Source organism: Apodemus sylvaticus, chromosome 3 (genome assembly GCF_947179515.1).
Source record: "Apodemus sylvaticus chromosome 3, mApoSyl1.1, whole genome shotgun sequence".
Classification (NCBI taxonomy): domain Eukaryota; kingdom Metazoa; phylum Chordata; class Mammalia; order Rodentia; family Muridae; genus Apodemus; species Apodemus sylvaticus.
The window spans coordinates 109,104,451-109,176,539 of NC_067474.1; the positions used below are offsets into that span (position 1 = coordinate 109,104,451).

A 72,089-nucleotide genomic window follows, 5' to 3' on the forward strand; every position below is an offset into this window, starting at 1 on the left:
ATCCAGTGAGTAGACCTTCCCCAACATGCACCCAGGTTTGGTCCCTAGTACTGAAAAACAAATAAAACTAAAAGGCACACACATACTCATACCAATATAAGTACACTTCTAAGAAAAGGGATTGAGCTGGGAGTGGTGGCTTTAATCCTAGTACTCAGGAGGCAGAGGCAGAGAGGTTTCTGGGTTCAAGGCCAACTTGGTCTACAAAGCGAGTGCCGGAACAGCCAGGGCTACTCAGAGAAACCTCGTCTTGAGAAACCAAAAAAGAAAGAATTAGCACTGTCTCAGACATAATGAATCGTTCAATTAAAGGATGTTTCCCCCTTTGTTTTAGTTGCTGGTATATTCAGAAACAAATGTGTAGCTTTCTGGGAAGCTGCATCATGGAAAAGGCTTCGTGTAGATTGCATGGAGTACTCTTGCCTTTATGTTCATTTTTTTCCCCTCCTATTATAATTTGTTCTATTACCTTTCCTTTGCAAACAGAAGCATAATAACCACTTTTCAAAGAAAGATGATTTGAGAATTATATAGCAATGTATATAATGTACTATCTGGACCATTCCAGGAACTAAAAATACTAATTTCACATGACAGGTTTTTTACTTGAAAGTCTGATAAATGTTGCTTGCACAATTATCTAGTAAAAGTAAAAACAATTCCAAATATTCTTTTTGAAGTAATGAAAATTATCTACGAGTACATAATCATATCAAAACTTAAATGAAAATGACATTACTTCAAATAGTGAAGGATAAAAGAAATGATCTAACTTGTAAATAATGACAACAAATAATCAGATATCAAAACTAGAAAAAAAATGACGTTACCTCATATAGTGAAAGAAACTCCTAAACGATAATCATTTAAGGCTTCAGTTGTCTGAATTGATATGTAACATAATAGCTTACCAGTTTGCTTTCTTCATGTAAAATTAAACCATGAAAAATGATACTTTCTATTTACAAATGGCTCAAGAAATTATTGTATATTTATCAATTTACAATTTATAGCAAACTTAATTAAAATTATTTTTCAAGTAAATCCTAAAAGACCTTGAAATGTATCAGTGCTATTGAAAGAATACAACAGTGTAAGTGGAGAAGCTAATGTACAAAAGAGAACAGTCAACTGAACAAGCTGTCGTATAGAAACAGAAACAGGTTATATAACCTCTGTGTTCTCCTGAGTGGTTAAGGTGAGGAAGAAAATTCCGTTGTAATTGTGCTGTTATTGATTATAGTCTTTAACGTTTCTACAGCCTTGAAAATCTACTCCATTACACAGGAAAACCTCACAACCATCAGTGTAAAAACTTTATTTATAATTTGTTTCTCCTCAACACAACTTTACAAGATCTGAACTTAATCCAGTTTTCCTTTCTTTTTAAACATCTGCAATCAGTCATGTAAAATGTGGGGGAAAAAAAAACCCAAAAAACCCTCAGCTTCCTTTCCCCACTGCTACAGCAAATTTAAGATAAGCCTACAGCATTCACTTACTTTAGCAGGCTCTGATACGGAGACATACTTTTTTATCTGAGAATCAACACCTAAAGATTTGGCTAATTGTATAGCATTTGAATCATCACTGATAAGCGTCCCAAGAGCCACAAGAAGTCTAAATGTGGCTTCTAGGTCTTGTACAACTTCCAAGATTGTGCTAATGACTGACAAGCACTGAGCTTTCCCTTCAATGTTATGGTCTTTATGGAAACAAACAGAATAGTTCAAGGTCAATGTAGCCAGAGCAATATGAATGTTCTTATTACTCCCGGATTTCAGTTCTATTGCATGTGACATCAGTGACTCCCTCTGGGTCATCATGAGCTTTTGTCCTGCCTGACTAACAAAGCAATTGCAAAAAGTCCTAAGAGCAAGCAGCTGGTTTGCTGGCTTTCCTGTAGGGTTCAGAAGGTTGATAAGATGGCTGCTGAACTGATCTCCTTTTTCACTGCAGAAATTCTCATTCACATTGGGATGCTTAATTGATAGCCGGAGAATGTCAAGTGCAGGGAAGACAATGTCTGTTAAAGAGAGAAATATTCATTAATGTGTATGAAAAAAAAAATCTAAAAAATTCCTTATAGCTATTATTCAAACGTACTTTATTTTTCCACTACAAAACAATCATTTATAGACTATACAAAAAAATGTTATTTTTTATATTTGCATAGTGTTTGAGATTTGGTCTGTTGCTATGTATTGTAATCCTAAATACTGGCTCAAGATCTGGTTGTGCCCAATGAGGAGATCCTCATGTATACCAAGTGATGCTGTAAATCTGGCTCCTTAATTAAAACTATTTGTTAAGTAAAGATACCTAGAGGCTATAGCTGGGCAGAAGAGAGGTATATGGGCTTTGGATCCTAGGCTCAGAGTCTGAGGCAGAGACCATGAGGAAGAAAGGAAAGAAGTATAGAGATGTCATGGGGTAGGTAGATCATGAAGCACGGCCACTAGGGCTGGCCAACTGGAGTACAACACACACAAGAGATCTATATCTCAGGGTTACTGACTGGAAGTAGACAAAACAGCATAGAAAGTTGATATATGCCCAGCTCTAGATTATTAATGCTTACTATAAAGGTTTTGGGTCTTTTATTCGGGAATTAAAATGATCTAAGGTAGGATAGAAACCCCCAAATAATATTTACCATAACACAGACTAGATTTATCGCTGTTTTTCAAAACTGAGACAACTCTCTACACTGTCAAATAGTCTGACACAGCTAAACCATGAATAATGAATTATGAATGCTGCAAGGACTTAATAATCGAAAACTAGGCTAAAGAGTTAAAGGAAAAGTTATTTAGAGAAGAATTTCAGTTAACAAATGCTGAAAGGATCCTCATAGGTTGGTAGAGTTTTGTAACTGAGGGCCATATAGATGTCATCTGAACATTTCCCAAACAGTCCTACTGTGTATTTAAGAAAATGGAACATTACATGCTCCATAATGCAAAGACAAAAGGCACCATCATGTATAAAAGATCTTCACACAAACCAGAATAAAACAACCCTGATAAGCTAAAGTCTAATTGCCATTCAAAGGAAATACACAGAGAGAGGACCACAAGAAGCAGCTAACAGTCAGTTAAATCTTTAATGTGGTTATTTTGCAGGAAAGAAAAGCAACCTTTTTACCCCCAATAAATTACTGTCATGAAAAATAAATCACAGGCTTGAGAGATGGCTCAGCGATTTAGATCACTAGCTACTCTTACAGGGACCCAGGTCCAAATTTCAGGTCCCACATGGTGGCTCACAACCATCCTAACTACAGCACCTGGAGATCTGTTGCCTTCTCTCGACTTCTACATTCATCAAGCACTCATGTGGTACGCATACATAGCAGCCATACACATAAAACAGGCCAGAGGGTCTGAAAGGGATCAGACACTCTGACGGAGTTCGTAAAATGCTGTGTGTACAGGGATTATTGTAGTACAGGCTGAAAATCCTAAATCCTAAAATCTCAAATGTTTTAGCATTAGATATCTAATTTAAAAATCAAAAATCAATCAGTAAAGTCAATAAAAATATATTAAACTTTGAGAAACTTCAAATCCTAAAACATTCCTGATTCCTAAGTTTCAGTTAAGGAATACCAAGCATACACCATTAGATTCTCATAGACTATGCTCAAAGCAAAGATTATGAACTCTATCTAGTGATGTGGCAAAGCCTTTCTGTGCAACTGTCTATAACCTCAAATCAGAAAAACCCAAGTTAACTTCCATTTAATCTAGAAAGATCAGTAATTTGGCAGAAATAAAAACTTCCTGGTTAAACTTTGAAGGCTACTTATTTACCTTCAGGCCAGTTGATAGCTTTCCACAAAATCTGAAGTTGCTGGGCTGTTGGCTTTTCTGAAGAATTATTACAAATAAGGGACAGTATCTTTTCAAGAAGTACCAAGTCATCTTCAGTTAGCTTCTTCTCTTCAGGTGCAGTTCCATTAAGTTCCTTCAGTTTTCCTAGAAACCAAAACCAATCTATCAAAATTCCCTAACTAAACTTAGATAACATTTTTCAGAAAAAATTCTTGGTACAGCAACATTCTTCTTGGCAATTAGTAAAGACCATAAAATGAAGTTTTTGAACACTAAACTGTAAGGTAAAAGAATGGTGACCACACTGGTTTAGACTTTACCTGTTCCCCAGATGCTCGGGTACTGCTCTGGAGCCATTCTGTCTTCCAAAGCAATAATCTTCTATCTTCCCTAAATTCACAATAACTTAAAACATTTAACTATTATTTTGTGTGTGTGTGTGTGTGTGTGTGTGCATGTGTGTTCCTGTGTGTGCAGGCATACATGTGCCATGGTTTGCAGACGACGATCTTAAGGCATCAATTCTCTCCTTCACCATATAGAATCGAGGGATCAAACTCCAGGCATCAAGCTTGTACTTTTACTTGCTGAGCCACCTCGCCAGTCTCAGACTTAGAAATCTTTTAACAATCACAAATGGACCTCAGACCTATCTCATTTGTATTTGGTACTACAGTTTTTAAAACTGGCAAATTATCAGAAATAACATTTAAGGAATGTTAAGAAGCAAGAAATCTCTTAGCTTTGTAGCAGAATTAACAAATACCTAAATGTGCATATACTTTTTAGTTCAATGTATTATGGCCTATCAATGTTCCTAGTAACAATATAAAGAACAATAATGAAAAAGTGTTTGCCTTAGATCTATGTCTAGGTACAAGACTTATGTCATTTATCATCATCAGCTTTGTGACCGAGAGATAAAGTAATCTATAGTCACAGATATTTTCTCTTTTCACTTCAATTTGAGAAAAGCTAGAAGAAAAGCAATCAAAGCAAACAGTAGTTTCCCTCTCACCATTGCTGTCCCTAAGCCCCTTTCTCCTAGAGTTTCAATATACAACTCAAGCTAGCCTTAAAGTTGAACTCCTCCTGCTTCACCCTCCTAAATGCTAAAAATACCTCTAGTATCTGTTTTTATTCATCATTGTAAAAGCTTTAGGATCTCCATATACAAGGTGCAGTTCACAATAAACTCGTGGCTCTGGACAGGTATGGAGGTCAGAGAACATGCAAGGCATTTTCTTTGCTCCATGAACTAAATTCAGGCCGTTAGGCCGGGCAACAAAAGTACTTTACATTGCCTAGCTCTACAGGACACTATTTTTTTTTAAAAAAAATAATATATTCTAATTATGGTTTCTACTTCCCCAACTCCTCAAAGGGCCTCTGACTTCTCCACCCACTCCAAACCATGCAAATGAGTATCTAAAATAATAATGATTCAATTAGATAAAAGAAAAACACGTAAGTGTCAAAACAAGCAGAAAAGAGGCAAAATAAAAGTTCAAGCAACATTTACAAACAAAAGATGCACAAATTCACAAATACAAACACATAAAAACACAAATCCAGGAACCATAATACATCTGAAAAAACTTGTAAGGTTAAAAAAAAAAGGGCTGAAAAAGTATTATGAAACAAAGAACCTCTAAAACAGCCACGGAGTTCCTTTTGTGTAGGACACTATTTTGATTTTTAAGGTAAGATCTGTAAATGGGTGAGGTGTGGTAGTACAATATTTACAATCCTTATACTCAAGAAGCTAAGGAAGAAAGATCAGGAGTCAGGGTGAGCCTGTGATACACAGGCCTGCTTTAAACAAACAAAAAATTATGACCTTTATTTTTCAATTGCTTTATCATTGTCACTTCCCCCCAAAAACCTAAAAATCCAAAACAAAAAAAACAAACAAATGAACCCAAACAACAATAAGAGCCTGAGGGCAGGACTTTCATTTTTTATTAAAGGCATGATAAAACATTTATATTATATTTGTACAAAGCTTCTTAGAATCTATTAAGGCCGCATTATTAGACTGCAGTCAACATAGCTGGATAATAAATACCTCAAGGAGGCTGGAGATATGGTGCAATAGTTAAGAGCACTGGCTCTTTTCCAGAGGTCCTGGGTTCAATTCCCAGCTCCCACATGTCAGTTTACAGCTCTCTGTAACCCCATTTCCAAGGGATCCGACACCCTCACATGGATATACATGAAGACAAAAATACCATCACACATAAAATAAATTTAAAAATAAACATAAACAAACATCTCACTATAAGTCTGTTTGGGTAGCCAAATCCTGGCATATGTCAGGCAGAGGAAGATTAAGTTTTGAGAGGATCTCTAATAGGCATTGAATATTCAAGAAAAAATATTAATATAGACTTACCTAATATTTGTGTAGGGTTTGCTTGGTCAAATGTAAGAGCTTCTTTTTTGGGGAAATAAATATTCACTGTTTTAGATGCAGCTGATCGGTAGGCACTATTCCCTATTTACAGAGATCATGAAAATCATAAGGCACGCAAAAAAGTAAGATTCTTCTAATTGCATGGTAACGTTCTCACAATTACTGAGATATATAATCTCTTAAGGCATGCAATAACACAAGTCATCTCCAAACCATTCACAAACTTCTATATGGTACTTGTATTTATTAGTGTAATAATTTCTGGTTCAAGAAATGGAAAAAGAATTAGGAAAGGGCCTTTTCATATCATATTTCCTAATTTGGCTTTTAATAGTCAAACTAAAATATTCTGGCTAAAGAGCAAAACAAGCCAGGCGGTGGAGGAGCACGCCTTTAATCCCAGCACTTGGGAAGCAGAGGCCAGTCTGAGAGGCCAGTGTTCATGCTAGGCAAGAACTCAGCCACTGGGCTAAGGCCTGAGAAGTTTCAATGCAATTTTAAAAATCTAAAAGAAAAAGAAATTTAAAGTAGCTACCTGTAAACGGATCAACTCCAGTCATGGTGGTGTCCATACCTGCAGAACCTGGCATGTAACGACCGGCACCTACAATGCAAGTAAGACTCCTATGAACAAAGGCACATGCATATCATAAAGCCTAACCATTGCTTCCTTATTTTAAAGATCTCACCACTGGTCACACTTCAAAAATATGCACACAAGAAAAATGTCTACAGTGAGCTGTTTATTAGGAAGGTCATTATATGTTTGCTAAAAAGTAATTCCTGGGGCAGGAGAGGTGATCAATGGTCAAGAGTACTGGATTTTCTTCCAGGGGACCTGGGCTTTCAATAAGATGGCTCATTAACAGCACCCACATGGTGGCTTACAGCCATCTCTAACTCCAGCCCCAAGGGATCTGCTGCTCTCTCTGGCTAGTTTCTGAGTGCACTGCATGTACATAGTGCACAGACATACATGCAAGCAAAATATCCATGCGAATAAACAAAATATTTTAAAAGTTTTACAAAATAATACTTCAAGTGACAACATAAACATTAGGTGCCTTCCGCATCATAATTAAAGCAGTTTAGTGAACTGCAGAACATATGTAGATTGAAGGGAAAAATGGCCTCTGGGATGATATATGAATCCCTTATTCTAAAGAAAAAGAACAGGACTAGCTGCTGGTGCATGAGTCAATCAGAAAGACTTAAACAAAGATCTGGGATGCTCTGACAACAGCCCGGTCACGTCTCAGGTTGGACTTTTGACAATGTTACTAAAGACAGAAGGATGAAAACTAGATGTGGAGTGTCAACAGAATTTTGTGATGTTCAGAGCCCTCTGTCAGTCTAAGAGAAGATGAAAACTCCCTGAGTTTACATATAATCTAGATGGCACAAGCAAGACATCACAGACAGAAAAAGCAAAGCAAAAAGCAACAAAAATGTACATAATAATGACGATGACAGAGTAAATGAGTTTGTTGACTTTAAGTGTATGCCAACCAGAGTCTAAGCATGAGTATAGACTCAGTAAGGCTTGAAATGCCATTATGACCCCCAATATATTAAAAGAAGGTTGTTGGGGCTGGAGAGATGGCTCAGAGGTTAAGAACATGCATTGCTCTTCCAAAGGTCCTAAGTTCAAATCCCAGCAAGTACATGGTGGCTCACAACCATCCGTAATGAGATTCTGACGCCCTCTTCAGGTGTGTCTAAAGATAGCTATGGTGTACTTACATATAATAAATAAATAAATCTTAAAAAAAAATACCGATAGCCTAAATGATTTGCAAAAAACCTTTATATGCATTATGCAACTTCATTCTTATATCTTTATAAGGTAGGATATCGCCATTTGTTGTTGTTGTTTTTGTTTCTTAAGACAGACCAGGGTTTTTATCATGCTCAGTTTATCCTTATCCTCCCGTGTGCTAGGAACTCTGTACCATCAGATACAAATTTGTAATCTACTGTCTGTAAGTGTAAGTTCAGCATCTTAATTCTCTTAAGGTATCTCCTGGTAATGATGCACCCAGAACTTCTCCTGATTTTTCTTAGTATGTGTTTAAGCTTGGTATGCTTGGTCCATTTTAGGAAAATAGAAAAAGAGGTCAGGAAAATAATTATGAAATTCTGCTGGACTAAGTTTCAGGGCATCACTGTTCTTAAAACTATTGGTAAAGAGAAAGACATCATTTAAATACTCTTTAGGTCTTCATTACCATTTTAAATCAAACCATGTACTCAATTTCTTAACAGACACTATACTGCCAAAGCATATAGCTTAAGATCTGGTGGTCAGTGTACAAGGTACAACCATTTGCACTTCGGCGATCACATTATTCATTAGAGAATTTCACTGAGAGAAATTCAGAGCTTTATGACACTGACCTACAGTTATAGTGAAACAATTTATCACTAAAAAGGGTCATAGATGTCCATTTCCATAGCTCACTGTACTAAGTCTGGATGGCCACTTAATTCCATTAAAGGTCACAAATCTCCTTCAAACTGGGTATATTGACCATAAACTCAACCTCAAGATGCAACACAAGTGTATAAAGATAAATTAATGCATTCTGAAACTAGTACTTTCTTCAGCAGCATTAAAGTTTAACTCTAGCAATATTTTTCCTGTAGTGTTGACTCAACTGTGGCTTGCTTATCTCAGGAAGTAAATGTACTCTGAAAATCTATTATGACACTTCAAGGACTTCAAGAAGGCCATTAAAAACTTCAGCTAGGAACACTAATCCTGGATAGCCGGGCAGAATGCCTCCTTCCGTGCTTAGTCAAAAACAGTGTGAGCAGACTTCTTGATTGCACTGCTCTAGCCAATATGAAGGGTTCACGTGGCTCCTTCTTTGTCCACAACTTATGGTGGTGCATTGCCAATAATAATAGTGGTACTATATCTTGATTAGACAACCTATTACCTAATTTCACAGATTATAAAAACCTAGATGAGTAAGTAACTTGCAAAATTCTCAAAACAAGAATATAGTACAGCAAGGTTTTGAACTATGGTCATTTTACATTAAACCTTATATTTCTAACTCTTTCCAGCTACTCTTTTCTCCAGGTAGGAAGAACCACTGGAGAAAACAATGTTTTTCATAATATATGACTTAAAATCAGGAGAAAATCTATATATTGTAGGAAAAATGCAAAAATTAGAAATTAAAGATCTATCAAAATTGAAAATAGTTTTAAGGGAATTAACCATTATTGGATTATACCTCCAAAATGTAAAGCCATATGTATACTATAAATAAATGTCATGTAAATAGCACATACTGAGGCATGATTATACTTGTGAAAACGGCATCCCACCTGTGAAAGGATCTGCTGTCTGCACTGTGTTGGAAGGCCCAGAAGTTCCTGGAACATAGCGACCACCACCTATGCATGCAAAACAACAGGAAAGCTTGAGTACATGGGAACAGATTCATAACAGCACAGTACTTATGGTAAATGAACCCACGCTTGGAGAAACAAGCCAAAGCAAAGCTGTCACGTCAGAAACTATAGTCAAATGTCTTAGTGCTGCACAGAAACTAAAATTTCAGTGGTTCTCCAAGCATAGTGCCTTTCCTTTTTAATTTTATGTGTACGAAATCTACAAAGGATACATTAATTTTCTCCAATGGAGTCTCACTAGGAATATTAACTATGCTTCAGGGCAGACCTTGTGCCCAGTAGATGGTCAATGCAAAACAAAATCAACTGTATTTTTATAGTCATTTTGCCTTTATTTTGTGGGCTGCGGGGGGTGGGTACTGGTGTTTGATTTGCATATTGTAGTTTGTGTTTTTGTGGGCTTTGGTGTATGTTTTTGTTTGTCTATTTGTATTTTGAAGGCAGAGATAGAAAGGACATGGAGTATGTGAGTAGGGAGGCAGGGAGGATTTGAGTGGAGTTGCGGGAAGGGAAAAACCAGATTGGAATATATTATATAATTTTTTTAATATTTATGTCTTTCCCCCCTACATTTATGTCTGTGCACCATGTATGTCCCTCTAAGGCCAGAGGGGAGCATCAAATTCCCTGAAACTGAAGATACAAACAATTGTGAGCTGCCATATGGATGCTGGAACCAGAACTCGTGTATTCCCATAAGTGCTCTTAACCGCTGGGCTGTCTTTCCAGTCCCTACGTATAGTTTCTTAACTAACTACTTTTTCAAGTCTTAGCCCTAGCACATAAATGGGGAAACAACTAAAATCAATATAAGAAAGTTGTAGGTGGTTTCTGACTCAACAATAAACATATGTAATTCCTATCCTTGTTCCTGTACAGATTTACTAGGATTCCTGTGGTTGCTGTTGCATGACATCCACAGGCATTAAATGTTAATCTTTGGGTTCCTTACCTCACATGTCAAATGTGCCCTCAGTGCGGAGATTCTAGCCAGGAACATTAACTGTAGCCTCTGATGCTGCTACTTGATAGACAGAGGGAAAATATGCTATAGGGAATGAGGGCTACATTGACATGCACATAAGTGTCGTTGTTTTAGTACCTCTGGAGGAAATAATTGCACATGCACAGTCACATGTCCCTTATAAAGTTAGAGTCTTAGAAGACCAAAGCAAGCCAAGTATTTTGTTAATATTCTAGACAGAGTCAGGTGCTTAGTTTTCAGAGTATTCATTATATTCACTGTTTTGTCCTGCAGTCTGAAACACCAATGAAAATTCAGGAGGGTTAAGCCATTTATACTAATAAATTATTTTGAAGTTTTTAATTATAATAATATACACATGAAATTATATATATGTAATATATAAGCTATGTAAACAGACAAAGCAGTCTTATCCTAGAAGGAGAGAAGAGAATGTGAAGAGCAAGCACTGTTTGTGAGGAAACGGGGCCAGATCTGCTGTCTTAGAGTTTTCCTGCTGTGAACAGACACCATGACCAAGGCAAGTCTTCCCACACCCACAGTGACGAGCCTATTCCAACTAGGCCACACCTCCAAATACTGCCATTTCCTGGACCAAGCATATTCAAACCATGACATCTACTACAGAATTTAAAAGAGGAAGGTGACATGAATTTTTACTTAAAAACAAAAACAAAACAAAAACAAAAAACACAGGAAAAACAAAGATAAGAAATGGCGGTGGTGGCGCACACCTTTAATTCCACCATTTGGGAGGCAGAGGCAGGAGGATTTCTGAGTTTGAGGATAGCCTGGTCTACAGAGTGAGTTCCAGGACAGCCGGAGCTACACAGAGAAACCCTGTCTCAAAAAGAAAACCAAAAACAAGGGTAAGAAATAAGAACAGAAGACTGAAGAATGGCTAGCTATAATGTAGAAGGCCTTCCCTGAGTTAAATCTCAACTATAACACATTTAGTGATACATATACATGCATTCCCCAAAAGGAAGACATTAACTATAAGTTTTTATTTTAAAATTTTAGAGGAAGCCTTGTCCAAAGGAGACAAGACAATTTATTTCCTCTGTACCTCAATTTTCTGGACCCTATACTTAAGGTATACTCCTTGGATTATAATTTAGATTCCAGTAATAACTCCTAATCCCATTAATGATATTTTTATTATAGATAACACAGTAAACTGCAGGCAATGGAATACAAATCACATTTCCCAACTGTCCTAGAGTTGATGTGCACCTATGTAATTTAAGCCCATGAGAACATTAACTTGTTTCCCACTGTGGTGGTGTGACAGGGAAGAGCCCCATAGGCTCATATATATGGCTCGGTCCCCAGCCTGTGGAACTGTGTGGGAAGAATTAGGAGGTGTGGCCTTGTGGAGGAGGTGTGTCACTAGGGGCAGGTTCTAAGCTTTCAGAAAGCCCATGCAGATCCCAGGCTATGTCTCAAGCTGTGAGCTATCAACTACTGCTCCAAGGCCATACCTGCCTGCCACCATTTCTCCCCACCATGATGGTCATGGAATTTAACCATGAAATAAACTTTTAAGCCCCATATAAACACTTTCTTTTATAAGTTGCCTTGGTCACAGCTTCTTATCAGAGCAAGAGGAAAGTAACAAAGACAGTCATGATACTCGTTCTTTAAAACAATAGCACTGATGAGGTGGCTCAGAGAGTGAAGCACCTTGCTGGCAAGCCTAGGAACCCATGTCTGATCCTCGGGAACTACATAGTGGGAGAGAAGCAACCCCTGAGGGTTGTCTCCTGACCGCCACATGTCCTATGCATGTCCACAAAATATGTACAAAATAAATATTAAAAACCCATTGATTTTATTTAATTTACTGGGAGGTTATTTTCATATATTTAAAAGATTTGTAGACTTTTTCTTTTTATTCTATATGTATGAGTACTTTGTCTGCATACTATGTATGTTTACTATATGTTTTATGGACATCAGAATACGTGTAGATATCAGAAGAGAGCACTGAATCCCTGGAACTGAAGCTCCAGATGGTAGTGAGCCACTATGTGGGTACTGGGAACTTAAGCTGGGCACTCTGCAAGAGGGCTTAACTACTGAGCCATCTGTCTAGCCTCCCACCCCTCTACACACACATACACACACACACACACTCCACAATACCAATTTTTGTACATAAGACTTAATATAAGTCCAAACTTACCTGTAAATGGGTCTGAAAAACTGGTATTCCCAAGTCCCAATGTTTGACCTTTTGTGTTATCAATAATAAATTTTGCCACCTGATCCAGAAACATGGGATTCAAATCATTTTTCTGCAAGAAGTTGTATGCAACTAGCCAGGGATCATCACTGATATTATATGGTAATTTATATGATGGTCCGCCTTCATTCACATCAATTGAGAAAACATAATCAAATTCCTGTAATGGAAACAGAAAATAAAAGATAATTTACCTGTTTGAATATGTTGAAGACATATATAACACAATACAGATGGTTTTTTATTCTAACAATTTAGATTTAAAACCTTTCTCTAAAATGCAGTGGTAAAGTTTTCTTTTTGGCAGATAAGGAACTAAAGTGTGCATGTGCTGCAAAATTAGTTGTTTCACTATGAATGGGCAGGTAGGAATAGACTATAACTACTTATTAATACTAAGTCCAAAAGATGATTCCCAAATGGTTGATCTTACGGTTAAAATTATCAGCTGTTAGGGTGCCCCGGTAACCCAGACATACTGGCATTATAAGCACAGTCCTGCAGTGTCCCTCATGTTTAGCAGAGACAGGCATTAAGCATGAAATGGAAGAAACTCCCAATCCAAAATGGCGTGCCACAGTTTTGTATGGAAATTCTAAAAGGTAATGGCTAATTTGTCACATGCAGATTCCCTTACATAGAAAGATTTTATATAGATATATATTTAAAGTACAGAAATTATGTATATCTTGATATATATTTTAAATCTATTTTAAGACAAAAAATAATTCTTACATTTTTAAATGTCAAAATACCAAAGGAAAAAAAAATTGGTTTTTTTGGATTTGGTTTTTTCGAGACAGGGTTTCTCTGTATAGCCCTGGCTGTCCTGGAACTCACTCTGTAGACCAGGCTGGCCTCGAACTAAGAAATCCGCCTGCCTCTGCCTCCCAGAGTGCTGGGATTACAGGCCTACACCACCACCGCGCGGCCAAAGAAAATTTTATTAGCAGAGAAAACTTCTAATTTCCTGTATAGTTTAAAATAATAAATAGAAAACAGAAATAGACATACTTTCCCTTCATATAAAACTTTTCCAGATGTTTGCTGATTAGCACCAGATGAGCCAACAACATCACCAATTTTTATCCACCTCCCGTCACTAACACTCCACTGATAGGCTTCAACTCTCTCTCCATCTCTGATGAGACGCGTCTGTCCTTCTCTAGTACCTTAAAACAAATATTTTAAGAGTCAAAGGTCGACTAGCAGAGTAAAATGCAAAAACACTTAGACAACTTTTAACATGTTTTTATGGATGCTTCCAAGTTCAAAAAGTTAGATGAGCAAACAGAACATGGTTCTTTCTCTCATCAGTTATGTGTGACAGAGCACATCCTCAAGTACTGTACTGGCACTGAGACCAGACGGAACATTAGCAACACATTCCCTTATTTCTCCTGGTATTCCAAAAGGCATTGTGGTGGCATTTTAACTGTGATTGCACTATACTAAATAGTTACCTGGCTCACTGAGATGTTCCCTCCCAGGAAGCTGCTCAGCATTAATATCCCCCAAGTCACCAGTTTTGGAATCGATAGTAGCCTGAGAAAGCTCTCGCTCAAAAGCCTTGATTTCCTCCGCACTTGCTGTCCGCTCCTCTGACTCTGTAAACACTCTAATGATACCATCACTACAAGAAAAGCAGACAAATTTTAAGTCATTGCCATAATTTATTAACATTCGCTCATGTGAATAAAGCAAAAATTATCTGTATTCATGAATATGAAAAAATTATCACTAGGTATTGTGGAGAAGTAAAAGCGACCATGACATATATTATTATTTCAGCTATTTAAAAAAGTTGCTGACAAAGGAGAAATACATTAAAACACAATTTTCAAAGAAAAAAAAAACTGCCAGTGTAAACACAGCAGACATTAGCCTGGTGCCTCCCACTGAGTGATATCCTAGCATTTGGTTTTTCTGAGACAGGTATTAGTATATAGCCATGGCCAGCCTTAAACATGATTTCCCCACCTCAGCCTCTCAAGCGCTGAGATTACAAGTGTCACTGTGTCCAGCACAATTTTCAATTCTATGTTAAGGATTTACTGTAATAATTTAGAAATACAGTACATTTAAAAATCACTACCACATATTTAACATACATTATCAAAGAGTTGGCTAGGTATTGGAGATTATTCAATGAACCTAAGTTTCACAGCAAGACCCTATCTTGAAAACACAAAACTAAAGCAAGCAATCAAAAAAAACAAAAACGGTAGCCAGGCAGTGGTGGCGCGCGCCTGTAATCCCAGCACTCTGGGAGGCAGAGTGAGGATTTCTGAGTTCGAGGCCAGCCTGGTCTACAGAGTGAGTTCCAGGACAGCCAGGGCTACACAGAAAAACCCTGTCTCGAAAAATCCAAATGCAAAAAAAAAAAAAAAAAGAAAAAAGAAAAAAGAAAAAAGAAAAGAAAACAACAACAACAAAAAAACCAAAACAAAAACAAAAAACCCAAAAAGGGTTATTGGGCCAATTCGCCTTACAAAATGGTTCAAAGACCCAACCTAGTCTTATCAAATAGCAGGTGCTCAATATGCTCAAAAACCTCAAAGAAAAATACAGCTCCATGAGCACCTAATACAGTCCTCAACCTATCTTCCCAAGAAATACCTAGATTTAGCACTACATCTTCTCAATTCTGATTTTAAAGGGAGTCACGTTAGCTCATTTAAATTGCATTAATTCTAATGAAGGCTAGAATACTTTCTTAGCTTTCTATTACTATCCTGTTCACTTTCTCAGTTGGCTTATATTTCTTTGATGGTTACCAAGCTTCATGTGAAATATACCTATGTCAACAAATGAATCCCTGCTACAACCATAAATAAGAGGTCTACTAAACCTTCTGCACTCAGAGCTGTCACCTTTTTCTTCTTGCTCTCAATGTCTAGCTCTCAATCTCTTTCTAGATCAAATACTCCTTTATTTCCTTTATTTTTTACTATAGCATCTTCTACTAAAATGTATCGGCAGCAAGAGGCAGTACCGTCTTTCAAAATGAAGTCATTGCTTTCCTACCTTTCCATTCTTGGACCACTAAGCATTCTATGACACCGACAGGAACCTCCCTCCAGGCCTCTTTTCCATCTCCTTGAATTCTGACATCTAGACTCCTGTGTGTGCGTGTGTGTGTTTGTGCGCGCGCGCGCGCGCGCGTGTCCCCACGCACACACGTGTGTTTTATTTAACCTACTGACCTTTCTATATCCAGAGTATTTCACAAGATTCAGTTGCTAGTCTTCTGTCTCTCTTCTACATTTGTCTACTCAGAGAAAGTACTGTGTAAATCCTCAGTATCAATCTTATACCAGAATTCAAACTGACTACTCAGGAAACACTGGCAGGGTGGCAAGACACTACTAATCTTAAGTCAACGTATTACCTTCTTTATGACACTAGAACCATTTTAATCCTCCCATTTTTCTATTTTCATTAATGGGGATTACCAAACTACTGTTTTAAGTACTATCCTTTCCCTGTTTTTCTCTTAATTCTCTCATTCATTTATCCATTAGTAGTGTGAGGACAGTGTTTCCTCTAGTTGAGCTCAATCTGTATAAGTTATAAATCCCACTTAAATCTGATCACATCTTGGTCAAGAGCTCCAATCCTTTAACACTAAGCAACAAATCTAAAAAAGACCTAGCTTGAATCTTAGCCACAGGTAACCCCACCTTTTGTTATACCCCAATCTTAATCTAGTATTTCCCTAAATACAGAATATTCACTTCTAAAGGGAACTTATATATTATCTCTTTTATCAGAAATTCTAATTTCTGTTAACTCAACTTTGAAAATTTAACTTCCCCAGAAAGTTTTTCCATACAGATCTCTTTTTTTCTCTAATTTCTTTGGTATTCAGTGTTTTCACTATATAATTTATAATATAATACTAGACCACAAAGTAAGCACCAGTACTTGGAAAGTTCTTATTATTGCTGTTTTGCTTGATAACAAAAATGTGCAAGCAATGCTCCAATTCACCTGAAACTTCTTTGGTTTACATCTACATACTCAAGTACCTATCAACCACCTAGACACAGAAAATGTATTGACTGACTAGAATATAAATACCTCGCACCAACCACAATGTCACCATTGTCCAGTACGCAGCAGCACCATATAGACTGAGCTGGAAGTCGGATTGTTTGGGCGCATTCACCACGTTTCCATATTCTTAGAGATCTGTCTTCTGCAGTTGTCACAAAATCTAAAATTCATGAAATCAGAAGAACTTGTTTGTATAATACTGAGTTTATTTATAAACATTGTTTTTCTTCATGTGTATACTGACTAATTTAAAATTATTTTTAGATTTTGTAAATTGTTACAACTTCAGAATCATGTTTTTATTAATTTCACAATGTATACTCTATTTTCTGGAGCAATTAATTATTAATTATTTCTTCAAGAGCCTTTTTAATAATAGAGCCATCTACTCTGAAATAGTATGAAGGTAGTAAAAGAATTTCTCAAAAATGGGATGTAACAGCGCAAATATAAATACACAGCCTAAGGTAACCTTACCTCTAGAGTTTGGAAAGACAGATATGCTATAAATATAATTTGTATGTCCATAGAATACTTCCAGACACTCGCCAGTGATCTGCCACCTTCGAATACTAGCATCATTTGCACAGGAAAGAAAATCTGTCTCACTCAAGATTGCCAAGCCTCTTACACAGTCTTCATGCCCTAGATTTAAAAAAATACAAATCATAGCTTATTAACACTTATGTAGTATAACTGAGTAGTAAAATATACATTTCCAAGTTATAGAATTATTTTCTCCTGTAGAAAGTGGTCTGGTAACTCCGCCATTTAGCAATATTGTTTTTTAATCTCCAGTCTTAGGAAGTTATTTTACAGTTTTAGAAGTTATTTTTTTCTGTCTTCTTGACATGATTTTCTAAACTCTTTTTGGTTTTTTGGATTTGGTTTTTTCGAGACAGGGTTTCTCTGTATAGCCCTGGCTGTCCTGGATCTCACTCTGTAGACCAGGCTGGCCTCGAACTCAGAAATCCGCCTGCCTCTGCCTCCCAGAGTTATGGGATTACAGGCGTGCACCACCACGATTTTCTAAACTCTTAAGATATATAGACCAAGCTTGACCAGGAACTTACAGAGATCCACCTGCCACTGCCTCCTTAGCACTGGATTAAAGGCATGTACCACACTACAACTTTATTTTTTTTACTTTTTGATTTTTTTTTTTTAAAGATTTATTTATTTTATATGAGCACACTGTAGCTGCCTTCAGACACCCCAGAAGAGGGCGTCAGTTCTCATTACGAGATGGTTGTGAGTCACCATGTGGTTGCTGGGAATTGAACTTAGGACCTCTGGAAGCGCAGTCAGTGCTCTTAACCACTGAGCCATCTCTCCAGTCCCCACACTATGACTTTAAATAAACAATCAGACATATTCTTCACTTTATCAAAAACCTAGTTTATCTCCACACAAAAAGTTACACACATGTATTACAACATACACAAAATCAGATTCACTCAAATGGCCTCAATTATACTTAAGTTTTTTTTTTTATGAACTCTTATTAGCTTCTAAACTTTCAAGGAAACAATTGAGTAGGTAAGAAGCATATTATGTATTACAAAAGTTGTGAATCCTGACATTACCTGAAAAAGTCCTCTCACATCTTCCAGCCTTCCATAGTTTAATTGTCTTGTCTGCTGATCCAGTTAACATTAAGCCCTGCTCAGGTAAAATCTTTACTGCCCATACTGCAGCTGTATGACCCTGTAAGTAAAATGGGTATCAACTTAAGATGCCACAGAATCTTCATTTTCACTTATTATATAAAATATTCACACAGAAACAATACCTGCAATGTCATCATGCATTTGTCATTCAGCCAGACTTTAGCAGTGGTGTCCCACGAGCCACTAAGTAATGTCCCAAATTTTCCAGAAGAAAGACTACAAACTAAGGGGGGAAAATGGTTAGTTAGTACATTTTTATGTGAACAAATATTCAACCTGGCAATCTTTTGAAGGACTAAAAATTTTAAGTAAATGTGTGAAGTGATGGTTTCTTAGCCAATAAAGTTCTATTCAGTGGAGCTGCAAGAGATAACAGAGGTCAAGATCACAGGCTTTGGGGCCAGCATGTCTAGGGGGACAAGGCCTAGCTGAGCCATTCATAAGCTGTGTGGCCACAACAGTTCAAGTGCTTTGAGATATTTCTGTTTTTTAATTTATTTGTATTTGTATCTTCATTTATTGTTGTTGTTGGTTTTTTTTTTTTGGGGGGGGGGGGGACTTGGTTTTTTCGAGACAGGGTTTCTCTGTATAGCCCTGGCTGTCCTGGAGCTCACTCTGTAGACCAGGCTGGCATCGAACTCAGAAATCCGTCTGCCTCTGCCTCCCAGAGTGCTGGGATTACAGGCATGCGCCACCACCACCCGGCTGTATCTTCATTTATATGTATATGCCTGTTCGGGTATATGCCATATGTGCGCAGATGCCTGTAGAGACAAGAAAAAGGCACTGGAAAAGGGAACTGGAGTTACAGGCAGTTGTGAGCTACCCAACCTTCATGGATGTCAGGTAAGAACTAGGAAATGAACCTTGTGAGGGTCGGAATTCAAAGCATAAAAATATGTTGAGTCAGCTTAGTAACTCTAAATACTTATTAGATAGCTGATAGTAAGAAATTTTTGTTTTTGTTTTAAGTATAATTATGATAATATGGTTATTTCCTCCTATTAGGGAAAAAAAAAGTAGGGGCTAGGGAAAAGGGCCAGCTGATAAAGTGCAAGGAAGCACAAAGGACTGAGTTCACCCTGTAGAACCCATACAAAACTGCCAAGGGGCTAAGAGTGGTACATGTTTATAATCCCAGTGCTAGGGGTGTGAAAACTGGCAGATCCTCAGGCTATCTGCCCAGGCAGCACCCAGTGGCAAGCATCAGACTACCAATGACTGAGAGTTCTTTTCTCACCTTTTCTCAAAAAAGGTGAGGGTGGATAGAGGGCTCTATGAGAAGAGACATTTGTGAACAGGTCTGACAGTATTAGTTCTATCACTGGATCTCATAAGAATTGACGCCTAAGTGTTATCCTCTGACCTTGCATGTGCTGTGGCATTCATCTGCCAAACATACTACTAAAATTGTTTTATGTAGCTAGCCTTGGCTGCCCCTAAACTACCTCTACCTCAAAAGTGAAAGGATTAAAGAATGCCACACCTGGCCCAAAGTGGGGGGAAAAGGTGGTCAGCAGTGGAGGAACAATACCCAAGGCTGTCCCCTCCCTGCCCCCAGAGTTATTCATTGTTTAGGGGAATCAGCAAATCAGTGCACACAAACCACTTGTTTTTTCATAATCCACAAAAGCCAAACAATTTTACCTTAAGTGAAGGGGGGATATTAAAATTACCTTTGGAGACATGTAAAAGCTTTATGAAATACACATTTCAAGTGTCCATAAATACAGATTATTCACTGGACCTGGTGGCATAACTTATAACCCAGCTACACAGGAAGCTAATGCAGGAAGAGGACAAGTTCAAGGTCTCCCTGTGCTCAAGGACTCACTGTGATGTGAGTCCAAGAGCACCTCAGGCAATTAAGACAGATCAACACTGAACACTTACCTATCATGTGAGAAATCCTGAAGATTTATTGAAAAACAGACATTTTGATTTATACTTTTGTGTGAATTGAAGAGTTATAACAGCTATATAGTCTAAAAAGTCTAAAACATTTAATAACTAACACTTTACAGAAAAAGTTTGCGAAGCTACACATTGAAGTACAGAAAAAAAAAATCAAAAATTTCATTTTAAAATAATACCATGGTAGGGTAACAAAATTAAATATATAAGCCACTGGTAATCCTTAAAGCTAAAGCTATGTAAACTCATGGGGAAGATTTTCATACTATTTACTCTCTTTGTATACATTTAAAACTTTCCAAAAAAAAAAAAAAAAAACCTTTAAAATCTGTATCATTCTGCATTTAAAATATTACATAGACACAAACATCTTTACTCTGTACAGGAATTAATTTTAAGTGTTTATAAATCATGTCACAAACTTCTACACATGCTATACAAAGTGATGTGCCTCCATTATTAAGAATGCAAACTGCTTTTCCAGGGGTCCAGGGGTTCCTGTATCTAGTGGCTAACAACAACCTATAGCCCCAGTTCCAGAAGTGTTGTTGTCTCTGAGCTCCACAGGTACCTAAACATAGGTGTATATACCCACACAGACACTCATACATAATTAAAAATAATAAAAATAAATCTTAAAATGATAAAAATAAGTATACATGAGCACACTGTTTTAGCGCATCATTTTATAAGAGCTGTGATATTTTTGAAGTATTTTCCCTTTACTATCAGATCCCCAAAACTATCTGATCCAGAACAAAAAGGAACAACCTTGAATATACCAGTTTATAAATCTGCAAGTAAATTTGTAACAGAAAATTTACAAAACTCAGATGGTCCAAAAAGGTTTCCACTAACAAGCAGAACTAAAAATATAGGAAGAAAAATACATGAATTGTAATTCATAGTGAAACTTCTTCAAATACAAAAGTACCATCATGTTATACTTACCAGTATCTTTGTGACCCTTTAAAATATAAAGTGGCATTGGACTGTCCAGCGAGAAAATGCAAATATTGTGGTCATTTCCTCCAGTGGCAATTAGTCCATGAGGATATATGTCACTTGAGGGTATGATACACACACAAGACACAAAATTAGAGTGGCCGCTCATACAGTGCATTTCTGTAAAGCCCCTGTTAGGACTGGAAAGAGAGGATCATTAATACAAACACACTTGCCCCTGGCTTACCCTAAGACATTAAACATAAAATAAATTCATTACTACTCAGTACACAGCTTGAGTAGTAATACACCATTCAAAGAACATACTGCTTTTAATTAAACATTAAATAGCTATGTTGATGAGTAAGGGATTATATATTAGATTGGGAAAAATCTGATGTGATTTCTCAGTATGATTATACTGATTAACAGGAAAAACAAGAAAGCAAAGTGCAGGGGATGAATACTGCAAGTGCCCCTTTCTCATTCCCCACCACCTTTCTACTCATCAGGTATTGCTGCTCTAAGAAATCTTTGGGGAACTGAAACAAAAATTAAGATAATGAAATCCACTGTCAGTAAATTTGCTCAATGAAGCAAATTACTACCCTTTAGTATAGTATAATAGATGAACCTGAACAACTAAGAATGACAATCATTTTTAGTAAGTATTAAAAATGAGAAACCAAAGTACTGTTTGGGGGAGCACAATTCATTATTAATTAATAAATGCCTTAGATTACAAATGATTGCCTACATCAATCTTTTAGCATCCCTTCCTTAACTAAACCAAACAATGATACCATATACTACGTAGAAAACAACAAACTAGTAACTAAGAGGCACACACAGGAATATCTCAAGCAATAAAACAGTTTATAATCTAGGTGCAACAGCTAAGGCAAGTACACACAACGAGATTAAACTCCTGGACAAAAACTGAACAGTTTCATTTCTTTCCCAAAGCACACTAACTAGTCATCTAACTGTAACAGCAGTTTATGGTTCGATAAAAGCACTGCAGATAGAATGAAGGTAAGACAAACAAAAATACAATTTTCAATATTGTCAAAATAGCTGTGAAGAAGTAGTAAAGGCCTAGGAGACCTGTGGAAAATGATTTCTACACTAGCAGCAGGTTTAGAGGAGAATCAATGGACCAATCACTCCTCTTCTCAAAAGGACAAAAACTGCAAAGACCCTAGTGAAAATACTAGCTGGAAGGAAGAATCAGGAATGTTTCTCCACATTTAGACAGCAAATGCACTGGTAGTCAAACCCAGAGCCTATGCACACCACATATCCAGCCTACTGAAGCTAATTTTAGTCAATTTTAGCAATTGGAACAGTAGTAGCTACTCATCTGTCAACCTCTAACTCCACGGTGAGTGATCCTCCACATATAGTAGACACACAGAAGTCAAAGCATGCATAAAGTATTCTGTTATCCACACAGCAGAGATCAGTTCTCTGATCATTGTTTGCTATTCAAAAACAGGTGGCCATTGTTGAAACTTCCTGTCTGCCTTGGTCATACAAACCACCTCTCCAAGAAATTTAAAGGACTGACCATTTTGCTCCTTCTGCATGCTCTTTACCTATTTTTGAAAGCCAGCAATAAAATTGAAAATATTAGTAGTTATGTATGGTAGTATATATGTCTGCAATCCCAATACTCAAAGGATTTAGTTCAAAGCCAGCTCTGGCAACACAGGTAGAGGCTTTCTCAAAATACAAACCAACTTAAAACAAAGATATTCAAAAGCCAATTGCATATACAGGGATTTAACAACTGAATGTGCATGCTGATCGGAAATGCAAGTAAGAAAAGATCTAAGCGTACACATCAAGTACACACATCACGTTGGGATTTGACACAGGGACACTGAACAACAAACCATTAACAAACTTTGGCTTACTCAAAGGAACAAAATAGATCACTAGAAGTGCTTCCTGCAAAAGACCAAAAAGGCAAATGGCAGACCTCCTAGTCAAAAAAAATCTACAACAGGCATCCTAAGAGACATCTCAGTAGGTATTGGTGCTTGATGACCTGAGTTCAATCACTCAGACCCACATGGTAGAGTGTAATGACTGTTGCAAGTTGTCCTCTGACCTCCAGAGTACTGTGCAAAGTGTACCTTCCCATATATACATAATAAATAAGATGTAATAAACTGGAAGGAAGGAAGGAAGGAAAGAAGGAAGGAAGGAAGGAAGGAAGGAAGGAAGGAAGGAAGGAAGGAAGGAAGGAAGGAAGGAAGGATAGTAAGGCAGCAGACTTAGAAACAGAGAGACAGCTTGGCTGATAAAGTGATAAAGTATCTGCTGTGCAACCAGCACTGAGACCAAGTCTGGATCCTGAGCATTCATAGAAAGCCAGGCTGTGGCCCAGGTCTGTAACCTCAGCAACAGCTGGAACAGGCAGATCCCTAGAGCTCCGCTGGCCAGCCAAACTCCAGACTCGGTGGGAAACATTGTCTCAAAAACTGTGGACAGTGATGGAAGAAAGCATCACCATCCACCTCTAGCTTCCACATACACACAAACCTTACTCACAAAATACTAGGTAAATTTCCCATTAAAAACAAAACAACAACAAAACCTTTGCCAGCGTGGCTCAGTGGGAGAGCAAGCATTTACAAGTGTGAGAGAGGCTTTGTGCAACTTCCTCTGTGCACTTTTACAAATAAGCATGGGGCAGGTGAACTGTGCCAATGTATTTAACATGTTAACACTTGCACTCACTCTGACATGCACATGCACACACACAAACACACCAAACAAAACCTGCCCATCAACAAACTGTGCTATGTCTTGTTCAAAAAGGAGGTAAATGAAGACCTTTCCAGATGACAAAAGTAAGTGAATTCTATACTATCAAACATGCCCTCCAACCCTCCAAGAAGTATGTATTTTCCATATGAAATGAATTCAGAGTCATGCGAACAAAAACAGTCGTCATCTGTGCTAGAGGTACAGACCTATCTATAATCTTAGCAGTTGGGAGACCAAGGCAGAATTTCCAGCTCGAGGCCAGTCTTCAGGTAAAGATGCTTGCTCACAAGTCTGACTGGCCTGAGTTCAATGGCCTGCAACCAAGAGCTGTTAGGAGAATTAGTTCTTACAAGCTGTATAGCTGTACACACACACACACACACACACACACACACACAATTTCAGAGTTTTCAGTTACTCCTCAAAATCAATGAAATAGATCTAAATAATAAAAATGCTAACAATAAATAAATAAAAGAAAGAAAATAACAAAATGTATTCACTTTAAATGTTAATGGAATAAATGCTCTAATCAGAAGACAGATTGGCAGAATACCTAAAAACATGTTCTAAGTATGTGCTGTCTATGCACAAGAGTTTCAGTTTAACACCCAAAATCCAAACACACCAGAAAACAGATATTCCATATAAGCAGTAAACAAAAAAGAGCAAAGGGGAGCTATATAAATATTAAACCAATCATCCTCAGTTAAAAAGTACAGGTACCATTATTACATATTACATATTATTACATATTAATAAAATTGCATGCCAGGTATGCTGACATATGCCTATGATCCCATCAAGTTGTAGGCTAGGTCACCCCAGGTTACATGGCAAAGCCTTGTACAAAGAAATTAAAACAAAACAGAATAAATACAGCAATAATATTCAATAACTATACAGTTATATGCCTAATATGATCATCAAAATGCAGCAACTGAAAGCACAGTTGCATTCATTGTCACAGTTGCGACCTCAATATCCCACCCAATAACAGGTGATCCTATCAATGACAACACAGAATAAGCCAAGGGTCTGGGGTACAGTTCAGCAGCAGAACACTGTCTGCCAGGAAAGGCTGGGAGTCCAATCTCCAGCAAGGCCAATTTAACAAACAAACAAACAAACAAACAAACAGAGAGTTTGAACAATACAGTAAGCCAACTAGAAATAAGAATATATTCTAGGGGGCTGGAGAGATGGCTCAGCAGGTAAGAGCACCGACTACTCTTCCAGAGGTCCTGAGTTCAAATCCCAGCAACCACATGGTGGCTCACAACCATCTGTAGAGAGATCTGATGCCCTCTTCTGGTAAATCTGAAGACAGCTACAGTGTACTTAACATATAATAAATAAATCTTTAAAAAATATATATATTCTACCCAAGAATAAAACATTATGAATCACCATATAATCTAGCAATTCCATTTCTGATTATATATGCAATAGAATAAAAGCAGTCTCAAAGAGCTCCTTAAACAAAAATTATCATAGTAGCAATTTACAATAGCTAAACCATGGAAGACATCCAATGTCCACCACAGATGAATCAATCAGAAAAAAACAGAGACAGAATTTTATTCAGCCTTAAAGGGGAATTTTATGCCTCTTTAAATGTCAAAGGATTAAGTGCTCTGATCAAAACACAGATCAACAGAATGCCTAAAAATATGATCTAACTATGTGCTGTCTACACACAACAGTCTCACTTGTATGCAGAAATTCTAACACATGCCACAATAAGGACCTTTGAAGACAATATGCCAAATGAAAATGAAGTGGATACTGAAGCCGGGCGGTGGTGGCGCATACCTGTAATCCTAGCACTTGGGAGGCAGAGGCAGGCAGATTTCTGTGTTCGAGGCCAGCCTAGTCTACAGAGTGAGTTCCGGGACAGCCAGGGCTACACAGGGAAACCCTGTCTCAAAACAAAAACAAAAACAAAACAACTAAAGTGGATACTGTAGAGTCCACTTATATAAAGTATAAGTCACTTAAAAGTCAAAATCTTGCAGACACACAGAAGAGTGGTGGTTGCCAGAGCTGAGGGGAAGAAGGGAAGCTACTACTTCAATGGTATTAAGTTTCAGTTTTCCAAGAAGAGATTATGAAGATGATGGTGCTGAAGGTTGTACAACATTATAAATGTAGTTAGTAAACACCACCAAACTATACACCTAACTTGAGGGTCAATTCTGTTGTACTTTACTATTTTTAATATAGGGCAGGGATATTGATGGCTTAGTGGGTAAGAGCACATTCCACAGGAGCATAAGGATTGAACTCGGATCCCTTGTCCTCATGTAAACAAGCAGTCATACCTGTGAGCACCTGCAAAGTCAGTGCTGCCTGGAGGGCGTGGGCACAAGAGAATCCCTGGAGCCTGACTGCCTGGACAGGACACTGAAAGTCGTCCTTGGGTGTCTACAAAATCATGTGGACAAACATAGTGTGGTGGTCTGCATGCTAATGGCTTATGTATTTTTATATGGTTCCCAGTTAGTACTATTTGGGAAAGATTAGGAGGTGTGGCCTTGTTAGAGTAGGTATGGTCTTATTGGAAGAGCCACGTCATTGAGGGTGGCCTTTGAGGTTTCAAAAGCCAAACCTGTCCCAATCTTGCTCTTTTGGCTACAACTTGGAAATCAGATGTGAGCTCTGCGCTACTGCTGCTCCAGAGCCATGCTTGTCCTCCTTCAGCTGTGGTCCTCACCATACTGCTCACGGACTTACTGTATGAGGTGTAAACAAGCCCCCAACTGAATGCTTTATTGTAGTTCATGTTGCCTTGATCATGGCTGTCTCCTCACACTACTTTTTAAAAAAAAGCACAGTGTGTGGAACATGTTGATGCTAAGCAGTAAGATCAAAGCTCAAGACCAGCCCGAGCTAGAGTGAGAAAAGAGTGGATTAGGAGGGTTACCTGTTCAGTGCATCTCTTAAAATAGCACCAAAAAAAAAAAAAAAAAAAAAAAAAACCCACCAACCAAAACCCAAAACAAAACCCAGACCTTCGTAAGAAAGATAAGTGTAGTCTTTAGAATCAGAAGCTACATCACAGAAAAAGTTCTCCTAAGGCTATTTGGTAGGAGATAATTTTAGTTTATCTACTTTAATGTGATTTTAAAATTGTGATTTTTAAATAATTTTATTAATAGTCCTGGAGAAAGTCATGAAAAAATATTTTTAAAAATGTCTCTGTGGCAGGAAATATGGCTCAAAAAATAACTAAGCCTCTGTTCCTGTTTGTTTGTTTTTGTTTTTTTGGTTTTTTTTTTTTTTTTTTGGTTTTTTCGAGACAGGGTTTCTCTGTATAGCCCTGGCTGTCCTGGAACTCACTCTGTAGACCAGGCTGGCCTTGAACTCAGAAATCCACCTGCCTCGGCCTCCCAAGTGCTGGGATTACAGGCGTGCGCCACTAGCCAAAGAAAATTTGTTGTTTTTGAGGCAGTCCAACGCATCTACTCTGTGGCCGTGTGGCGTCACTCCCAGCAGAGCGATCTGTATTATGTAAGACTAGGTGCATCCTTAAGCATAGTTGTTTACTTGGGTTATTTACAGTCATCTATTAGTTTTTTTTTTTTTTTTTTTTTTTTGGTTTTTTGAGACAGGGTTTCTCTGTATAGCCCTGGCTGTCCTGGAACTCACTCTGTAGGCCAGGATGTCCTTGAACTCAGAAATCTGCCTGCCTCTGCCTCCCAAGTGCTAGGATTAAAGGCGTGTGCCACCACTGCCCAGCATCTATTAGGTTCTTAATTCTACAATTTGATCTCATTTTCTTCTTTGTATCTTCCCAAATTCCTACCACAATATTTTACAAGGTGAGCATTAAGTACTTCTTAAGTCAATGACAAAAATACTTAAGAAGCATTGGTGGGGGAAATAGAGGCAGAGCTGGAAGACAGCAACCCTCTTCTACCTTGAATATCTGAAAGTTCTGCTTTAGAAAAAGTCTTGAGAGAGGGAGGCAGAGGAGCACAGACACACAAGAATCATTGAATCTTGGGAGTGTAAGGGCATTTGAATCACAGCCCAAGATCATAAAAAAACAAAACACCAGAGGCCAGGCCAGTATCCTGTTGGCAGATCAGCAAAATAAAATAGCTCCCCAGATAGTGCTACTTTAGTACAGTTTTCAGTCAGCAAGCCCCACCCAAAAACATAGCTTCCCAGAAGCTCTTTAGATCTTCATCCTCAGAACCAATGGAGCACATAATAAAGAATAACAGATATCCAGGGAAAACTTCCAGCATGAAACTCAAAGACCAAAACAAGCAGTGAGGTAGGAAAAAAACAAACAAACAAAACAAAACAAAAAAAAAAAAAAAAAAAACTCTGGAGGACCACCAAGGAGAAAATAACTTAAAATTTAGAAACCAGTACCCATTGCAACCCTAGATACATGGGAAGGCACTGCAACCACGAACCAGAACATAAGCTCAAGTCAACCCACTAGAAAGCAGCACAGGTGAGAAGAGGGGTAGGAAACAAACTCAACGTCTGAATAAGAAGTTCCTAAGAAAGACAGAGAAAGAAAACAACCGATTAATTGAGAAAGTTTTGGGCAGAGGTTATCAAAAATAAAATGCCAACTAATGATCCAGGAAAATGGAAGAAAGCAGACTCCTTTTAAAGTGTGCATGTGGGAGAGGGGAAGGAGAATAAGTAAAAAATTAGGATGGTTTAGACTTCTTAATAGCCTAACATTAAAAAAAAAAAACCAACAACAACAACAACAACAAAAAAAAAAACAATGGAGCAAAGCTGTAAAATCTGGATGGAAAATTACTTCAGAATCAGAAATCATATAACCACTACAATTGTCACTACTCTGGCAAGATAAAAAAAAAAATGTTTTCAAGTTTGTTATTGACAAACTACATTCACGAATTGCCTGGAGGATGTGCTCCAGTAAAAGCAAGAGACAAAAACAAGAAAGTGAAAGCTACTGTCTAAGTTACAGAAATCCAACACGGGCAGTCTAAAGAAAGGGGCATACCTGTGCTCCAGTAACAGGAGAAAGCTTTCACTTTCAGAAACGGTAACCTTAAATTATCCAACGTTTTTAAATGTCAATTTAAAGAATCTGAAATAAGGGGCTGGAGAGATGGCTCAGTGGTTAAGAGCACTGACTACTCTTCCAGAGCCCCTGAATTCAATTCCCAGCACCCACATGTTGGCTCACAACCATCTGTAATGGGATCAGAAGCCCTCTTCTGGTGAGCTTGAAGACAGCTACAGAACTCATATACATAAAATAAATAAATAAATCTTTATTTAAAAAAAAGATACAAAAAGGGAGTGCAATTCTCTTAAAAAAAAAAAAAAAGAATTTGAAGTACAATTAAGATAAATACATAGAAAACTCAGCAAATGGGAACCCAAACCAGAGGGAAAAAAATAGTCACAAACACTTGATTTAGTCCAGCTAAGCAAAAGTCAGCATACAAAAAAGACATCCACCAGGCGGTGGTGGCGTAAAGCTGTAATCCCAGCATTTAGGAGACAGAGGCAGGCAGATTTCTGAGTTTGAGGCCAGCCTGGTCTACAGAGTGAGTTCCAGGACAGCCAGGACTACACAGAGAAACCCTGTCTCAAAAAACAAACAAACAAACAAACAAGACATTGGAGATGGGGGTGGGCAGAAAACAGGTTAACACTAATTTCAAATGTAAAAAAAATCAACACATAAATATTGCAACATTGCAATTTACATTGACATAGGAATAAAACACAAAATGAGCAGTTAGATAAAAACATTGCCTCTGAGGAAAAGAAATCTGGGATGGGAGAGAAAAGAAACTGGCTTTTGTAGTTAACACCATAGAACCGTCCTGATTTAGGACTCAAGGTGCTCAGGGAGAAGTCACTTTTGGCCTAGCAGAATCAAGAAAGATAAAATGTAAGGTTGTAAATTTTAAATTATATCTTCAAATACGGTTGGTGTTCAAGAGGCCAATCAATACAAAGACAAAGGCGCTGAAGCCATACCTCATCTCTCACACCCCAGAGGTTGGTGATAGTGTAGTGGAACTGATTTAGTGTAATGTCAGTTTAAAGAGGTCTGAAGCGGTGTGAAACCACAGCATGCATGCAGGCTGGTCTAGTTCCTACGACAATGGTTTTTCTGCTAAGGTGTACCTTTTGGTTTTTTCAACGGACTTGGGTTAAAAACTAGCTGTTTAGTCCACCCTAAAATCCAGCTCTTTCTACCTCCTAAATTCTCCCACCATTCTTGGTTCATTTCTTCACTTACTACTATCACCCAGAACCATATGAACAACGAACATGGAAAAACAGATTTCATTTACTGCTTGATTCTCAATATAGTATAATCCTTCATTAACTCAATTAATATACCATGAAATAAAAACTGTGCCGGGCAGTGGTAGCACAGGCCTTTAATCCCAGCACTTGGTAGGCAGAAGCAGGCGGATTTCTGAGTTTGAGGCCAGCCTGGTCTACAAAGTGAGTTCCAGGACAGCCAGGGCTATACAGAGAAACCATCTCAAAAAATCCAAACCAAACCATACCAAAAAAACCCCCCAAACCAAAAAACTGTCAGTGTGCCAGCTGAGACGCAGAAGCTAGTAATCAAGAAACTAACCTGAAGAGCTCTAGGAATGACTACAGGCTTAGCTACAAATATTGATCACTGTTAGTTGAAAAATGTGTAATCAAAATCTGAAGAACAAAGCCGGGGATGGAGGCACACTCCTGTAATCCCAGCACTTGGGAGGCAGAGGCAGGCGGATTTCTGAGTTCGAGGCCAGCCTGGTCTATATAGTGAATTCCAGGACAGCCAGGGCTACACAGAGAAACCCTGACTCAAAAAACAAACAAACAAAAAACAAACAAACAAAAAATCTGAAGAACAAAAACATCAATAAGAAGAACCAGTTTTCCAACAGATTATTTCAGTGTAAAGTTCCTAGGTACAAACAACCCCAGTTATTCCACTCTGTCAACCTACAATACCCTTACAGGACTCAACTACTAAAACAGGCATCCTCTGGAACAGGTACTCTTTAACCCAAGGTTTTCATCTTTGTGGATATATGCTTCTACTGGACTTAATTTTGTTGGGCACTAAATTCAGGATCTTAGGCCACACAGTGAGCTACGTGCTATACCCCAATATTTCTGAAATTTATTTAATGAGATTGTGGACTCTGCTTTAAAGGTACAATTTTCATCAATGATTATAATTATTACTAGTTTTACTAAGTGGTTTGGAATGGTTGGAAATGACTATGTGAGGCCATATCCAATTGAACACACAGCAGTCTACTCTAAAATATTCCTACTCTACCATCGTCCACTGGCTGCACCGCAAAAGCCATCAAAGAAATCTACTTCCATGCTTTGCCTTTAGACTTTTCTACTGAAGACAAAACAGAAGTTTTTAACAACTGAATTAAACCAAATCACTCTCTGCTTGAAACTCAAGTGTTCTTTTGAAAGAGATTTATTTATTTATTTTATGTATAAGAGCACACTGTAGCTGTTTTCAGACACAAACAGATGAGGGCATCAGATCCCATTACAGGTGGTTGTGAGCCATCATGCGGTTGTTGGGAATTTTACTCAAGACCTCTGGAAGAGCAGTCAGTGCTCTTAATCCTCTGAACCGCTGAGCCATCTCTCCAGTCCCCAACTCAAATGTTTTTACACCTAAACATTACCATCTGGCTCATGCTAGCTTTCAGGACCTGGGCTCACTGACTCTGAAACCTAGCCTTCCAACTACAGCTTTTCCTCCTCAGAGTTCCCCCATTCTACCTTCCAAGATCAGCTTACTCAATCTAATAAGAGATGTTGGCATCAAAACACACACACACACACACACACACACACACACACACACACACGAGGAATAACTCCAAGAAAAAAAAAAGGTTCCTACTAATATCTTTTCAGACCTAACTCGATATTCTCACAAGAGAATATAAGAAAGTTCTGCAAACAGAGAGATCTGCAAACAGAGAGAACCTGTCTCCCCTGGGGATGTGTATGTATGTATATGTGTGTGTGTGTATATTACTATCTAATCTAAGTTCAATTTACCTTCCCAAAATTAGAAATCTGTTTACTGTCATAAAGTTTCGACTAATCAGGGCTTTAAATGAAACCTCTGATATTGATTTGGGCTGGCTTTTACCTTTTTTTTTTTTTTTTTTTTGGTGGTGGGAGGGGGGCTGGAGGCAGAACTTCTAAGCAATAGTAATTTTTCCTCAAGAAAATAGGACATTCCTACACAACAATAAACATTTAAGGAGGTTCATCCTCTCCTCCCCAAACAGACTATAACCTGGACAACCAAGAGAAGACACCACGTGTAACTCCCTGCAAGGCAATTACTGAGAATTACCGTCTTCAAAAATTCAATCTGAGAGTTGACTGGAGAGCAACTCCTGAGATCAGAGCCGAGGGGCAAGCCAGATGTTTTCACAGCACCGAAACTGGGAGGGTGCAAACAACAATAAATACTAACGTCTAAAAGAAACCGAAGGGGTTGTCTGCCACAGTTGAAGCCCCTAGAGGTGTTTTCAGATGCTCGTCCAAGGTCAAGCCGCCCGTTAGTGGTCATGGTAGGACAGGCAGCCAGGTCCTCCAACCCCACACTCATTCCCCGGAAATCTTGTCGGTTTTCAGACAGCGCCGTGAGAGCCAGAGCTCGGGAATCGGCAGGGAGGCAGGAGCTGTGCGGACACCAGGAAGAGGGAGAGCTACACGGCAGGGAAGGAGAGTCACTCCTCCCACGTGCCTGGAAGCCTGTGGTCCACTCGGGGGCCGCAGGACTAGCAGCACTCACCTGTCTGGAGCCCAGAGGCGGGTGGTACGATCCCGGGACACAGACACAAAGGCTCCCGGCGGGTAGAGGCAGCACACCAGGCCCCTCACATCCAGTTCGTGGCCCGGGAGAGAGCAGCTCAGCCGGTATCTGGCAGCGCCGCTCGCCATGGCCAGCGTGGATCCGGAGCCCGGCTCCCAGGTATGGCACGAGACTCGTCTACAGGCCCGAGCCGGCGTGCGCCAGGCTGCGGCCCGAGACCCGCCTGCAGGAGAGGGGGATCCGGAGACCGGAAGAGCCAGTCAGCCGGTGCGGAAGGACCGCGGGGGAAGGGGCGCGCCGAGCGGACTGAGTGACACAGCAACCCTAACATACACACCGGAATTCATCATCCGTCGCAGCCCGCGGTGACGCAAAATGTATGCGTCGGCTGCTGAGGCAGCATGGACCGAGGCTCGCTCTGCTCTGCGCCCTGGATCGCGGGCCGAAGAAGGGACGGTGAGATCAGGAAATTTTGCATAGGCGCGGGAGGTCCGTGTCCTGTCAGAACCCGGTCCATTTCAGAGAACAACCAAAGATCTGTAGTAGTTTAAGGTGGTAAATAGGAACTACAACTCCCACAATGCCGCGCGTCCCGAGTGGCTCACTGGCGCGCTGAATCGGTTGTTTTAAATCTAGCTACTTGGCTTGGCTACTCAGAGTAGTAGAGCAGCATTGCTTGCTCGCCTTACGTCACGGTTTGTTTACCCATTTTCTGCGTGACTCTGGAGAGTCTCCCAAGATTTTCATCAGTTTATTGTTTTGTTTTTTTTTTTCATTTAAGATAACTGAATCTGATGTCAAAGTGGGAACTTTTAGTCAACTTGCCTCATGCTACCCGAATGTTCTTACCTATAGTAACAGATTTTGCAAATACGACGGTCCATGCCCAGTCTTCCCTAACGTGACCACTGTTTGCCCGAGGTTTGGCTCAGAAGGTCTAAGGTGAGGAAGAAAATGCCTTTAATTATTTAAAAGATCGCACGATAGCTCGGGCTAGCCTAAAACTCGTGGTTTCATGCTCCAATCTCTGAGCGCTGATATCACAGGAGAGAATATATATTTTTAGCCAAACCCCGATGGTGTTGGTAGATGCCTCACTATATTGCATCGAGAGTGTCAGTCTACATTGTAGTAAAGTTAGCCTTCCATATTGTAGCACGGCATCCATCATACCACAAACCTTTGTTAAGTTGCCAAATCCAATTTGTGTGTTTTTCTTCACTCTTCTTAAAACCCTTATTCTAGGCTTGAAATCACTATTCCTTTGTGTGTGTGTGTTTCTCTTGACATTAACTCTGAAATGTATTATTCCCTTTGTTCGGTAACCAATAGGTTTTCGGGTTTTGTTTGTTTGTTTGACGATTTATTTATTTCATGTATGTGGGTATACTGTCGCTGTCTTCAGACACACCGGAAGGTGGCATCGGGTGCCCATTACAGATGGTTGTGAGTCACCATGTGGTTGCTGGGAATTGACCTCAGGACCTCTGGAAGAGCATCCAATGCTCTTAACCACAAAGCCATCTCTCCAGCCCTAACAGCATTTCATTCTTTAGAATACACTGTTATATAAAGCCTTTCCCATTTCCCTAATTTATTTCACTAAGTTCATTCATTTCTCTTAGGTGTGTGTCTGCCTCAGCCATGTTGAATTTGTCATCTTTCTTTGAACACAACATGTTTGAAGTCAGTATTTCTAGGTTCCTAAAACAAACAAGCAAAAACTAATGTTATGGGAGGCTGATGCAGGAGGATCATGAGATTGAAGAATAGCCTATATAGTGAGTTCTAGGTCATTCTGGCTACAGTAAGGATTCCTGTCTTAGGAAAACACACCACTCACCTACCCACCCACCCACAGAAACACACACACACACACATACCACAAATGTATCACACACATACATACCCACACATCTCACACACCACCACATATACACATATTCCTCAACAAACACACACATACACAATTAAACTAATATTTTCTCCATCTGTCACAGTTCAATACTGTAAATCTTCTGGACCATCCTAATGCCTCTTTAGATCAATAGGTTTATTTGTTGCCACTTCAGTGATCATGGTGTAACATATTTGTATAGCAATCATTTCTGCAAGATTAAATTTTCTTAGAACATTTCATTCTTCTTCAATCTTTTTGTAGTTGCTGTTACTTTGTTTTGTTTTCCTTTTAGTTTTTATTATTTTTGTCTCTCTGTGTGTATATTTGTGCATGGGTATGTGTGTTTATGCATTTCTGTATGCATGTTTGTGCATGCACCATGATGTGTTTATAAGAAGATAAAGAGAAATAGAATATGTTCTGTGGGGGTGTGGTGAGATGTGGGCTGAGAAGGGGATGTCTCAGCAGGCCCATGCAAGGTCCCTTCCGCCTGTGGGACCAGTTTATTCAGGGCATGGGAAGGGGAGTTAAGAGGGTAGAAGAGGCAGAGAAAGGCAGAGCGAGGAAGAGAGCAGAGAAGTAGAGGCCGGCCACGAACACATGGAGAGAGGGGGAAGGGAATGGGAAAAGGGGGGAGGCTTGGGGGGGGAGGCAGGGGGAGCCCAAGAGGGCAAGAGAGAAGCAAGAGAGCCAGAGAACAAGAGAGGGAGCAAGCGTCCCCTTTCACAGTGGGTCTGGCCTACCTGGCTGTTGCCAGGTAATTGTGGGGAGGAGCTTAGACACCAGGACGCACATATAAAGAGGTCAAAGGACAGCTTACAAAAAGTGGTTCTCTTTTTCTACTACTTGGTTTCTGAGGATCTAACTCGGGTCCTCCGGCTTGGGGGGGGGGGGTGGCAAGCAGCCTTGCCCATGTAGACAGCTCAGCTACCCCGATTTGCTTTATTAAACAGCCTCACACTGGCCTTGGCTCTGAGAGCAGTTCACAGCCATCTTCCTGTCTCAGCCTCCTGAGTGTTGTGATTACAGGGCTGAGCCACCCCTGAGAGCCTGAGGTTGATGAGACTCTTGACTGCATCATCAATCTTAACTATCAGATTTACTGCCTTCTGTAGAATAAGTCCTCACTGGATACATTCCCACTATAGTACATCAACTAAAAAATAAAATCCATGTAGTTTCTCATTTCATCCTCATAGTGTAGTCACTCCTGCTCATTTTAAATTTAAGTGGCCAAACCTTCCTGTGGGACTTTACACTTTAAAGAATCAAGTACATGTGTTTAGTCTTACTCCTAGAATACGTAGGCTCACAGCAACTCTATTAGTGTTGCAACAGCATGGGCTTGTGTAGTAGTTTTCATTGACATAATTATTTAGTTAGCAACTGAACTATTTTAAAGTCATTTCAAGAATGTAACAGTTGACTGAACTTACATCCTGTTAACACTAACATGAATCCTTGGGGCTTTTTTTTTCTTCTAATTTATAACATCCTATGTTAAGGATTCAAATGTTTAAAAACTAGTGATTTCTTCTAACTTTCATAAACTCTGTCCTATGCCTGAGGGCACATTGCCTGAACTCTCCACAATATCAATAGTTCTTTCAAAGAAAATATATGAAATAGTTGCATGTCCATGATGTCCACTTAAGTTCTTATAAACTGGGCTAAGGGTATATCTCAGTAGTGGAGTGTTTTCATAGTATTTATGAAACCTTGAGTTTGATCTTCAGATATAGCAATAAAGGAAGCAAGGGATTGAGATAGGGTAGGGTATAGGGGAATGAGGCAGGGTGGGCCTGGGCTGGGTGTGTGTCACCTACACACCTTCATTCCAGTACTTGGGACAGAGGCCGGCAAATGCCTGACTTTGAGATCAGCCTTATATACACACTGAGACCCTGTCTCAAAAAATAAAAATAGAGGAGCCAGGTTTGATGTCATACATTTTTAATCCTACTACTTGAGAGGGAGAGACAGGTGAATTTCTGAATTTAAGGCCAAACTGGTCTACAGAGCAAGTTCCAGGACAGCCAGAGCTACACAGAGGAACCTTGTTTCATGGAAACCAAAATAAATAAGTAAAAATAGAGACACAGATAAAGTGACATATTGTTTTTGTTCTCAATGTGATGCTTTTTAGTATGACTTGGTTTAAAAAAAAAATAGCCTAAATTCAGCTGAACTCAGGAGGCACAGACAGGTGAATTTCTAAGCTTGAGGCCAGCCTGGTCTATGTAGAGAGTTGTAGGATAGCCAGGACTTCAGAGAGAGACCTTGTCTCAAAAACAATAAAAACTCGAAGTCATCATTGAAAAATGAATGCAAAAGATATGGAAATAAGGTTGGGGTCAGTATGGCCCAAAGCTGGCAACTTAGAAAAAATTTTGCCAAACTAAAAACAAGAAATTTTAGCAATTAGTAATGACATTTGCTGTATCATTGGTGGCTACATGTGTGTGAAATTATGATAATAGAATGTAAGTAGGGAACTCTGACTTCTACTCTGTTTGCTAGCATAAATGGACAAAAGCAAATACGAGAAAAAGTGTGTGGATTGCATACACAGAAGCAGTCACATAGTATAGATACTTGTGACCCCTAAATGATTCACGACTGTTTTGCCAATGTTTTGACACTGCTGTATGGCACTGCTGTATTCACATCTATTGGCGCACATTAGAAGCTATGCTGTGGCCTATGGGCACATGTGGGTCACACATGATAGATGCTGATATCCCTCATGTCTACAGGTATGTTGAGCTTTTGTTTGTCGTTCTAGAAGTTGAACCTGGGGTTCGCATGAGCATGGTAAGTAGGCACTATTCTCACTATGCTCCCAGCCCTCCTCACGTCTAAAGGGAAAAGAAATTTGGAGTTATGGAAAATAGTAAGTGGCTCTAAGGAGATTTTGTAAAAAATCAGTAAGTTTGAAAGCATTCAATGCCGGGACAAAGTCCAGCTAACTCAAAGAGCAAACTTCAGTTTGTAGGTGATTCTGTAAGGAATAGCCGTTTGTGACAAAAATACGTCCAGCTATGCCGACAGACTCTGGGCTGTTTTCCTGCAGTGTGAGTTTAGTCTTCTCTGGTTAATGAGATTTTACAGTAGAAAGATTCAGGCTTTCTGTTCCTCTGCTGCTCTGGTCAGGTTGAAAGGATCTTCCTGTATTGGAAGTGGTGGAAACTGCAGGAAGTCAGAAGGACCACAATTTTAAAGTGGTTTTAACTTAGCAATGTACTATAATATTTTTAAAAAACAGTATTTTAGGCTGGAGAGATGGCTCAGTGGTTAAGAGCACTGACTTCTCTTCCAGAGGTCCTGAATTCAACCATATGGTGGCTCACAATCATCTGTAATGGGCATCCAATATCACCTTCTGGTGTGTCTGAAGACAGCTACAATATTTTAGGAATATTGTTCTCTTAGGTCTCAAAAATTTTAACTTCTTTGGCCAAAGTGCCAAATTCTTGGATTAAGATACCAAAATACAGGTGATTCTCAACTTATACTGAGAGCTGTTTTCTCACAAGTTGCAAATGTCATAAGCAAAAATGTATGTAAGAAGCCAGAGAGATAGCAAGTAGAAATGCTTGTTATACAAGCCTGACTACCTAAATTTTATCCCCAGAACCTCAGTAAAGGTGGCAGAAAGAAACTGACTCCACAAAGTCATCCTCTGATATCCACACACACTGAAGTGCACACACACACACACACACACACACACACACGCTCACTACTCATAGAAACTAAAACTTTCCAAACTGCATTTAACATTAAAGTGAGTGATCAAGTATCATTGTTAGCCTAGTCCACCTTAGATATATTTAGCACATTCATATTAGCCTGCTGCTGAGCAAAAGTTCTTGGCACAAATTGTATTTGATAAGGAAAAGTTGAATAGTTCCTTAGTTTGCTGGCACTCAGAACAATTATGCGTTTGTGATCCACCATGGCTGGCTGGGATCTGCAGCTTGCTGCATTACAGTATTGCAATAATATCATATCATATTCCACCAGTCCATGGAGAAAAAACAAAATACCACATGTGAACTGTGGCTTCTACCTAATACACATCATCTCCACATTATCATATACTCAAACCATCAAGATTGAGCTATTCATAGTTAGGAACCATGTGTTTATACATGAAATAAAATGTTAAAAGTGCATGAAAGTAGCATGGCAGGAATCTTGTATTCACAGTCTTTAAAACTCGAGGCTAAGAATACTTCCCCTGAAAGGGTAATTGTTAAAAGTCCAAGTCTCTTGGAACAGAAAAGGGAAAGATAAAATGAACTTCATCTCTTTAAAAAAATGCTTTGTCGTGTGTGTATGCACACCCACCATCCACATGTGCCATGGTGCTTATGTGGAGGTCAAAGGACAACTAATAGCAGTTAGTTGCCTTCTGCTACATGGGGACCAGAGATCCAGTTCAGAACCCCAGACATGGCAGCAGGTACCTTTACCAGCAGGGCAGTCTCTCCGGCCCTGGCTTTAGCCTTAGAATAGTTAGTAATGAACAAGCACAACTACAACAGCCTGCTAATGTGGACAGGGAAAGCCCTCAAGGCCTCAACTCTACACAAAGAACTAACTTTAGGCAACTAAGAAAAGCAGGTAATAGGAGAAAAAGGACTTCTCTAGGGAAGAGCACACCGGTTGGTTAGCTGATATCAAGTGGTCATCCTTGAAAATATGCATACAAGTAACATCATATAGATTGAGCAGGTTGTATTTATGTATTTAGAAACACACACAGACACACACATGCATAGCAGCAATTAATGAAAAGAGGCCTGAATATGAATATACAAGGAAAAGTATTTGGAAGAATTTAGAGGAAGGAAAGGGCAGGTGAAAACGATTATAATCTCAAAAAAAGCATCAGCACTTTGTAAATTAATCATCAATATAATTTTATCATTATAGTTGTCCACATATTCTTATGTTTAATTGCAGGAAAATGCAGTTTTATTTTTCCCTTTCTTGTGGAAAATGGACAAATTCATGACTTCATTATCAAAGGTTATAAAAACAAATATTTTAATTAGAAATCTATTTTATGCAGGGCAGTGATGGTGCACACCTTTAGTCCCAGCACTCTTGGAGGCAGAGGCAGGCAGATTTCTGAGTTCGAGGCCAGCCTGGTCTACAGAGTGAGTTCCAGGACAGTCAGGGCTATACAAAGAAACCCTGGGGGGGGGGGCGGGGAAGAAATCTATTTTACTCAAAAAGATCAGCAGCTTATCAGAAATATAGGTTGACACACTTGTATTGCTCTGCATTGTCAGAATTTATTAAATACAAATAAAAATTTGTTGGCTTTTGCTGCCAATACCACTAATTTCATTCATAGTCATGACCATTGTCAATCATACATTCTTTTCTTTCAATCCTATGTAATAGGATTTTCTTAGTACCACTGTTCTACGTTTATATGATCCTGATGAAAGGTTACATCCCTTATTGGTATAATGTATTCAATAAGGTTCTGGATTTCTGATGTGGTTTTGATATGGCCATGCATAACTGTGTGTCCTGTTTAAGAAACTCATGTTTAACTTGATTACATGATCTGTCTGTGCCTTGTACTTTGTGTTAGACAGATGGTAATTGTTCACTTGCACAGATAAGACTGCCTCAGCATTTACTCCCAAAATGATGCAAATTGCTATCTTATAAAATGGAGTCACTCAGCACATGACCCAGCATGAAAAGTACTGTTTTATATGATGTGGAGTTACTGAAGGAGGGAGCATCGCGAAATCTATACAGCTCATTGTGTTGTGCTCACCAGCAATGTAGAATAAGAAAGAGCTTTTAAAGCAAATACAGCTCAACATTCTTTTTACATGGTGTTGCGTAAGATAATAGCTGTTTTCAAGCTTGGTGCTCAAAGAGAACAAAGATATTTTCCTGAAGCTGACAAGTTTTTTCTTGCTAAACATTGAGGAACTTGTATATTTTCATATGCTTTGAAAACATTGTCCAGATAATTGTTTAATTCATTTAATAAATGTGAAAATTAATTATTCTCTTTATTTTCTTTCTCACAAAAATATAATAATAATATATTGTTTGCACTAAAATCCAAAACCTCAAAAGTGTGCAATTCTACAAGTCTTAACCATCTAGTTTTCTTTCCTGGAGGCAACAATTACTACTGCTTTCCTGTATGGTTCCCAAAGATCATTTATTTATATGCATAAATGTGTTTGCAGTGAACACTTCTTCACCTTTCTTTAACCATATATCCTGAATACAGTTCCGCGTTGTTGGGAAAGAAAAGAATTTTTCATCTAACCAATTGTGTTCAGTATCTTAGCATCATACAAATTAACAGAACAAAACCAAATTTGAGTATAGGAATGCAAGCTTGAAATCCCAGCACTTGCAGGTTGAAAGTCGGAAGCTATGTAGCAGGTTCAAGACCGGCCTGGGCACTGTTCCGAAAATGAAATAACTAACAAAATACAGATTTAAAAATGTGGAGAAAAAGTCAGTCCGTACAGAAATTGAGGTAATAAAAGAAACAGTTGTTTCATCAAATGGTTAAAAGCTCGTAGGCCCAACTTAGTACAAAAAAATGGGGATATGATGCTAAAGAAAATAGTGTCAATGATGACACTCATTGATGCCTTAGGAAATCCAAGTGGGAATTCTGGAGAGCAAATTAGGAAGTGTGCGGGGTTCCCCTATTTACAGAGGTGTGCCTTTGTCTGCAAAGTAGTAATAAGTAATTCAAGGACCCTTGATGGTCTCCTTTCCTCTATAGTTTCACTGTTATGTTTGGAGATAGGAAAGCTCGGTGTTGCTCCTTCGCCTTTCCTGCTGAAGCTCACATGTCTTCATCCTAATTTAATCTTTGCTAACTGTAGGCTTCTAGTTTATCCTCACAGCATCAGTACTCAAGGGTATATCCAAAGCTCAGGGTCACTCTTTTCTTTTTCTTTCTTTTTTTTTTTCCTCCGGATTTTGTTTTTTTCCCGAGACAGGGTTTCTCTGTATAGCCCTGGCTGTCCTGGAACTCACTCTGTAGAGACAGGGTTTCTCTGTATAGCCCTGGCTGTCCTGGAACTCACTCTGTAAACCAGGCTGGCCTTGAACTCAGAAATCTGTCTGCCTCTGCCTCTCAAGTGCTGGGATTACAGGCGTGCACCACCACCACCACCACCAGACCGGGTCAAAAACCATAGATGTTAATTACGCAGGGTTAGCTCCTCAAGAAGGAAATGCCTGTTTTCCACCTGGAAGGCATGTTCCTTGCCCCTGGGGCAGGGCCTTTGGGCTTGGGCCTCCTGAGTGTGAATGACTGCCTTGGTCACAAAGCTTGTTTGTATAAAAATGTACACATTTTATATTTCTCCTTTAAGGAATGTTCTTTCAGTTAATGTTAATGACTCTATGCTTATCAGAGATAGCACGAGAGTCTGGGAGGTGAAGGTGTGGCTAATGTTTTAGAAAATGGTAAATGCCAGATCTTGAGGATAGCCCTTAAGGATGTGGAAAAGAACTCTAAAAACAGGAGTCTGAAAATATATAATTTTTCAACTACATTAGAATATAAGGATGTAATCTGAATTATGATGGGCAGACAGATTCCTGAGTTCAAGGTCAGCCTGGGACACACACACACACAACTCAAGCACAGTGGAAATGGTAATTCACCCTGCTAGCTTATTGTCTGTGCTAAACTGCAGCAGGCAGATATCCGAATTATTTTGCTAAGAGATAATCAAAAAGAAACCATTGGTAAAAGAGCAGATTGAAATGTAAAATAAAAGGCTGGGCTTATGTACTGCTGGAGATAGCTATCCAAAGAACATTCTTAGAATAGCAAAAGAGAACTGCTTCTCTCCAGCAGAACATAGAGAGCTGTCTAGAGATCTCCAGAAAAAGCAGATTACAGAAAGAAAGAAGGCAGAACTGAGGGAAAGTAGGCTGGAAAGCTGTCTCGGGCAGAGCATAGGCCGCCAGCTTTGATCCTCGATTTGACTTCAAGTCTTTTGTTTCCCTGCTCCCAGCCACCTCTTCTCTCAGGAACTTGGCCTTGGCAAAAGCTGGGAGAGGACCTTGTGACCGCGCTGTCTACCAAGCCAGACCTCTCTGAAATCCCAGGAATGTTTATCCAGGGTACTTCCTCTTAGACCTTTATCTTTAGCTCTCAGTTAAAGAACTCATCCTGAGGGGAGAAGTCTTAGTACTTCTTAGCCTGTTGACCTCTATGTTATCTCAGTCAGAGACCACACCTGATCTGGCCTTTAACCTATAGAAGCCATCTTCATGGTCACATGTACTATACAAAGGAATTCCTATAGACTCATGCCTTAGACTTTATAGTACAACTGGATTTGGAGTGATTATTTCCTGGAAACTTGCCCCCAAATTGTCCTGAGTTTAAATAAGCTTATAACAAACTGCTTGGCATCAGACTCTAGAAGTTTGATCCGTTTTGACTAAGTCAGATTGGACCAAGATTTCCTCCTTCACATGGATTATGTCTGTGCCATCTGTAGAGCTTGCAGGGACCTCTGCAGTGCCTTTCCCATGACAAAACTGCTCACATGGACAATGCTGGAAGATTTGCTTTCTCTCTTTTTTTTAATTGGGGGAATTGAGTGCCTTGATGTTAAAGAAAAGTGACTGTTGCTTTCTGTTTTTTGTTGTTAGAGGTGAAATTATATTTGTTCATGTAAGACTCCGAGGAGCCTTAACTTACCGGAGACCCCCTGGGTGAACAACATGGATATGGGAATTGATGCAAAAATCAAGAGGAATTTTATTTAATCCAGCATGCAGACCTTTTATACAGTCCTCAGGGCAGCCACCATTAGGCACAACGTGATTGACAGAACAGTGTTACCTTTAACCTAATTGGTTGTTAGGGAATAAGGTAGCAATGGAATAACTCTGGGCCTTCCAGCGGCAGGGACCTCTCTGTGGTCTGAGGAATGTAATTTAGGCTCTCCCTTTCAGAAGCGGCAAGTGTTCCATGAACTTTCCTAAGTTCCTGAGCTGACTCTTTCATTGCAGCTATCTTCTTTTGGGTTTGTTGAAAGAAGATTATTTTTTTGTTTTTTCTAGGGTGTAGCTTCCCTCCTTGTGTTGGAGTTTCCCATCGATTTCGCTTTGTAGGGCTAGATTTGTGGAAAGATATTGTGTAAATTTGGTTTTGTCATGGAATATCTTGGTTTCTCCATCTAGGTTTTTTTTGTTTTTGATTTTGTTTTTTTGAGACAGGGTTTCTCTGTGTAGCCCTGGCTGTCCTGGAACTCACTCTGTAGACCAGGCTGGCCTCGAACTCAGAAATCCGCCTGCCTCTGCCTCCCAAGTGCTGGGATTACAGGTGTGCGCCACCATGCCCTGCTTTTTTTTATTGGATACTTTATTTATTTACATTTCAAATGTTATCCTCTTTCCTGATTTGCACCCTCCCCCTCCTGAAACCTCCTATCCCATCCCCTCACTCCTGCCTCCTGCCTTCATATTCCCCTACACTGGGGCACAGAGCCTTTATAGGAGATTGCTTTTTTTTTTTAAATTTGTGTGTGTGTGTGTGTGTGTGTGTGTCTATGTGCACATGAGTGCAGTGCCAGTGGAATCCAGAAGAGGGAGCCAGATTCCCTGTAGTAGAGTACCAGGTATTTTGAGTCTGAATAAGGTTGCTGGGACCTAACTCAGAACTTATATCTTTAATTTCAAGTGTTTTACAGAGTTGATCAGTATTTTGATTTTATAACTTTAATATTATGCAAAGAGAATAACTTTTTGCATAAACACATTATACAAAATGGTAGAAATATGTTAAGGGCCCTCCTAGAAAATCGGTCTCAATTCAAGCCAAAATTCATTTGGCATTTTTTTTTTCCTGAAACTCAAGTAATCAATTTAAACAATTTTTAAAATCAGTCATTCTAATGCAATAAAATCTAATAATATACCAACTTGAAGCTTACATACATACTGAGGAATAAAGATATGAAAATATTGAGCCTTTATTTTTTTGCAATTAAGACGTGTTTTTTCTGTTTGACTTAATTTTTTGAAGAAACATACAATATGTACAACAACCCAGTTTATATATTAAATAGTGTTATATTGAAATGATACAGTTTTAAATATAAGAAAATGGAAAAGAAATATCAGGTTCTAAAATCCTGCCCCCGCCAAGCGGTGGTGGTGGTGGCACACGCCTGTAATCCCAGCACTCTGGGAGGCAGAGGCAGGCAGATTTCTGAGTTCGAGGCCAGTCTGGTCTACAGAGTGAGCTCCAGGACAACAGCCAGGGCTACACAGAGAAACCCTGTCTCGAAAAAACCAAATCCAAAAAACCAAAAAAAAAAAAAAAAAAAAAAAAAAAACCCCAAAACAAAAAAACCCCAAAACTAAAATCCTGCCCCCAAAACCAACCAAGCAAAAATCTTTAAAATAAGTCACTGTGAAAATATAATCAGTGACTTGTCATTCCAAATGGAATTAAAAAGCCCAACTTTCTTTCTTTCTCTATCTCTTTCTCTCTCTTCTCTTTCTTCCTTCTTTCCTTCCTTCCTTTTTTTTTTTTTTTTTTTTTTTTTTTTTGAGAAGGTTTTTATTGTGAGTAAGAGAAAAACATCCAGAGGCAGCTGGGAAAGTCCAGAGGAGTGAATAAGAGAAACATACCGGGAAAGAGAGAAAGCCCAACTTTCAAAATCACTGCCTCAAGAAAATAATAATTGTTAGATTTTGTAGCTTGTCTTAGTTACTTTGTGGGTTCTTCTTTCTTCCAACCTTCTCCACCCTTTTTTCTTCTACACTTTCAACTCCCTTTCACATAATAGAGAAAACAGCACAGAGAGGAAAGGAGATCCCTTAATAAAATCAGGGGCCAGAAAGGGGTGATATTATTGTTAGGCTACTTCCTGTTGATTAGGGGCTTTGAGTTCCCTGGGGCAAGGTTGATCTTCAATGTCAGGATATATATTTTTTATCTTCTTGTTTCTTCTTTGCACAGGACTACTTAACAAACCATGACAATGACCAACTCACAACCCATCCTGTCAGGGTCCTAGCATCTATATACCCTTAAAAAAAGTCCCCAGAATTCCAAATGTCACAAACTTACAGAAATATCTATAGCTGGCAAAAATCACACCCCTGCCTGAGCATGAGGTAAATCATAGTCTGCTGCTGTGGACCATCTGAAGCAGCCCATATCCTATACCTAGGATTAAAATGAAAACATATTCTTATATTTCTGTGTTTTTAAAAGAAACAAAAATTCCAGGTTTCTCATTACAGGATTCTGTTGGAGTGTAAAAATGGTTCTTGCTACTTAAGTATCTAGAAACTTTATGTTTTTATAATACTAGAGAAATTACATAGTCAAAACATTGCAGTTCATGACATACAGTAGCCTGGAATCTGAGCCAGTGCTCAGATTCTGGTGTGCTATGGCAGCATTGGGAATGCAGAAGGCGCATGTATTTAAGAACCAAAGCTTTAGTGAAATCATGAGATGCACGGTGGGTGAGTGTTGCCAGACAGATTCATTACCATTTATGTCTAATTTAATTTTTGTTCACTGAGTACTCAGAAAGGTCTTACTATTGTAAATTTGAGGGGACCCCCGCCATTCAATTAAATCCCATGAGAGTTCATGATCTACAGTTTAAGATAAGGTCTTCAGACAGAAAAGAACTTGACACAATGTACACTTAAAACACTCAGGGATTTGATGAAGCCTAAGTAAATTCCTATAAAACAACAACAACAAAATCTTGGACTGTGGATGTTGCCCAGTGGTGCAGTGTCTGGCATCCAGTACCACAAAAACAAAAAAACAATCAAAGACAAAATGAAAATGACCAAAGTCAAATAAAGTAGCTTCCCTTGCTTCTGAAAGCTGAGAGGCTATTGGTGAGATGTCCTGTTCTGTATTATTTTCATCACATAAAAGATACGGGAACAGCAGCACTGCTGACTACCGAACGGATTTATAGCAAATTTCTTAGTTTATTTAAAATTGGGTCATGAACACCTGTCTTGTCAATTTGAATTGTTATACCTGTCAGCGTTTTTAACTGGAAGGCAAAGAAATTGTAAACTAAAAGCAGAAAGATGAATATATTAAGCTGAGTATGGTGGTCCAAGTCTTTAACTCCAGTGTTTAGGAGAGGCATGAGGATCTATATAACCAGGCTGGTCTACATAATGAGTACTAAGGATAAGGAGGGCGACATAGACTATCTAAAATTAAAAACAAAAACAAAACAAACCCCTAAAAAACATTATTAAGGAATCTGGCAGAACAGGCTACAAGTTTCTTGATAAAGATATTGCAGCTTGCTACTGATAAACCTTCAATCTTAAAACCTGGACGTAGTTGCTGGGGCTGGCATCCCTGCTTAAATAGACCCCCGACGTGTTCCTTATGGATCACATTCATTTTCTGGGTGTGAGCTAGCAAGCAGTGAACTTAGATCCCACTAAGAAGGACGACTGGAGGAGCCAACGCAGTCACTCCCGTTTCCTATAGAGAAGTTGGCCTGGGTAAGTTAAGAAATCCGTCCAACGTTTAGTTACAAAAACAAACAGAAAACCAAGTCCCCATCACAGAATAGTTCCACTGAGATACTTATCACTCCGGGCTACTCAGTGATTTAGAAACCAGTGCTCTTGTTTTAAAACAAATACTCTGAAGGGCATTCAAGTCACTTACATAGTCTTTTTCACAGAGTTAGTTCATATATCTCTATATGAACTCAAGTGTTAAGAAAGTGTGCAGGAGTTGGGAAAAGGATACGAGGGAAGGAAGGAGGGAAAGAGGGTGGTCTCAAATCTCGCGAGACCCCCTGAAGTACGGAAGCGTAGCACCGGCCAATCACGAGGGGCGTTTTCCGCGCGGTGACCGTTGCTAGGATACGCGGCGTCGCGCGGGACTCTGAGGCCTGGCTCCCCGGCTCTGCCCCGGTAAGCCGTGCGACACCGGGCCGACGCTCGCGTAGACTCCTCAGAAAGAAGTTCGCGTCGCGGGGTCCTAGCGGCGCCCCCATTCACACCGGGCAAGGTGAGAAATCTCGGCTTCCGCGCCTTCTCTCTGCGTTGATTATGGTTCTGTGGCGACCCCGACTCGCTCTAAACGGAACAAAGTCGAATTCGTGGGCTCTTGGCTGCTCTGACTGGGGGTCGGCGGCTCGGCCTGGGAAGGTCCGCACTACGCCCGGACAGACGACGCCTCAGAAAAGTCACTGCTCTGCAGGAGGGGGCGTCAGCCGGCCACGGGGGGGAAGGGCGGAGCAACCTCTGGCTTACTACGAGTCAGAATGGTTGGCTCAGGGAGGATCATGGTAGTAATAAGGAAAACAACAACGGGAAGTTTTCCCATGTAAGAACAAAATGCACAACAACTCTGCAAAATAGGGACTGCTGGCCACACGTTTGTTTTAGAGACGAGAAAACACATCCCAAAGGCATTGTGTGCCAGGTTTAGGTCGTGGTTACTGTCAGAGGTAGGCTGTGTATCCTTCCTCCTGTGCAATCAGACTGTGGGAGTACCGGCCTGCCTCCGCGACGATGGGATACGGGTCGAGGAACCCCAGAGATGGGTATTTGTTGAGAGAGCCCACCGCCCGTTTCTCTAAACACAAGTGGGACTAAGTCAGCATTTCCACTACAGTAAAGCAGTGGTAAAAAAAATTTTTTTTTAATCTTGTACATTTTCTCAGTTAACAGGAAGGCTAGAGTAAGAGTGACTAATTGTGCTGGGATTACTTTTTTTTATTTTTTTTTTAACGACTTTTGGATTTTTGACTATGGGACCTTTCTTTGCAAAGGCATCTTTGTTGATGTCTCTGTAGTTCAAAGCCATAGGGATATAGCGCTACTTGGAACAGAAAAACTCCCAAGGCTGACATTTTTTTTTTTCCTACATGAAGAGATAATGGTTTTGGTGTCCAAATGGAAAATTGCAGTCAACAAGTGAACATTCAGAATTAGTGCTTGGTTTGAATGACAGAATTGTAGACATTTATTTATGAAGTCTTACTACATTTGGAACTACAGTATGTAAGATTGTAGAAGCTGATGCAAAGGAAAGCCGTGGTGCTGAGCTACAGGTGTAGCTTGAATGTTTCATTTGCAGTCATAGTAACTGCTTCCTCCTCTATTCCTTCCTCCCATCACAAACATGTACCACCATACCTGATATATATTTAAAATTAAAATTGTAAGTCAAGTTAGACATATATATTTTGCCAAAAAATTATCTTTTTTTTTGAAGACAACTTAATTTTTTTCTCTTGGCGCTGGAGGATAATAGTATTTTCTCTACCACTGAACTACCTTCTGAGCCCAAATATAGTGTAATTTGGAATTTTTTTTATAGGAGGATATTAAAAGATAGTTTCTGCTTGCCACTGAATCCGATGCTGAAGATTAAAGATTCGAGCTAATTCTTGTTCCCATGGGGGAAGGAACACATAAGCAGATTCCTTCAGCTCTGTGATAGGTGCTGGGACAGAGAGCTGTGCAGGATATGTGGTAGCACACACAGCCGCCCAATAAACCCACAGAAGGTGGAGGTGCTTTAGAATAGTCATGGAGGAATTCCGAGAAAAGCCAGTGCGCAAGATGTCTGTTAGGCAAGGAGACTTGTTTAGAGGTTGATGTAATAGGCCACTTGAATTGGTGAGGCTCCACAATGGATGCCAGCACTGTGACAATAGAAAGGAAAGTGTGTGTGTGTTAAGTATTTGAAGGAATTAATGATTCCCATAATGTGAAGTGAGAGAGGAGAAATCAAGGACCAAGTTTTTGACTTGTATGAGTAGGAGGTAATATCAAGAGGAAGGGCAGATTTGGGGGATATGATAGATTTTCATTAATTATATATGTGTTTGTCTCAAAAACAATTAGACTGCATTTGAGTGGAGAAATTATTTGTATATAAAAACCTGATGTTGAGTGTATCAGGGAGATAAGAAGTTATGAATCTTTAGCCTGTTATCTGCTAAAACCTTGAATGTGTATGTAATGGTCCAAGCAGAGCTTAGAGAGAAAAAGAGAATGAGACTATGGCTGCCATTGTGTATCGCCTTTAGAACATATAAACCAAACTAGTACATCTGCTCCTGGATCAGCAGCCAATAAAAGATGAAGGAGACTGAAGAGAGAAGCAGAGTAGGCAAGTGTCCTGCTGATGATTTCACATAGAGTGCACAGCAGTCAAAGATGGCATTACATCCCTGTAATATTGACAGAGGGCATTAAATGTAGTTGTAGACATCTAGAAGGTAGTGAAATAAGCTACTGGGGGAAGCTTGATTTCCTAAGGCAGACCTTCTGCACAGGTCAGAGGAGTTTGGAGGACGAATTAGTTTCTGTGGTTAGGAAAGAATTGAACATGACAAGAGATTGAAAAAAGTAAATTTTAAATATAGCTGCAGTAGTCAGGATAATATCTTAAGGGATAAGTGAAGTATATTATCTACATAATGGGTCAAAGAGGGCAAAACAGAATAGAGTTTACTGTTGAATGAGAAAGGGATGGCTGTTGATACTAGGGCGGGATGTTCTAGTTGGGTTTATGTGCTCTAAAGGTGATGGAGTTTATGTCCTAATTTTCTCAGATTTCTAGGGAATCAAGTTATTTGATGAGAGTGATAGGAACATGTGGGGACATGATTAAGGATTGTATACACCAAGAAGAATTCCTTGCCGTTGCAGAGATGGAATGTTGTAATGAATGTACCTCATGCTGAAGTGTACCTGTGGAGACAGAGGACAAGTTTGTAGTCAAGTTTTCTTCTTCCACTTTACGAGCCCCAGGGATTGAACGCATATCACCAAGCTTCCATGACAAGTCTTCCCACCAAAATGAGCCATTTCACTGGTCCAAATCCCATAGTTCTAAATGGCCTATTAAAGTAAAATCGAGTAAAATTAAAGCTAATTTTGACTTGCAGGAATATCTGAGAATGGCGGTGTGCAAGAAGAGAAATTATCTTGAATTGGGTCTTTGAAAGAAGGATATAATGAACTACTACTATTTTGGTGTATGAGACTTTAAAGGAAAATTGAATTTTTTTTTTTTTTATTTCCAAACAGTGGTTAAAGGGAACAATGGCCAGTAATCACAAATCATCTGCCCCTCGCCCTATTTCTCGGGGTGGAATAGGACTCACAGGAAGACCTCCTTCTGGGATAAGACCCCCGTCTGGCAATGTTCGAGTGGCGACTGCAGTAAGTTGAGAATCTGCAATAATAGATTTTACTTTATTGTTCCTTTATTTTTTAAACAATATTATTATATGAAAAAATATTTTGGAAAGATGTAAAAATACAATGTGGAAGAATAAGGCCATTATCAAGGAATTATTCTTACTAATAATCATATTTTAAAGTGATAAGAATTTACTTTTTGTGGTGCTGGGATCAAACACAGAGTCTTGTACATAGTAGGCAAGAGTAAAGCTATTATAACTAAAATTGTGCAGTGTGTTAGGATCAAAATCAAATGAGATAAAATAGACAAGAATCAGAATTAAGCATTTGTAAGAATATTATTAGCAATATGGCATTTCTAATTAGTTAAAAAACACATAGAATATTATTGAGACTCTGCCTAAACCTAATGAATTCTTAAAGCAAGTTTTTGTTTCTTCCTGTATCATTTATTAAGCTTACAAAGAGTATAGAAACTTGATATTTTAAACAGTTTATAGCCAGGCGGTGGTGGTGCACGCCTTTAATCCCAGCACTTGGGAAGCAGAGGCAGGCGGATTTCTGAGTTCGAGCCCAGCCTGGTCTACAGAGTGAGTTCCAGGATAGTCAGGGCTACACAGAGAAACCCTGTCTCAAAAAAAAAAAAAAAAAAAAAAAAAAAAAAAATTAAACAGTTTATAACTGGTAGAGGAAAATATTCATAATTTATATAAACGTGACAAGTCTGAGGGCTTTCTAATGATGATGAAAAAAAAACAAATACCTGAAAATATTTTTAGTTTTCATATTTGAATTTATAAAAATTGAAGATTCTATTAAAAAATGGAAAGAAATGATAAACTTTCTGTATGTACAGTTGATAACTTTTTAAAAACTGAGACAAAGCTATCAGTGAACGCCTTTAATCGCTGCACTTGGGAGGCAGAGGCAGGTATATCTCTGTCAGTTCCAGTCTAGCCAGATCTACAGAGCAAGTTCCAGAATAACTACAACTACACTGAGCAACTATGTCTCAAAAAACCAGAGCAGGAGAGAGAGAGGGAGAGGGAGGGAGAGAGAGAGGGGGAGAGAGGGGGAGGGAGGAAGGGAGGGAGGGAAGGAGGGAGGGAGGGAAGAAAGGAGGGAGGGAGAAAAAGGGAGGGAAGGAGAGAGGGAAGGAGAGAAAGGGAGGGAGGGAGTGAGAGAGAGAGGGAAGGAAGGAAGGAGGGAGAGGGGGAGAGAGATGGAGGGAGAGAGAGGGAGGAAAGGAGGGAGAGAGAGAGGGGGGAGGGAAGGAGGGAGGGAAAAAAGGAGGGAGGGAGGAAGGGAGAGAAAGGGAGGGAGGGAGGGAGGGAGAGAGAGAGAGAGCCTAATATAGACTGAGGGAGCAGTAAGTGGCCATAATCTTACTGGCCCTACGTTAAAAAAATTTTTTTTAGGTAGCTTTTGCTATGTAGTCTAAGCTGGCCTTGATCATGTAAATTATGTAGAGTTTTAATTTTTATAAAACTTCTTTTTATAATCTTATGCTAGTAGATATATATTGTTTTTCCTGGTTTAATAAAAGTCTAAATTTATTTCTCATTTAGATGCCACCAGCAACAGCAAGACCAGGTTCTCGTGGTGGTCCCCTAGGGACTGGTGGAGTTTTGTCATCTCAAATCAAAGTTGCTGATCGTCCTGTAACCCAACAAGGTTTGAGTGGAATGAAGACTGGCATGAAAGGTAGGTATTCATTTATTTCTTTATTTATTTTTTGTTTTTTTTCGAGATAGGGTTTCTCTGTGTAGCTCTGGCTGTCCTGGAACTCACTCTGTAGATGAGGATGGCCTCGAACTCAGAAATCCGCCTGCCTCTGCCTCCCAAGTGCCGGGATTAAAGGCATACGCCACTACCACCACCACCCAGCTGAAAGGTATTTATTTTATGAAGATGACTATATTTTGTTTTAAAACTAATATAACACATCTTAATAAATGAGAAATATAGCTTGTAGTTCTTACTTTTTGGCCTTTAAAATTGTTAGATAGCAGAATTCATGTGAAATACATTGTGAATTAGAAAGCTATGTGTTTATGTGTATGTGTGTGTGTGTGTGTGTGTGTGTATGAAACACTTTGATCTTCATTTTTCTGTTCATGGAATTTTGCTACAAATGTAAGAAATTTGAAAAAAAGTTGATTATTAGAAATTAGATTTTCATTACTATATAAGAATATTTTGAAATTTGTTTAATAGCATTCAACTTAGAATCACACTTAACTGGGCCTGTGATGTGGCTCAACAGATAAAGGCTCCTGGTGCCAAGACCAACATGATGGAAGGAAAGAACCAGCTTCTACGAGTTGTGTGCTGATTCCATACATACACCACGGCATGCACCCATACTTTTATATATTTTTTTTTTTTTGATTTTTGGATTTGGTTTTTTTCAAGACAGGGTTTCTCTGTATAGCCCTGGCTGTCCTGGAACTCACTCTGTAGATTAGGCTGGCCTCGAACTCAGAAATCCACCTGCCTCTGCCTCCCAGCAATTTAAGCATTTTAATGTAATAAAAAATTTAAATGGTACTGTTAAAACATTTATTAGTAGTTAAGAACTATTGCTGCTTTTCCTTCATTATTGTGATTAGGAAAGGAGACTGACATTATGCTTCGCTCAGGCATAATAACTTATTTATTTATTTTTGAGACTGTCTCAAAAGTAGTTGGTGGTCTTCACACTCTATGAACTCAGGATAATATTGAACTCCTGTCTTCCTACTGTAGCTCTCTCAAGTGTTGATATTCCCTTACTTGGCTCAAATTAGTTTTGCAAAATCTTCCTTTCTGGTCTGGTCCTGGAGATAGAACCTGAGACCATGTTCATAGTAGGCAAATGCCCTACGACTAAGTTATATCCTCAAACCTATTACATGGTGCTTATTTCAGGAATTTGATCAGTGTCATGCATAAGTAAAATTAAACAAGGATTAAAATGTTTAGGCTTTTTTCCTTGTGACTAATGATTTATGAGTGCTAAAGATAATCCTGAGGTACAAAGTTAATTTCAGTTACAATATAAAATAACAACAGTGATATATACATAACACTGATAAGACATTATAAGTTATATCTGGATGTTTTAAGGTAGTGTGAGGTAACATCTGAAAATACTGAAGAACTTTATTAGGGGCTTGAGCATTCCTGAATTTTATGTCTATTGTAGGCTGGTAACCAATTCTCTTAACAACTGTATTTTTATTATTTAATTTTATTATTATTATTATTTGTGTGTGTGTGTGTGTGTGAGAGAGAGAGAGAGAGAGAGAACACACATAGGGGGTTGACACATATGTGTCATAGCGCATGTGTGAAAGTCAGATGACAATTTTCTGGAGTCGGGCCTTTCCTACTGTGGGTTCCTGGGATCAAACTGAGCTGGTCAGGCTTGTGTGGCAAGCCTTTTACCCACTGAGCCATCTTGCTAACCTAACCACTTCTTAACCTTCCTAACTACTGTACCTTAATAGTATGGTATTCTTTTTAGGAGACTTAATTTTTTATAATACCATATTGCTTACTAAGTAGAAAACCATTGATCATTTAGAAGCTTTTGCTTAATTATTAATAATGTAAAAAAAAGTTAATTATTTCGTCTTTGACCTCCACATTTATACTCTGGCACGCACATGTATCCCCCCCCCACACACACACACATCATACAGTCTAATGATAATGAAATAACATTTTTAAAAAGTCCTTTTGTATTGCTCTGTTTTAAGCTTCCATAGATCTAGTTTCTACTTAGTCAGTCCTGTAGTGACTAGTTTCTTTTTAAAAAGACTGTATTTTTTATTTTAAAGTTATGTGTGTATGCGTGTACCTATGTGTGGGTTTGTGCACAGAAGTGCAGTGCCATGGAAGCCGGAAGAGGCTTTCCGATTTCCTGGAGTTACTGGCAATTGTGAATAGCACATTGTGGATGCTGGTAACTGAACTTGGTCCTCTGGAAAAGCAGAAGTGCTCTTAACCACTGAGCCATTTCTCCAGACCAGTGTCTTGTTTCTTTTTCTTTTTCTTTTTTTTTAATTTATTTATTTATTTTTACTTATTTACCTTATATCCTGCTCACTGCACCCCTCCTGGTCACCCTCCAATCCTTCCCTCATCCTCCCCTTCCCTTTTTCACTGAGCAGGGGGATATCCTCCCCCCCCACCCCCCAGCTCTTCAGGTCTTTTGAGGCTAGGCACATCCTCTCTGACTGAGGCCAGGCGAGGCAGACCAGCTTGAAAAAGATACCCCATGGACAGGCAACAGCTTTGGGATAACCCTGCTCCAGTTGTTTGAGACCCACATGAAGATCAAGCTGAACATGTCCTACATATGTGCTGGGAGGCCTAGGTCCTGCTGTGTATGTTCTTTTTTTTGGTTTTTTTTTGTTTTTTTTTTGGATTTGGTTTTTTCAAGACAGGGTTTCTCTGTGTAACCCTGGCTGTCCTGGAACTCACTCTGTAGACCAGGCTGGCCTCGAACTCAGAAATCCGCCTGCCTCTGCCTCCCAGAGTGCTGGGATTACAGGCGTGAGCCACCACCGCTGGACTGCTGTGTATGGTCTATGGTTGGTGGTTCAGACTCTGAGAGCCTCAAGGGTCCAGGGGAGTTGGAGAGTCTTGTTTGTTTACAGCCTCGCTTTTAGTCCCATCTTTGTGGTCTAAGTCCAGCCTCCTTTCTGCATGATTCTAGGATACTAGTTTTCAGTTCTTGATGTGATATATTCTGGCATTCATGAGGGAGGTCTGAGAACAGTGATTAGAACAGGGTTAGGGTTAGGTTAGGGTGATAGTGTCTGTGCTTTGGACTTGTTGTTTGTTATATTGGTTATTAATATTTACATCAAAAACTTTTTTTTTAGGTCCCCAGAGGCAAATTTTAGATAAATCTTACTATCTTGGACTTCTTAGGTATGTAAACTAAGTATTTTTTTAATGCATGACTTTGACGTTTTAGTTGTGGTATTTATTACAATAATTATTTACCTTTTTTATTCTAAGAATAAGTTTGTATTCTAACACAATTTCTAGTTAATAGGCTGTACTGCATGATAATACAGTTAGATTGAAATTTGTGTGGTACAGGGAGGTACATGTATGTGTGTATTGTTATACATGTCTGGACTGATATTCATATACTTAACTGGATAGTCGTGGGTGCAGGAGAACAACCTTGAGTGTCACTTTTCAGACACTGTCCACTTTTGTTTTTGAGACAGGATCTCTTTGCTACCTTTGAGCTTACTAAGGAGGCTAGATAGGATGCTGCCTGTTGAACCTCAGTGATCCTCCTGTTCCTGCCTCCCCAGGGTGGGATTACAGGCATGGGTCAGCAAACCCAGCTGTTTTACATGGGTTCTGCCAATTGGACTCAGGTCCTTGTACATGCAAGGCGAGTATGTTACCAACTAAACTGTCTAGCCCTAGGCTGAGATTTTGTGTTTTTATATAGTTTCGTGTATGAAAGCTATACATTTTGTCTCAGTCTGTTTGTGCTGCCATAATAAAATACCCAAGACTGGTTAAGTTATAAATTTCAAGAATTTATTTGTCATATATTATAGAAGTTGGGAAATCTTAAGATTAAAGTACTAGGAGGTTTGGTTTCTGTTTAGTGTCTGTTCCTTACAGCTGACATATTCTTTCTACCTTTACATTATGAAAGAGAAAAACGAGGCCAACGTAGCTCCTTCGAGTCCTTTTTTAAGGCACTAACACTTGTGAAATACTCTTCATGGCCTAATTAGAAACTGAAAGGCTCAATTTATTTCACACATGTGCAGGCATGTGTGCATGTGTAGAGTGGCTTGAGACTGGGTCTTTCTACATTGCCCTGACTGTCCTAGAACACATTCTGTAGACCAGGCTGACCTTGAACTCAGAAATCCACCTGCCTCTGCCAAGTGCTAGGATTAAAGGTGTGTACCACCACTGCCTGGCTAAGGCTTAATTTCTTAATACTGTTGAGGATTAAATTTCAATGTGAATTTTAGAGGGAACAAAAACAATTCTATCATATCGGATTCATTTTTTCAGGAAGTAATAATCTTTTATGCTTTTTTAGGGTTATTTCAAGTTATTATTCATATGGTTGAAATATCACTGATTGTAGTATAAAGAAAGGAAAGAAATGTGTATTTATAATACCTTAATTATTACAGAAATTTATATAAGTATGAATTTGGTCATTTGTTAAAAACTTTCCCTAATTTTAATTAATTTATAAGCCCATTTTGGGTATTTTGAGTCAGGGTCTTACTTTATAGCTTCAGCTATCCTGGAACTCATTAGATAGACCAGGCTGTCTCAACTCACAGAGAATCTACCTACCTCTGCCTCTTGAGTGCTGGGATTAAAGGTATGTGTCTCATGTCTGGCTTTAGGCCTTTTAATGAGATCTCTAAATGAAGAACTTTAAAGGAAATGTACCATTTTATTTTATTTTATTTTATTTTTAAAGATTTATTTATTTCTTATATGTAAGTACACTGTAGCTGCTTTTAGAAACTCCAGAAGAGGGTGTCAGATCTCATTACAGATGGTTGTGAGCCACCATGTAGTTGCTGGGATTTGAACTCCAGACCTTCGAAAGAGCAGTCAGTGCTCTTAACCGCTGAGCCATCTCTCCAACCTAACACCATTTTAATTTTATGTGTTTGAATGTTATACATGCATATATGTAATTATGGCATGTGTATACTCTTTGCCTATGGAACTCAGAAGAGGGCATTGGATCTCCTGGATCTGGAGTTACAAATGGTTATGAGCTGCCTGCCATATGGGTGCTGGGAAATGAACTCTGTTCTTACCTACTAAGCTACCCCTAATCCCTCTATAAAGAAAATAAATTAATGTGTCTCTACCTAATATTTTTCTTTAGTTGTCCTAGTGATGTGTCTCTGTTTTCCTTTGGTTTTTGGTTTTGCTTGTGTTTTTTGAGACAGTGTCTCATTCTGTAGCACTAGCTGATTTGAAACTCACTGTGTAGCCTAGGCTGTCTTCCATCTTGCATTGACCTTCCTGCCTCTGCCTCCCCTGCATGTTGAGAGCAAAGTGTGTACTACAGTGCCTGGCCTGTTTATCTTTTTTAATGACTAGAGACTCTGTGACAGTTATTTTTTCTCATTTACTCAGTGGAATAAGATGAGATAGTTTCCATTCTTAGTCACACAAACTCCTGAAACTATTCTTTGTAAATGAATTTGATATTGTTATACATTTATGAAAAATCTATTTATTAGGAGTCTTTTATGAGTTAGAAGCATTTCTGAATTTCTTTCTTTTCAATTAGGAGCAAAATAAGTGAACTTACAACTGAAATTAATAAACTTCAGAAAGAAATAGAAATGTACAACCAAGAAAATTCAGTGTATTTGTCATATGAAAAGAGGTGAGTAATCTTACAGTTAAAACATACATGATCTTTATTAGGGCTGCATACCTCTAAATATCAATCCAGTATTCATTCACTATTATGAACATAATTTATTGAATATTTACATACCATCTGTACAGTTCTTAATATTAATATGTTTTTGTATTTATGAATGCATTTTTCTTGTTTATAGGGCAGAAACATTAGCTGTTGAAATTAAAGATTTCCAAGGACAACTAGCAGACTACAACATGGTATTCCTTTTTTCTCAGAGAATTTCTCATAATTTTTTTTTTTTGACACTTAAAAATATTTTTTTAGGATGCTGGAGAGATGGTTTAGCAGTTAAGAGCACTGACTGCTATTCCAGAAGTCTTGAGTTTAATTTCTAGCAACTACATGGTGGCTCAGAACCATCTGTAATGGGATCCAATGTTGTCTTTTTGTGTGTCTTAAGTTAAGACAGTGACAGTGTACTCACATTTATAAAATAAATCTTAATTTTTTTAAAAAAAAATACTAAGGAATATATCAATCTATTCTTGTGAATAATTGGAACTATAAAAATATAGAAATTAAATTACTCATCTCTTCTTCATTTCTTTCCCAAGAAATAACTTGACTTAACATATTAATAGGAATTCTTCCAATTTTGTTTGCATCTTAAAATTATTTTAAAATACATTTATTGTACTGTTTATTTATTTACTTGTCTGTGTCTGGCCTCCAGACACATTCATGAAGGTTGGAGGACAACTTGTACGACTCACTTTTCTTCTATACAGGAATCAAATACAGGTCACCTGCTGTATTAAAAAGTATCATTACCTGCTGAGCCATCTTGCATACCGCCCATCCCCTTTAAAGACATATATAAATTATATACAAGATTTTTCCTATAAATACTTAAATAGTAATTTTTAAAAAGCATTTCATTTATGAATTATTTCATTGCTTTAAAAACACCTTTTACCTTGCTAAGAAGTGTTGTGATTATGAAACTTAAATAATTTTGTAGCATACAGATTACCTCCATTTGTATGTTTAATTTTATGCACATTCTGTCAAAATACAGTATTTGTGTAAAAATAGTTTCATGAAGGATGTTTCCCCCGATGGACAGTCATCTTGGTAATGCTGATAATGGCCCGTCCTTGGAGTAACACTACCTCCAAGGAAGTCCTAGTACCAGAATTTTCTAATTTGTTACATACATTAAACAATTCTGGTGCATTGAGTTGATGAAGTGGCAAGCTTTTGTTGATTAGGCAAATTATGATATAACTAGTTGATATTGTTAATACTTTCCAATGAGATGTTTCTAATTATAGAGTACCTTGCAGTTCTTAAATTTGCTAAGCACCATTGTCTATAACAAACACTTTGAAACCCAATATTAATTAGCACTTTCTTTATGTTCTGTTTTATAATATTATTTCTTTATAGATCTTGTTTTATTTTTAATTATATATATATATATATATATATGTGTGTGTGCACACATGAATGCAATACCCTCAGAGGCCAAAAGAGGATGAGGGTGTTGTATCCCTTCACCTGGGGCTTTAGGTAGTTAAAGCTGTCTGATGTGGGTTCAAGGAGCTGAACTCACATCCTCTGTGAGAGCAGTGAATGTTTTGAACTGCTGTGCCATCTTTTTAGCACCTAATGTCCTACTTTAAATATGAGAAAATTAGAGATTCTTTTTTAATGAAAACTTAAGATTTTGTAAAATTTTAAATATTAAATTAAATTATGTTAAATATTAAATATTAAACATTAAATGTTAAATATTTTTACTTATGTATTAGGTAAATATGAAATGTCAAAGAATAAATTAAAAACTAACATAATTAAAAATGTTAATAAAATGTAAAACATGCTCTTTATGGGTTTAATAAGTAATATTTGTTGAAGGGAAAGAAGTTAATTAGTGATATGATATATATGTACCATTCAAGTATTTTAGGTCTTACTACCATAAGACCTAAACATTTGTAATTTATGTTACAAATACAAAAAAGTATTACATTTTAAAATATAAAGTATAGATTAGCATGTTATATATATAACAGTAAAGCTTATTAGTTTTTATCATCAACTATACCTAAATAGTTTTTGGAATATTTTGATTAGTTGTTTTGACTAGTTTGACCTTTTATTTAATAAAAACCAATTCTCCCCTCACCAAAAAAAAAACCAAAAAGAATCCCACAGTTGAAAACATTCCTCAAAAACAACAAAATTCTGCCATAGTGCTTTAATTCCAACACTCCAGAGGCAGAGGCACTCCTGAGTTCCAGACTAGCCTGGTCTGAATAGCAAGTTCCAGGACAGCCAGGATTATATAGTGAGACCTCTTAAAAAAAACTACACACACACAGACACACACACACACACACACACACACTAAAATTCTGGCTCTGCTACTTCCTCAATTTCTTTAAAACGTGGACTGTAATATATACTTGATAGAGTACTATGAAAACTGAATCAATACAGATACCTGTTCCTGAGCAGCATTTGGGACTAGGTAAAGCTGTGCTGTTACTCGCTGATACCATTCCTTCACTTAAGGGTTCATGTAAGGCTTAATGTACTGTGTATGCTTTGTTCTGGTTTGTTTTGTTTTTTTTTTTTTTTTGTTTTAATTTTTAGGGTAAGAAAGTTGTTTTATATTTTTACTATTATATATTTGTAAAACAGTTAATATTTTCCAGAAGAGGAAAAAAATACAAGTGGCAGATAATTTTCAAAGCTGCTTTTTTCTGTTTAAGACTTTTCTTTATAAACTTGGTCTTTTCAGAGCAGGCAGAGTATGTTTTTTTTTTTTTTTTTTTTGGTTTTTTGGATTTGGTTTTTTCAAGACAGGGTTTCTCTGTATAGCCCTGGCTGTCCTGGAACTCACTCTGTAGACTAGGCTATCCTCCAACTCAGAAATCCGCCTGCCTCTGCCTCCCAGAGTGCTGGGATTACAGGCGTACACCACCACCGCCTGGCTAGAGTATGGTCTTAAAGGGACAGTATTTCATTATTTCTCACATTTTTACACAAAACATTTAGTTTACTTATTGAACAGATGATGAGTATGTTTAGTTTTTCATTGTAACTTACTATTTTTTCTTAGAAAATAAGATATGTGGTAGGATTGACACTGAATTGACTAGCTAATTATAAAAATAAGTATGTATATTAAGACTTACAAGGCTAACAAAATGGTGCTTTTTTAATATATATTTTTTTCTTTTAGTTGGTAGATAAACTTAATACCAATACTGAAATGGAAGAAGTAATGAATGATTACAACATGGTAAGAAAATATATAAATATCAATAGCTCCATTTAAATCATATCTTCTAAAATAAAGCATTTGTTTAGAAGTAGTTTGATATAAGCAGTTATGACTCTGATCATAAATATCACAATTATTATTCAGTACCATCATTGTTCTTTTAAATCTCCTTATCCCCCTCCCAGTCCTCACCCCATTCCTTCTCACCTTGTCTCCTAGAGGATATCTGTCCCCACCCCAACCCCACCCCACCAGACCTCCCCATTCGGGCCTCAAGACTCTCCAGGGTTGGTGCAAGCGTTGGGTGTGGCTTCTCGCTGATGCCAGAGCCCGCCGTCCTCTGCTGCATATGGGTGGGGTAGGATTGGGGGGGAGGGCTCAGACCTGCTCATCAATGTTGCCTGGTTGGTGGCTCAGTGTCTGAGAGATCTCGGGGGTCCAGGTTAGTTGAGACTGCTGGTCTTATTTATAAGGTCATCCTCCTCCTTAGCTTCTTCCAGCTTTTCCCTAATTCAGCTCCAGGTGTCCCTGGCTTCTGTCCATTGTTGAGTGTAAATACCTGCATCTGACTCTTTCAGCTGCTTGTTGGGTGGAGGGCAACCTTGCTAGGCTCCTATCTATAAGCACACCATAGCATCAATAATAGTGTCAGGCCTCGGACCCTCCCCTTGAGCTGGATCACAGTTTGAGCCCCAGTCACTGGACCTCCTTTCCCTCAGTCTCTTCTTCATTTTTTGCCTGCAGTTCTATTAACAGTAAGAATTCTGGGTCAGAGCTTTTGACTGGGACTGCAGCCCCATCCCTCCTCTTGATGCCCTGCCTTTCTACTGGAGTTGGACTCTACCAGTTTCCTCTCCCCACTGTAGTGCATTTCATCTAAGGCCCCTCAACCTCCTACCTCCCGAGGTTGCCTGCTTCCATTTTTTCTGCTGGTTCTCAGGATTTCACTCCTGTTTCTCCCCAACCCCCTGGCTCCCATGCCTGATCATACCCCCTTCCCCCATGATTGCTTTCTTCTCCCTCTCAAGTGAGATTGAGACATCCCATAAAGCTCTGTTTCAACTGATCTTATACTAAGGAAGTTCCATTTATATTGCTTGGAAATATATTAGTTAACAGTATTTTGGTTTTAACTTTTTTAAATGTTTCTTTTTTAAATTTTTATTAGATATTTGCTTTATTTCAAATGTTATCCCCTTTCCTCATTATCCCTCTGAAAACCTCCTCTCCCATCCCCCTTCCCCTGCTTACCAATCCCCCCCCAATGTTTCTTTAGGTTTTAATATTTTACAAATAGAATTAAAACTCAATAGAAATACTATGTTTAAAAGTCTTCTTATAGTTTTTTAAAAATTAATTATTTAAAGTGCATGGATGTCTGTCTGCATATATGACTGTGCCCTATGCCCTCAGAGGCTAGAAAAAGAGATCACATTGCCTGAAACTAGAATAACAGATGGTTGTGAGTCCCCTTATAAGTGCTGGAAAACAAAGTTTTTTAGAAGAGCAGCTAGTGCTCTTAACTGCTGAGCTATGTCTCCAATCTCTCATAGTTTGTAATAAGAAGGAAAAGGAATGGATATGATACCAGACATAACTAATAATACTCTTTGTAAATGAGAATTTGTATTCAGTGGTCACATTAATATCTAATGAAGTTTGATTTTAAACGTTTGGATAAAGTATAACAAGATCTATAGCTTATAATTTACATGATAAAAGACTTCTATGAAAACAACATTTTTAAAAATTTTATTTTTTTCAAGACAGGATTTTCTTATGTAGCCCTGGCTATCCTGGAAATTGCTCAGTAGACCAGACTTGCCTTGAACTCAGAGATCTGTCTGTCTCTGCTTCTTGAGTGCTGAGAAAAATGACATGCCCTACTAAAATGCCTAAAACAAAACAAACCTCCCCAACTGTCCCCCACCCCGAAACAGGGTTTCTCTGTGTAGCCCTGGCTGTCCTAGAACTCACTCTGTAGACCAGGCTGGCCTTGAACTCAGAGATCCACCTGCCTCTGCCTCCCAATTGCTAGGATTGCTTTTTTGTCTTTTTTTTTTTTTTTTTTTTTTTTTTAGTAACAAAAACCCTAAAACCCCAGAATTTTTTAAATGACTTCTAAATCTAAATCTGGAGTTCTAAAATAACTTATTAAATTCTTTTTCTTTTTAAAGGTTTATTTATTTTATGTATATCAGTATACTGTAGCTGTACTGATGGTTGTGAGCCATCATGTGGTTGCTTGGAATTTGAATTCAGGGCCTCTGCTTGCTCCACTCGACTCCGCTCACTCCGACCCTGCTTGCTCTGGCCCAAAGATTTATTTATTATTATATCTAAGTACACTGTACCTGTCTTCAGACACACCAGAAGAGGGCGTCATATCTCATTACGGATGGCTATGAGCCACCATGTGGTTGCTGGGATTTGAACTCAGGACCTCTAGAAGAGCAGCCAGTGCTCTTAACCGCTCCTATTTTTTTATTTTTATAAACTTAGAAATGAGTATTATTGTTAGAAATAACAAAAACTTTGAAAATTTTTTGGTCAGTTTGTGGTATATCGATATTCAGGTCTGTATATACAGTCAGCTAGGAGTCATTAGGAAATCATGAAGGATTTAAGAATAAAATTGTGTTGGTTCTAGATTTAGCATATAACTAATCATGTATTTACTTATTTATTTATATGAGTACACTGTAGCTATTTTCAGACATATGATTGCTCTCATAGACAGTTGTGAGCTATTATGTGGTTGCTGGGAATTGGCCTCAGGATCTCTGGAAGAGCAGTCAGTTCTTTTAACTGCTGATCCATCTCTCTAGCCCCTGATCAAGAATTTATTGAATATACAGTATATTACTGAACTGCTATTTACATAAATTAAGTTTAAATTTAATTATTGGACAGATTACTAAAGTAAAATGAATTATTTTGGTATGAGCTTATGTTAATATAAGGACTGATTTATTTATCTGGTAGTATTCTTAGAGGAAAGTTGTATTTTTTTTCTAACTGGTGCATGTGGTATTGTTACGATAATCTCATTTAGATCACAACCTTTAATCTTTATAGAGAGAGACTAGTTTGGTGGTTACCCTTTTTTTAATGGATAATGTCTGTGTTAACTGTTTATACAGCTTAAAGCTCAAAATGATCGAGAAACACAAAGTATGGATGTCATATTTACCGAAAGACAAGCGTAAGTTCATATGCATAAATGAATTTTGGTATGTGGTTTAACTTGTGAATCATTTATTTCCTTATCAAATTTTAACTTTTTGTCTTATTTTGCTTTTGTTAATTGATTGTTAGATTCAGTATTTATTTCTATGTCATGTACACTGACATGCTGCCTGTGGATATGTCTTGCAAGGGCATTGGAGCCCCTGGAAGATAGCTGTGAGCTGCCATGTGAGTGCTGGGGCCTCTGGAAGAGTACCCAGTGCTCCCAGCCACTGAGCCATCTCCAGCCCTTAACTGTTGGATTCTTATGAGTCAGTATCTTACCCTGTAGGATAGACTAGCTCAAACTCAGAAGGATCTTTCTGCCTCGGCTTCCCAAGTGCTGGGATTACAGACAAGAACCTTCTGGCATCTTACTGAACCCTTACATTTAAAGTATATATTTGTAGTAGAAAATGTATCATCTTTTCTTAATTTACCATAACATCTTAATATAAAATTTATCTAAATGTCAAATATAAGCTGTCTTATTTACTCCCAAGGAGCTAACTTTTATACAAAGGGAAGGACTACCCAGTTTATAAATACGATTTATGCTTTAAAGACTTAAACTTTAAAATGAATTATGTTGCTGGTTGGTGGTGGCGCACACTTGTAATCCCAGCACTCTGGGAGGCAGAGGCAGGCGGATTTCTGAGTTCGAGGCCAGCCTGGTCTACAGAGTGAGTTCCAGGACAGCCAAGGCTACACAGAGAAACCCTGTCTTGAAAAAATCAAATCCAAAAAAAAAAAAAAAAGAAAAAAAACCGTTGAATTATGTCTTTATATCTGAAACTTAAAATTTTAACCTAGGCTTTTAAGTAGATTGAACTGGGATCGTTTAGTTCCACTTTAATGAAAGAAGTTATCGATCAGTAGGCTTTGTACATTAATTGTCAGTATTATTATGAGTATTATTTGCAAATAATGAAAAGATCTTCATTATTAGTCTTTTTTGTAAGAGGATATCATGTACACTCTTTTGAATATCTTTATTAAAGAGAAATTGGAACATTAGAGCATTGTATACTCATGTATTATGTTCTGAGTTTTGTCATCACATTTCTAGCTGTGTTCTATCTTCAGTACTTTCCCTTCCCACATATACAAAGAAAATCACAGAAAGTATGTTGCCCTGCTTCACCTAAAAATGTAGCTCAGTGTTTTACAGAGAGCCTTATCTCTAAACGATGCAAGTAAATACACTTAGTTTTTACACATAAAATGGTAAAATACAGATTTTGCTGGATTTTAATTCCACTCTTTAAACCATTAAATTGTTAAAATTATATTTGTAGTTAAGCTATTAGAAGAGAATTGGTAAACATTTCACTTTAGATAGACCCTTCCTATGTTAGGGCTATTTTTTCCAGAATGTGTCTTTTGATCTTTTGATTGATTAATATGTTGTGAGCTATTAGCTATTCTTCCAAGAAAGGGGTTGCTTATCAAATTATAATGTTTGTGTGTGTGTGTGTGTGTGTGTGTGTATTACTTAAATAGTCTCAGTTCTAGCTTAGAATGAGTTTCAAAATAATCTCCCAAAAGAAATAGAGAAATATTTTTTTCTTTTAAAGAAAATTTATAATTAGTTATGAAGCCAGTTTAGGAGCCATGGTAATATTGAACATGGCATTTGTATGTGGAACTCTTCCTAACAAACACTGCCAAATATAGGAGTGATTAGTAGGGATTATTCTAAATCATGGTACCTATGCTGCTTTATATTGCTATAAATTTTTGAGGAAATTTTGTTTTTTAAGTTCAGGCAGCATTAGAAAATAATCTCTAATTCTGTGAATTCATTTGTGAACATAAGATCAATTTATATAGTTTTTTATTAGATATTTTCTTTATTTATGTTTCCTCTTTCCTAGTTTATCTTCCGAAAACCCCTATCCCATTCTCCCTTCCCCTGCTCACCAACCCACCACTCCTGCTTCCCTGTCCTGGCATTCCTCCACACTGGGGCATCGAGCCTTCACAGGACCAAGGTCCTCTTCTCTTATTGATGTCTGAGGAGGCCATCCTCTGCTACATAATGCAGCTGGAGCCATGGGTCCCTCCATGAGTACTCTTTGGTTTCTGGCTTAGTGCCTGGAAGCTCTGGGGGTACTGGTTGGTTCATATTGTTGTTCCTCTTATGGGGCTGCAAACCCCTTCAGCTCCTTAGGTCCTTTTCCTGTGTCCTCCACTGGGGACCCTCTGCTCAGTTCATTGGTTGGCTGTGAGCATCCACTTCTATATTTGTCATGCACTGGCAGAGCCTCCCAGGTGACAGCTATATCCGGCTTCTGTCAGCAAGCATTTGTTGGCATCCACAATAGTGTCTTGGTTTGATAACTATATATGGGATGGATCCCCAGGTGGGGCAGTCTCTGGATGACCTTTCCTTCAGTCTCTGCTCTACACTTTTGTCTCTGTATCTCTTCCCATGGGTATTTTCATCCTCTTTCTAAGAAGGACCGAAGTACCACACTGGTCTTCCTTTTTCTTGAGCTTCATGTGGTCTGTGAATTATTGTATCTTGGGTATTTCAAGCTTCTGGGCTAATACCCACTTATCAATGAGTGCATACCATGTGTGTTATTTTGTGGTTGGATTACCTCACTCAGGATGATATTTTCTAGTTCCATCCATTTGCCAAAGAATTTCATGAATTCATTGTTTTTAATAGCTGAGTAGTACTCTATTGTATAAATGTACCACATTTTCTGTATCCATTCCTTTGTTGAGGGACATCTAGGTTCTTTCCATCTTTTGGCTATTATAAATAAGGCTGCTCTGAACATTGTGGAGCATGTGTCCTTATTACATGTTGTAGCATCTTCTGGGTATATGCCCAGGAGTGGTATAGCTGGGTCCTCAGATAGTAACTATGTCCAATTTTCTGAGGAACTACCAAACTGATTTCCAGAGTGCTTTTACCAGCTTGCAATCCCACCAGCAATAGAGGAGTGTTCCTCTTTTTCTACATCCTCGCCAGCATCTGCTGTCCCCTGAGTTTTTGATCTTGGCCATTCTGACTGGCATGAGGTGGAATCTGAGTTGTTTTGATTTGTATTTCCCTGATGACTAAGGATGTTGAACATTTCTTTAGGTGCTTCTCAGCCATTCGGTATTCCTCAGTTGAGAATTCTTTGTTTAGGTCTGTACCTCATTTTGTAATAGGTTTATTTAATTCTCTGGAGTCTAACTTCTTGAGTTCTTTGTATATATTGGATATTAGCCCTCTGTCAGATGTAGGGTTGGTAAAGATCTTCTCCCAATCTGTTGGTTGCTATTTTGTCCTATTGACAGTGTCCTTTATATCGTTAAAGCTTCCTGTTCCTCAGTTTGATGATATAAGTCTAAAATTTGTATTTCTTTATTGATTACAATTTTAGTGTAATTTAAGGCATTGCATAATGTGTGTTTGTTAATATCAGAATTTGTTCATTTTAGTTGATAAATAATTGTCTTAGGCTTTGTTTTTAGCGGCCTGTAGTTTCCTAAATACTGCTGACACTAGTAAATGCTGGTAGTATAGATAAATTATTAAATTTTTAGCTAACTAATGTATGAGTTACTGCGTTTGGATTTTTGTGTGCAATACAGTAAAAAATAATAGCTGTGATATTAACATAAGGTACTAAGTAATATGAAGGTCTGTCTGCTGGTTATAGTTTTGTTTGCCAAATAAAAATCTCTTTGTCTAAGTTATAAATAGACTGAAAGTGTTTATCAAAATTTCAACATGATAAAATTACTTTTCTTCATGTACCTCATTAACATCTATGTATCTGTCTTCAATAAACCCATCATCATCTACCATAAATGAATGTAACTGTTCAAATATTATTGTGGTGTCTTCAGAGTTTGTATCTGTTATTTGCGAAAGAGAACTTGGGTTTCTTGTAAGACCATTTTCATAGGTTTCTGCCTCATGTTCTTCCAGGCGGTGGTGATTGTAACTAAGCAGAATATTGTACCATATTGGGCACTTGATAGCAATGAAGATGAGCAGTGAAGTTAGCAATACAGTGGCAACAACACCAACCAGGAAAGCCCAGCTTTTCCCAAGAGGCTCATGCTCTTAAATAGAAGAGAGAGATTTTGTTAACAGAAGTCAAGCAGTATTGAAATGGAACATACTTTACAGTTTTCTGTGAATAAAATTACTATACACTAAAGATAATTATGGACAAGGAATATCATTTTCCAAAAAGATTAAAGGTTAAGCAACCCTAACTAAAAAACTCAAGATGCTCCAAAGTTTGTAATTTAACTTTTTGAGTCCTACCATGATTTCACAAGTGGAAAACTATAGAAGGAAGGCATCAACAGACAGGTCACAGTAAAAAGACAGATGCCCAAAAGTGTTATATAGATTATCTTCAGACTACATATGTGTGATATTTTTGGCACATAGATGAATTATATGCTTAGACTTGAGTCTCCTCTCAGATATACAGTATTCCATATTAAAAGAAAACCAGATATTGTTACAAGCTCATATAAAACCATTAACGTGCTTGTGAAATGTGGCGTCTAGTTTAGTAAATAGCTAATATTGATATCATGTAAATGATATCTAATTGAGCATGGGTTAGAATTCCAATGTTTTATAAATTTTTGTTGAGATGAAGAATTGTTCTTTTACATTCTTCCTACAAAATCCAAAGTGTAAAAGACAAAAAGAACAATATGCTTAGTACCAATACCTTTAGCAATAGCAATACTCAGAATCAATACATTACCTGAGTTCCATGTTATGTTGTATGAAGAGCTATTAACAGATGAATTCCTAATGGACTGAAACTCTTCACTTAGAGTGTAAATAATCTTAGAGTGGCATTCACTTGCGAAGGGTGCTGACTTGATGCTGTAGTGCTTTAGGTCATCTGGGTAGCTACATGTGGTGATGTTCTCATTTTCTGGTAAAGAAATAAAGATGTATTATAGATGATAGAAGTAGTTCCTAACACAGTATTGATTTAGAATTTTTGATAAGTCTGTCTCATTAGATGGTGAGAAGGGCTGGAGAGATGGTTGAGTAGTTAAAAGCACTGGTGCTGTTGCAGAGAGCCTGCATTGAGTTTCCAGCTTCCACATGGTGGCTCATGATCATCTGGAGCGTCCAGGGCCCTCTGCTGAACATGCAGCCACCAGGTATACACATGGTGCACATACATGCAGGCCAAGTACTTTAATTCAAAATGAATGAACCAAAGGTTTTTTTTTTTTTTCTTTTTGGTTTTTTTTTTTTTTTTTTTTTTTTTTTGGTTTTTTCAAGACAGGGTTTCTCTGTTTAGCCCTGGCTGTCCTGGAACTCACTCTGTAGACCAGGCTGGCCTTGAACTCAGAAATCCACCTGCCTCTGTCTCCCAGAGTGCTGGGATTACAGGTGTGCGACACCACCGCCTGGTTGTTTGAAAATTCTATGATTAATATTATTGTTATAATCTGGTTATCAAGGTGTAGTTAACAAAATAAGTCAACACCTTGAGTTCAGTCCTGCACATCTTGTATATTTTGAGATACAATACCCTAAAGAATATATAGGAAGTTCTTGAACATCTTTTTTTTTATAATTCTTTCTCTTTTTTTTTAAATTTAATGTATTGATATATTTATTTACATTTCAAATGATTTCCCCTTTTCTGGACCCCCACTCCCCGAAAGTCCCATCAGTCCCCTTCCCTCCCCCTGTTTTCCCACCCAACCCTTCCCACTTCCTTGTTCTGATTTTGCTCTATACTGCTTCACAGAGTCTTTCCAGAACAAGGGGCCACTCCTCCGTTCTTCTTGTACCTCATTTGATGTGTGGATTATGTTTTGGGTATTCCAGTTTTCTAGGTTAATATCCACTTATTAGTGAGTGCATACCATGATTCATTTTTTGAGTCTGGGTTACCTCACTTAGTATGATGTTCTACAGGTCCATCCATTTGCCTAAGAATTTCATGAATTTATTGTTTCTAATGGCTGAATAGTACTCCATTGTGTATATATACCACATTTTTTGCATCCACTCTTCTGTTGAGGGATACCTGGATTCTTTCCAACTTCTGGCAATTATAAATAGGGCTGCTATGAACATAGTGGAACATGTATCCTTATTACATGCTGGGGAATCTTTTGGGTATATGCCCAGGAGTGATATAGCAGGATCTTCTGGAAGTGAGGTGCCCAGTTTTCGGAGGAACCGCCAGGCTGATTTCCAGAGTGGTTGTACCAATTTGCAACCCCACCAGCAATTGAACATCTTTTTTTAAGCTAGGACCTTACTGTGTATTCCTACCTGGTCTGGAATTAACAGAGATCTGTCTGCTTTTGCCTCCCCAGTTCTGAAATTAAAGGTGTGTCCTATCACACCTGACATATAAAATTAATGTTTTATAACGACTCTTCATGTTTAATACTACTTTCGTGCATATATCAATCTTTACATTGCCATCCCACTACAAGGTTGTGTGAGAGCATGTCTATTCTGAAGTTTCTTTCAGGGTTTTTGGTTTGGTTTGGTTTGGTTTGGTTTGGTTTGGTTTGGTTTTCTTGCTTTTCTTTTTTTTTATGTGTGTGTGTGTGTGTGTTGTTTGTTTGGCTTGGTTTTGGTTTATTTTAACTGTTTTAGAAATGAAGTTCAAGCTGGTCGGTGGTGGCACATGCCTTTAATCCCAGCACTTGGGAGGCAGAGACAGGCGGATTTCTGAGTTCGAGGCCAGCCTGGTCTACAGAGTCAGTTCCAGGACAACCAAGGCTATACAAAGAAACCCTGTCTCGAACACCCCCCCCCCCAAAAAAAAACCCCAAAAAGAAAAAAAAAGAAATGAAGTTCAAAGCCTGTGTTGAGCAATACTTCTAGCCTAGCTGTTTCTTATTCTCTGTTCTAATTCTGACATAAGCCATCAAAGCTTGTCTTATTGCTTGACTTTGGAGTAGGATAACTTACCTAATGTCACATTAGATGTG

General features: G+C 38.4%; 3 protein-coding genes across 3 annotated transcripts in view; 1 reads left to right on the plus strand and 2 right to left on the minus strand.

Annotated features, from left to right (window-relative positions):
* Positions 1-1,303: 1,303 nt before the first annotated feature.
* On the minus strand, positions 1,304-33,455 carry Plaa (phospholipase A2 activating protein). Its single transcript, XM_052176762.1, has 14 exons — positions 33,096-33,455; positions 21,506-21,699; positions 18,763-18,863; positions 18,557-18,677; positions 17,448-17,615; positions 16,995-17,130; positions 14,375-14,544; positions 13,926-14,083; positions 12,852-13,071; positions 9,592-9,660; positions 6,788-6,856; positions 6,232-6,333; positions 3,816-3,980; positions 1,304-2,026 (listed from the first exon to the last, which is right to left on the minus strand). Exons 1-14 carry the CDS (start codon positions 33,242-33,244, stop codon positions 1,464-1,466), a joined length of 2,385 nt encoding a protein of 794 aa, XP_052032722.1. The 5' UTR covers positions 33,245-33,455; the 3' UTR covers positions 1,304-1,463.
* Positions 33,456-47,986: 14,531 nt separating this feature from the next.
* Ift74 (intraflagellar transport 74) overlaps positions 47,987-72,089 on the plus strand; it is an 88,044-nt gene continuing 63,941 nt past the window's right edge. The window contains exons 1-8 of the mRNA XM_052176763.1: positions 47,987-48,073; positions 51,112-51,246; positions 52,797-52,932; positions 56,103-56,151; positions 58,532-58,630; positions 58,809-58,869; positions 61,866-61,925; positions 65,051-65,112. Coding sequence (XP_052032723.1) covers positions 51,127-51,246; positions 52,797-52,932; positions 56,103-56,151; positions 58,532-58,630; positions 58,809-58,869; positions 61,866-61,925; positions 65,051-65,112 — 587 coding nt within the window. The 5' untranslated portion in view covers positions 47,987-48,073; positions 51,112-51,126. The remainder of the gene's footprint in view (positions 48,074-51,111; positions 51,247-52,796; positions 52,933-56,102; positions 56,152-58,531; positions 58,631-58,808; positions 58,870-61,865; positions 61,926-65,050; positions 65,113-72,089) is intronic.
* Lrrc19 (leucine rich repeat containing 19) overlaps positions 66,369-72,089 on the minus strand; it is a 12,714-nt gene continuing 6,993 nt past the window's right edge. Inside the window, exons 3-5 of the mRNA XM_052176764.1 lie at positions 72,070-72,089; positions 69,875-70,051; positions 66,369-69,209 (exon numbers count right to left, since the gene is read on the minus strand). The exon at positions 72,070-72,089 is cut by the window's right edge and continues 494 nt beyond it. Of these exons, the coding sequence (XP_052032724.1) occupies positions 68,881-69,209; positions 69,875-70,051; positions 72,070-72,089 (526 nt within the window). The 3' untranslated portion in view covers positions 66,369-68,880. The remainder of the gene's footprint in view (positions 69,210-69,874; positions 70,052-72,069) is intronic.

What these genes read in the sequence shown, in the direction of transcription:
- Plaa (XM_052176762.1), bottom strand. Translation starts at nt 33,244, where the DNA reads ATGGCGAGCGGCGCTGCCAGATACCGGCTGAGCTGCTCTCTCCCGGGC. An exon ending in ATGTGAGAGGACTTTTTCAG is followed by an intron (nt 17,616 to 18,556) that starts GTAATGTCAGGA and finishes TTTTAAATCTAG; the next exon opens with GGCATGAAGACTGTGTAAGA. An exon ending in AAACCCTACACAAATATTAG is followed by an intron (nt 3,981 to 6,231) that starts GTAAGTCTATAT and finishes TTTGGTTTCTAG; the next exon opens with GAAAACTGAAGGAACTTAAT.